This window comes from Prorops nasuta, unplaced genomic scaffold (assembly GCF_024137725.1).
Source record: "Prorops nasuta isolate Cenicafe-Biocafe unplaced genomic scaffold, Cenicafe_Pnas_1.2 PNAS00035, whole genome shotgun sequence".
NCBI classification, from domain to species: Eukaryota; Metazoa; Arthropoda; class Insecta; order Hymenoptera; family Bethylidae; genus Prorops; species Prorops nasuta.
In genome coordinates this window covers 1,831,868-1,903,956 of record NW_027116832.1, presented here as the reverse complement: position 1 = coordinate 1,903,956, position 72,089 = coordinate 1,831,868, and the positions used below count along the sequence as shown (strand labels likewise).

The following is a 72,089-nucleotide window of genomic DNA, read 5'->3' as shown; positions in this document are numbered from 1 at the left end:
TCGCCGCAGCCGTATGGGCATCGATGAATGCTAAGCGTAAACTTGGCTTGGGATTACATAATAATAATATTGTTGCGATGAAGAAAGCAGTAGCGGCTAAAAAAAAGAACAACAACAAGAAAAAAATTGGTATTACGAGGAAGAGAAGAATTCGAATGCCGAGGAAACGGGGTGGTATAATACCTATACTTCCACTACTAGGTGCAGTCGGAGCATTGGCAGGTGGAGCATCGGGTATAGCGAGTGCTGTAAACCGTGCAAAAGCTGAGAGAGAACGATTGCGGGAAATGCAACGTCACAATCGCGCGATGGAAGCGTCGCGCGAGAGAGGCCGAGGTCTTTATCTGAAACCGTACAAGCGAGTCGTCGGAGAGGGTATCCGTGGAAAAAAAAAACAACAAAAAAACGGTCGAGGAAGAAAATGAATGAGGGAAAATTTCGTCGTCGTCGTCGCGATGCTCTCCCGGATTCAGGTCCTACTAGTAACGTACAATTGGCACTCATCTGCCGACGCATACCATACTTCCGTGGAGTCTTTATGCGCACATCTCTGCCGCTAGACGGACCGCGGTGCAACGAGTGCGCGATCGTGAATCTCGACGATCAATGCGGTCCTGGTACCCACTGGGTAGCCTACGTCAAGCGTAACGACATCGTCCTATATTTTGATTCCTTCGGAAATTTGAAACCGCCGAAAGAATGTGTGCGTTACTTTGGTCCTAACGTTACAATCTACTACAATCATGATCGATATCAATCGTACGATAAAAGCAATAGCGGTCAGTTGTGCGTGAAATTCCTGCGAGAACAGATACTTTGAAAAAAAAAAAAAAAAAAATGTCTTTCACCGTGACATTATCGGATCGTAAATCAGTATTAAATTCAGATTTCTTTCCCCCCATCAATCTGCAAGACGATCGCTACGAGATCGGTCTCGTGGACATGCAAACGTTCAACTCGATAGCCAATGTGGACGAGACGAATAATAAGTTTTACTACGATAACGATAAGGTACTGACGATACCCAGAGGCTGTTACGAGTTGAGTGCCATAAATGAATTTTTCCAGTCTGAAATTTCTGCGAGACATGAAATTAAAGACAACATTGACAGCGTCATTCTTCTACGAGCGAATAACAATACACTGAAGAGTGAAATATTCTGTAAATATTCGATTGACTTTGGAAAACCGAATAACATTGGCTCGCTACTGGGCTTCTCGTCGAATCGCGTGATCGAGCCGAACGTCCAGGCTGAATCCGACGATACCGTGGACATTGTGAAAACAAATATTCTACGCATCGAGTGCAACATTGCGGGTGGTGCGTACACCAACGGTAGACCACGATACATTATTCACGAGTTCTTTCCCAGCGTACCACCGGGCTATAAAATCTCGGAGGCACCGAAAACCGTCATTTATCTACCGGTCATCGTCAGAGTAATCGACCGTCTCACGTTACGTATCCTCGATCAGGACGATCGTCTCGTAGACTTTGGACGTGAAGAAATTACCATAAGATTACACATTAAGAAATGTTAATTTACAAAAGTAGTAGCGAGGATTATAAAGCGGTGAAACTGGATGAAACGTTCGCTAGTCGTTCGTCCTACGTGGAGTCGAATACACCGGCTCGGAGTGAAAATCGCGACAAGAGGAGCTTCCTGCTAACGAGAAGAAATATCGAATTTTTACAATCATTGGGATTCACCGTGAAGAGATTGGGCGAAGGTAGTACATAGTGGAACAATGGCAGATCCCTTGAACGTCACCGCACCGCTGACCTACGACAATCGCATCACGAAAATGGAGATGCATGCCTACAATCCGTATGCGAACGCCTCGTTGGCGAACAGCGACGAGATTCGCATTCCCATACAGCAGCAAGATTTGATACTCCTGCCGTGCGAGAGTTATCTCTACGTCGAGGGCCAGCTGGTGGAGGGTACGCGTGACGCGAGCGCCACCAACGATGATACAGTTACGCTCGACTGCAATTCCGCGGCTTTCCTCTTCGACGAGATTCGTTATGAATTGAACGGTATCGAGATCGACCGATGCAGAAACGTCGGTATTACCAGCACTCTGAAGAATCTCGTTTCCCTGAGCACCGAGGAGAGCGCCAGTCTACGTCATTCCGGATGGTTCGTCGCTACGGCCAGAGACCGGCTCAAAAAGGAGGAGGCTGTTAAGAATTTCAGCTTTTGCGTGCCCCTGAAAATGATGCTGGGATTCTGCGAGGATTATCGGCGAGTCGTCGTTAACGCGCGTCACGAGCTCGTTCTCATTCGCGCGCGCGACGATACAAACGCCATTTACTCGGCGGTGAAAATCACCGATTCGTCGATCAAGCTGCTACGAGTGCAATGGAGAATACCCCATGTGACCCTGAACGAAATTACGAAACTCCAATTTCTCGGTATCGTCGAGCAGGACAAGAGTCTGTCACTCGCTTTTCGCGCCTGGGAACTTTACGAGTATCCCCTTCTGCCCAAGTCGCAGCGACACACGTGGTCCGTGAAAGCGTCCACGCAATTGGAGAAGCCGCGATACGTCATTCTGGCGTTCAGAACGAACAAGAAGAGTAATCAGCACGAGGATGTGCTGAGATTTAATCATTGCAAAGTCCTCGATGTCAAACTCTATCTGAATTCCGAATCCTATCCGTACGATCGTCTCGACACTGATTTCACGAAATCCCGCTACTCCGTCCTCTACGACATGTATGTAAAGTTTTTCACCTCCTATTACGCTGGTGAGAAACTCGGGAGACCCATGCTCGACTATACGGACTTTTTGACGTACGGGCCGCTCTTCGTCATCGACTGCTCGCATCAGAACGAGTCCATAAAAACCGGCACGGTCGACGTTAAACTCGAGATCGAGTGTATGGAAATCATTCCGGATAATACTACAGCCTATTGTTTAATCATACACGATAAAATTGTACAATATAATCCTCTTACGAATATTGTTAGAAATGTAAGTTAAAAAAAAAAAAAAAAAAAAATTATTGTTAGAAATATAAGTTTATAAAAAAAAAAAAATAAAATACTTTCTTAAAGTTCTTAATGTTTTATTCCTAAATTCTACCTTATGGGAGATTAAACGTAGGGAATAAATAAATATTAATAATTATAAGCATCAATTAATTTTTTATTTTTAATACAAAATATCTATCAAACTTTACACTTAAATTCCACGTTGTGGTATTTTCCTCCTTTATATAACATTATTAAATTATTTGCTGCTGCAGCCTTTTGCAGCTGCTGCAACTGCTCCATATCTTCCGCCAATTTTGCCATTCTCCCTGGCAAGAATACCCAATCGGCTGTTGGCAGCTTTACAATAATTTTTATGCCATATTTTGTCTTAATTATTTCAACTTCAGATATTTCGTATTCGTCATTTTCCGTTAAGCTATCTAATTTAACGAATTTTTTTGGAATGACACTTCCCAATTCATTGATCTTATTGAAGTTCATTTTTATCTCTATGAAAAAATTAGTCTCATTAGAGTAAAAAAAAAATCAATTAAATAATGCATTTACTAATCGAATGAAAAAGAAAATCCTTACCTTTTTTTATTTATGTAAGAATCAAGTTTATTTTTAATGCGTTGAAACACACACACACAAACTTATTTTTTCTGAATAGTTCAAGCACGCGTGGTACGACTATGCAGCTCTCGTTTAACAGACTGACTTTTTATATGAACGATATTATCATATATTAAGCGTATGCAATGTTTGGAAGGGGTAATTTTTTTTTTTTTTTTTTTTCTTTCTTACTTGCGATGAATTTCCATTGTGATTGACCTATAGGTTTATCACAGTATAACACAATAGGAAAAAATATCTATGGATATCACTATACGGGGATTATTCAGAGGGTATAGTGTATCCTTCTTAATTAAGAAAGAAATAATGGAAGGGGTAATTTTTTTTTTTCTTACTTGCGATAAATTTCCATTGTGATTGACCTGTAGGTTTATCACAGTATAACACAATAGGGAAAAATATCTATGGATATCTCTATATACGGGGAGGGTATAGTGTATCCTTTAAGAAAGAAAGAATGGACTTCTAATGTAATTTCATATTGAAAACAAACGATAAAGACTCTCTCTCTCTCTCTCGACGGGATTTCTTCAGAGGCTGCATTCAGTCCTCGAACGTTCATCAGTGCGGATAGTAAAGTAGAAAATTAAAGAAATGGAAAGTGAACGTTGTTTAGTGACAATAAATCTAGTAGAGGAGGAGGAGGATAAAAATCAAGCAGAATCGATGTCTGATTACATCAAAAGAATTAACGATTCTCATAATCGTTATTTTGAAGAATATGAAGCAATGCTTCATCATAATATGCACATGAACTGTAAGTACTTATTTTAATTTTTTTTAAAGAAAAAAAACCCTACCCATCCATACAGATTGTTTATTTCAATAAATAGAATCATAAAAGAATTTTACGCACATATATTTGAAAACTGTTAACAATCCCACTATTTGACCAATTTTTTTTTTTTTTTTTTTTTTTATTATTATTCAAAACGAAGAATTACGAAAAAAAATTTTTTTCTTTTATTTTTTACCAGCCATTGCTTTAGAGGAGAGGGAGGAAGAAGAGGAGATGGTGGAAGAAGAGGAGATGGTGGAAGAAGAGGAGATGGTGGAAGAAGAGGAAGAAGAAGAAGAAGAGTTTGTGATTTTTGTAAGTATATTTGCTTTGTTAAAATAGTTATTACAATATCAAAAAAAAAAAAAAAAATAACAAAATGTTTTTCAAATATGTTCCAGGTGAAAAATATGGCCACACAAACGGAGTCCATTGCTACAAGAACTGAGGCTACGCAAATGGAGCCTCAGATAGATCTCACACCACATTACTGGTGTACAAATTGTACAAAATATGGTCACCTACGCATCAATTGTTCACTACCAGAGTGGTGTAGCATTTGTCATAAATATATACATCATGCAATTGAATGTAAAAAAAATTTCTAAAAAAAGCATTGTAAATAAAACCTTTTTAATACTTCAATAAATTATAATTAAAAAAAAAAAAAAAAAAAAAAGATTCCCTTTTTTCTAACTTACAAAAAAAAAAAATATGGGGGAGCGATCACTGGATCGCTCTCTACGAGTATTCTCTCTCTCTCTCTCTCTCTTTCTCCAAAGCGTCTACACTATTCGCCTTAAAAGAAGTCGGTCGCGCGGGCACCCAGGAGCGTAAAGACTCGGTTGGGCACCCCCCAACTCTCATCCCAGGAGCGTCAAGATTCGCTTGGGCACCGCTCTTTAAGGAATTTAAGGTAAAAGGGGGAGGCCACATTTGTACCCCCCCACCAAAGGAGTCAGAGGGGGGATACACGCGACAACTATCGGTAGTTAGCGATACCGACAATCATCGATGGAATCTCTCTCTCTCTCTCTCTCTCTCTTTCTCTCTTTCTCTGCGTCCACTGCTTAACGTAAGAGTGGGCCCACGTGTGTACCCTACGAGTTTAACGTCGGGGGAGGAGGATGCGCATGCGCACAACCGCTCGAGGAGAGGGGGCAATTCCCCTACTTCCCTTGCCCCCGCGGGACCCCGACCCCCTCGTCACCCGGTCATAGAATCCCCTTAGCTACTCTACTACGGACAATGTCACAGCTGTCATCAGCGGGGCCATGGATGGAGGGATTGCCCTAAACCCCTCATATTAAAATCATGTGAGGGTTGTGGATGGGCCTTCGAGTCCGAGATGACGTGTCCTCGATGTGCGGCCCGTTACTGGCGTCGCCAAGGAATGACCGCTTTGCCGGCGCGGCCCGCGTGGCTGGAGTGGACGTCGGCCTGCACTACCCCAGCACGGTATAACAGGCGCCACCGCGGGTCTAGGTCAAGCGAGGCCAAACGCTGGGCCTGGTTCCATGGCCAACAATAATTTAGTTTTTTTTTTGTTTGTTTGTTGTGTTTTTTATAATACCCATCCGTCGGTCTACTTAACTAAGAATTGTCATACTAGGCTCATATGAGCCAGATAATTTTTTTTTGGTTGTTACTGTTTTGTGTGTATGGCATAGTCCTGGGCCGAAGGGGAAAGTTATTTGAATAAACGGCATTATTCCTTTTGTACTCCTTCGTTTCCTGTAATCACTCCTAACGTCGATTTTAGTGAGGGGGAGTTGTAACCGGACAAAACTACGGTTTCGATCGGTTACATAGATTTTGATTTCCGCGCCGCCAGTGGTGCGGTGGCCCAAGTGGGTGTGGGCCCGGACCTGAATCGATCAATGGATCGATGCGAAAAACTAGTGGCGCCGGCCCTGGGCGCGCCTGCGCCCTGCTTCTTTCTAGGACTCGAGCGAGGTGAACCCCGTTGCCTCGTGGCACTTTTTGGAAAACCCTAGACACGAGTAGGTCCAGGCAAGGAATAAATAGAGGAAAGAGACAAAAGGAAAAAGGGGTAAAATAAAGGAAATAGAGAAGGAAAAAAAAAGGATAAATAGAAATAAAGGACAAAGGAGAAAAGCCAAGGTAAGTGATAACACGTGTATTTATAACCTAAACTATAGGCGCCAGGATTACTCCTTTGGCTTGTTTGCTTTTCATAATTTATAAGAAAACCTCTTCTCTTGGCGGGGCATGGGGAGGGCTGTTGCTGATGGCAGAGAGGTTTTGTTGGGGGTGCAGAGTAGCATATGAACCATATAGATGGTAAAATATGAATTCATGCTGCTGATGCCTATTTAGTGAAGGTGAATTATGATTGAGAAATCTGGCAGTGAATTAGCTAGCATGCTATAGGAAATAATCACCTAGTGGGACCCTCTCCCATCAGCAATAGGCTACGTAGCCTGTCAGGCAAAGGAAAAGAGAGGTACAAGTCAAGTACCTGGGGGAAGCGAAGCCCAAATATTCTTCCCAGCAGGTCTTGAAAGATTATGTGCAAACAATCCAGTATAAGAAATAGTATTAACTGACAAGCCAGTCAGTAGTAAGGAAAATATACCACAGGAGCATTAGTCGAAAGGGATACCCATCAGAGGAATGAGCATTGGAGGGCTTACGCAGTGCCTACCAAAGGATAAAAGGGCAGTGCGAAGAGGAAAATAGACTGCGAAGAATCTTTTAGGACTCTGATGAGGCTAAACCACCAGCCTAAATTAACTATAATGTCCTGGAGGACATTGAGCATACAATCAGTCTCTTTAAGCTCTTAGTATAGAATTTTATAATTTAGCCTCATGTAAATTAGGCCTCTAGAGTAATTATATGAATGTTAAGGATCTATTAGTGATCCCTAAAATGGGAAGTTGTAAGATGTTCAAATGTATATAATGATTATAACTAGCCTTATTAGTGTAAAGTAGTATGCTTGAGAGGGGACTGTAATTTGAATATAAAGGAACTGTATAATAGATAGTAAAAGTTGGAATTTAATATTTACTCTAATACAATTGTACTTGTTAAATGCGTGGGCAGGACTCAAATCTAAGAGAACTCAAGCCGGGAAGGCCGCGGACTGGTCTATAATAAAATAGGCCTGGCGCCCAAAAATTTAATAGTATTAAATCATAAAGTCCGTGTGCATTGTGCCTGTCTGGCGTTCACTCGCCTTTCCCTTAGTGAATATCCGCGATAGGTTACAATATATATATATATATATATACACTACCGGTAAAAAGTTTAAGACCACTTGAAAAATTTGGCTGAAAAACAGTTGCTTCTTTAAACGCGCATAGCTTGATAACGAAGAAAGATACAAGAAAATTGAAAACAGCATTGGAAAGGTGACGAAACTCCGCATACGATGGAATTAGATTCATTTACGAGAAGCTTATAATTACAGAGTTGCAATTAAATAAAAATGCTACTAAATTTAAAATTTTTAATTTTTCATTATGCCAATTCAACCTGTTGCAGCACTTGTAATAATTATGGTAACTTTGTGAAACTTTGGTGACATAAAGCTCAAAATTTTACCTTTAATTTGAGCTATCAAACATAACGATATTCATTGTATTTCCTTATTTTCATAACGTTTTTCTGAATGATGTCGAGAAAAATTTTTCACCGAAAAACAACTGCCCAAGCATGTGAAACAATTTCAGATCGAAGAATCCATCGGTATTAAACGACTTATTTTACTTGTTTTATATTGCGCTTTTATTTATTTAACACAAAGAACCATTCATTTTTAAATTAAATCAACAAATGTAGAGTAATGATTATCCAAATCTATTTTATTAATTCGAAGATTTGCAATTATCATATTTCTTTTAATTGAATAAAAGCGCAATATGAAACAAGTAGAATAAGTCATTTAATACCGACGGATTCTTCGATCTGAAATTGTTTCACATGCTTGGGCAGTTGTTTTTCGGTGAAAAATTTTTCTCGACATCATTCAGAAAAACGTTATGAAAATAAGGAAATACAATGAATATCGTTATGTTTGATAGCTCAAATTAAAGGTAAAATTTTGAGCTTTATGTCACCAAAGTTTCACAAAGTTACCATAATTATTACAAGTGCTGCAACAGGTTGAATTGGCATAATGAAAAATTAAAAATTTTAAATTTAGTAGCATTTTTATTTAATTGCAACTCTGTAATTATAAGCTTCTCGTAAATGAATCTAATTCCATCGTATGCGGAGTTTCGTCACCTTTCCAATGCTGTTTTCAATTTTCTTGTATCTTTCTTCGTTATCAAGCTATGCGCGTTTAAAGAAGCAACTGTTTTTCAGCCAAATTTTTCAAGTGGTCTTAAACTTTTTACCGGTAGTGTATATATACTTTTATTTTTCTTCCTTACTTGTATACTTGCACATAGTTTGATTTCATTCACTTGCTTCCTGACTAGGTGTTGAAATTATATTATAGTTAACATAAGGTTAATAAATTTGGTGCATAAGCACATTGAAAAAGGAGATTCAGAGACTCCGTTGGACAACCCTAGTCATGTAATTTTCTTAGTGATGATTTAGATATTGATGGACCGGGCTACGCCTTACTTGACCTGGTGTTACCTTTTTGCTTGTGCCTTATATTTCCTACAGGGATAGTGCAGCAAGTAACTAGGTTCTTGGAGGGCTAGCGTTGGATAAGCTAAAAAGGGGTCTCTTATCCAGTTGGAATTGTTCATGCCTGGACTGAGAGTCATACAATTGATCCATCTCCTCAGTGTTATCTAATATTCACTCTCTTATTTCTTATTTATATATAGAGATTTTCTTGTAAATAATTATAACTACATTGCTCTTGTCTTTAGAAGTTAACAGTAGATTTGGGGAGAAATCCCATGTACAACTGTATAATTATCTTAACTTTATACTTGTGAATTGATAGACAGAGCAGTTATAGAATATAATCCTTATTTCGATTTTTATTAATATGTACTGGTAATTTTCCTAGAGAATCCACTTTAATTTCACAGCATGCCACGTCCTTGAAAAGTCTCAAGCCGGCAAGCCTCAGACTGGCTCATATATAAAGTTCATGAGCCTGGCGCTCTTTATAAGTAAAGTCTATGTGCCTTTGCAATGATTTCTTGTTAAAATTGTGTCTTCCCCACAATAGCAGGAATTCATGTCGCAATAGATATTTGAATTCATTTTAGTTTCTATTTCGTGTATCTCTCCAACACCATGCTTCGATATCTAGCCCCAAAAAGCCAAAGATATTCGATTACTTCTATCTCTGCGAAGTACATATTTATCTTCCATTCGTTTATCATTTGGTCTCCATACATTAAATCTACCATCAGCTGTTGAGACAAACACTTTTTCGTCTGACCATATAACAGTGTCCAAAAACTAATTAGGTTCACTTAAATATTGTAAAGCATATCCAATTCTTTGTTCACGATGGTCGTCCGTATATTTAATTTTTTTACATGGTCTGTGACAGTGTATTCCTCTCCGATGGAATATATTACGTACTGTTCTGGCAGTAATCTGTGCATTTATTTCACATAAAATTCTTGCTCAAGGCTGAAAGGGATTATTCTCTATTGAGCCCACAATTATCCTCTTATCTTCTTCTGTAGTTTGTTCTATACCAGAATTTTTACATCTCCCATCTAAGAAGCCATCAATACCAGATTGTTCATATCTTGTTAGCCATTTGCTAACAGTTTTTTTGGAAATATTTAATTTCTGTGCTATTTCACTATAATTATAGCCCTCATTTCTCAGAGCTAATAATTTACCTTCAAATGAGTGATTTCTGATTATTATTCATTTTGGACAAAGTTAACTAAATAAGATTTTCCACCATAAATATAATGTTGATTATCTTTTCTTTCATTTCCTATATTTTCAATTAAATGGCATAAAATGAGAATGATTCTAAAATGAAAAAATGTAATAAATGTTATTATTACTTAATTAAAATTACATTAAAAACTAAATATTCATAAACTCCTCAGTCCTATAATAAGAAATAATATATAATAATTGTTATTCCTCCAAAGAACAAGGTTGAAATAATATTACTCCGTTAACATTTGCCACTTATGTTTTATTCATATATTTCTATAAATATTTCTTTAGATAATAAATATACTATAACACTCAATCAGCATTTTCGTTACTTTATTGAGCAAAAGATTCAGTAAGAATTATATATCATGCTACATGCTTCAGGCTTTTGAAAGGGATTTGATTAGAAAAATTCACTTTTTCACAGTAAAACATCTCTATTTAAATATAGTAACATTTATTATATGTATATTTAAAAGACAAATTATGACAAGAAAAATGCAATAACAATAAGATTATAAAGTATTAAAGCGTACATATATTTTAGTATGTAAATGTATCAAATGTCAAAGATAACACGAAAACAGTCTTTAAGATTGATCAGATGCAAGGAGAAGAAAATCATGCAGTTAAACGTTATAAATCATTATATTAAACAGTCAAGAATTCATTGCTACAGAATTTGATAAACTTCTTACAAATTGAAGAACTTGGTATATGGTTTTTAACATATTGAGGATTCATTTCTCAAACACAGCTGAGCATTATGAGGTGAAAGAAGAGAGGTTAGCAATCTATTCCACAGAAGACAATCATTTTGAAGGGCATCTTATGTTCTATTTCCGCAGATGTAATAGACTTCTTCTTTCTGGAGTTTTCATAAATTTCTGAAATCATAATATAAAAACAATTTAACAAAGCAAAATAGTTTTCCCATCTTGCGATTATTATGGCTCTAAAATACCTATCTGATGTTGTTTCCTTTCTCCTATTGTTAAACTAAGTTCACTGTAGTCTACATTTTATATTGAATATCCATCTATTTGATAAAAACCCAGTTTTGCAAATTTCGGCAACCAAATTATTTTAAACTTTATTTTCATTTATTGGACAATTCTTCTCCTGGATAGGCGAATGACAGCTGATATATTGCCTATAATGCGTTTAGAGTTGCCAACTTACAATTTTTTTGCTATAGGATAATATAGGTAGTTAGGTAACAGTATGAAGCAAACTGAAATGTAACCGAATCAATTTCCCAGAGTATACAAGAGAAATGATGATGATGAGATCTAGAAGATCCATGTTTGCCGGGTTATAGTTATAAATTTTATTTACTGATTATGAGAATGCAGTGTGAAAAAATGTGCTAAATTAATATTCCCTTTAAAAATGACACAAAATATGCTGAAAAATTATGATTTTATCTCTATTTATTCATACAATTAATTTATATAAAATTTGTACTCTCACAATGTTTCACGAATAAAGTGTAACGGGTGATTTTCAGGGAGAGGTTTTCTTCAATAAATAAGCACATTCAAATCTTTACCTAAATACCAAATTACTATATTCTATTTGATTAGTGCTTTTTATGCAGATTGAACAAAATAACTATTTACACTGGCTTCTATCGCCAGGGCCTCTCCCGACAGCCTGTGTGGGAAATATACAGTAAGCCATCTCGTCGCGGAATTAACAAAATATTTTTCGTTACGACGCTGTTACTTGGGGCTTTTCTGCTGATTCGGTTTGTTTCATTCTATTTTCTTATTATTTCTTGGGTGCCAGGCCCACGATGGGCTAGCAAATGGCCTACAATTCGGCCAAAGCACTTTTCTTTCGTTTCCCGGCTTTCCCGTGACTAACCACTCTGGGCCGCCCGAGTGCCAAGCCCTATCGTTACCCGATTTCTTTCGATTCAAACCGCACTTCTTACTTACTACGTATCTCCTCCAGATAGTGATATACATCTGGCCAGAGACCGCACCGTGAGAATAATTACATTCGCATACCTTGTCAAATCCCTTTCTCAAGTGAGTTACAAAGGACTGATGCCTCTGGATCTCCCGCTTGGTGCTTCTCAAAAGGGATTTCTATTCATTTTTCAGCTTCAATCTGGTCAGGTTCTCATCGCCTTTTCCACCTTTGCGCAACGTTCTTCTCTCAATGCCTTGACAGACAAGCCAAGCCTTGCCTAGCTCTTGCTCCTTCTAGGATCTCGCAGCAGACAACTCAGGGCCTTATTACGTGTATACTTTCGCGGAAGCGCTGCGATCGGCGCGCAAGCTCATACGTCCCGAAAACTGACGCATTAAGCGCAAAATTCGACATTTTTAACGTCTGTCAGATTCACTCGGAATCTGCCACGTTACAATCTATTTATAGAGAAAGTAATAGCAGTGATGCTTTTAATTTTAACTATATATTCTTGAGGATGAACCAAGTCGAAAAAAAGTCATGTAGATATACATGACGGCAAATTTTCCAAATTATAATGTAAACACGAGGATGACTGACTTTGTGCTTGGAGAGCTTCTTTTGTTTTCGCTTGCATTATGTAGAAGAGAAAATAATTTGTATTATTAAGTTAGTTGAAGTATTGCTGTCAATGGAAGAGGACCTATTTGTAATCTTTTATAATAATAAAGATTTCTTTAAAATAAAAATGGAATGTGAAGTGGAAGAGTTTTCTAATCCCAGATCTCCTTCGAATAATAATCCGATATACATATATATTATTACGCATCTGTAAAAGCATCGTTGCCGTTACACACCGTATATCATAAAATTTCAAATTTATCGGCATCCAATAACTCAGAATACTATAATTTCGTTAAAATATTATTTACTTTATAGTTCTATGCGAAGTAATTGCGCAAGATTATGACTTACAAACAAATAAAAGTGATATTAATAAAAATAAAACAATCAGAAAAGTCCTATAAATCCCAGTGAATCGTGAGTGTAGCAAAATTATAACATAACAATAGATATGTATATAAGTGCGCTTTCTAAGTTTCTTGGTTAGAAATAGAAACAACGATGTTTAAAAACTTTGCAATACTTTTTGTCCTTGTGGGAGTAAATGCCATCTACGATTGTAAGTAACAGACTTTATAAAATTAAAAATTTTGAATTAACTGAATTAAATTGCAAATATCTTTGTTTTGAATTTGGTTTATAAAAATATTTAAAGCAGCTAAAAGGGCATATATTAAAGAGTAATGACTTGGTTTCAAAAAAATAAATTTAACCTATTTCAAAAATTTTCTTCTTCTCTCTATTATGATAGTTTAGTTCTATTTCACAAATAATAAAGCTATATAGGTTACTTAATTAAGTAATATTATTATATGCAAAATAATTTGCACAGTACCATCACTGTAGATCTTTGTGACGATCCTTTTGATGGTAGAGAAATGACTGCCTTCCCTAAATTACTTATTATAAGCAGCGAATATATTGCTCTATAGGAAGAGATATTACACATGATGGTCAACGTACAAAAACCTTGTTTAAAAAGGGCTTTCGCAGATGTACATATGTGATTATTTTCATATCTTTCAGATCATATCATTCGTAGACTCATATTTAGAAAAGACTTAGCAGAGCCTAACGAGTTTCCTTTTATGGCCGCTATTCTGCTTAAGCACAATAGAGAACCAGAAGTAACTTGTATCCTGCTGCCAAATGAATGCGTACTTAAATATCCATCACATGATTTTCATTGTACTGGCGTCATCATTAGCCGTCAGTTTGTGCTTACCACGGCAAAATGTATTCTTTATAAAAAAGATGAATTAGACAAAATTAGAATACGTACTGGAACAAATAGTCTTTTGGATGACGAAGGTGATACTCATGAAGTAGAAAGTTATCATATTCATAATATAACTAGACGCGAATCAAATAAAACTGTGGAATATCATACAATCGGTCTTTACAAGGTATAAGTTTCAATTATTTATTAGATTAATTATCATTACTAAGCACAGTATTCTATTTCAGCTAAAAACTCCTATGAAGCTCAATGATAGGCAGAGGCCTATACGTATTTCTGCCTTACCAAAAAATTTGATAATTCGTGATCCTGGGAAAATTGATAGATGGTTTTCTGGAGATTGTAAGAATATTTTATATAGTTTCTATTTTAAATCTTTACAAATGAATTTATATTCTTTCTAGAAAAGTGTGCACTTTATAAATCTGCTTTTTATTCACTTTAAAAATTTGATAAAATAATCAAAGATAATTTGATCATTTTAAGAATCTATTAAATTTTTAGTTTGAATTTACATTATAGAGTCAAAGTGACCAATTATATATTATTTTTCAATTTAGTCATATGAGTTTTTTAAATGGTATTGAAACTATTTTCCTATTAATTTATAGTATATGTTCGACTCATGATAATAGGAATGATAAGTGATATCTTCTGTTTTATGTAAAATTTATTTGAATATAAATTTATCTTAATAGTTTTAACGAATGAATTTTAATGTTGATGACTCAAATGTTGATACAATTATCAAATCACACGAATGTAATAGGTTTTAAAAGGAGGCCTTCTCAAGCATTTTAACTCTTAGCTGCCACTGTGGGATAAATTTTACCCTAGCCGACATTTAGTTTAATTTAAGCACTTTTAGCCCAAGATATAGGGACTTTATAATTTGAAAACGTATTATGAATACGTAGCAAAAGATTAAATTATTCATTGCTAAAATGTATCGTTTGAAAGCTAAAAATATTTGTTTTTTTCAGCGTTGACCAATAAACGACATTTTTTCTTGATAATATGCATTTTACAAGTATTCTATTGCATTTTTGGCTTTTAATATTATGAAATGGAAGAGTTATAATTTTTTTACTTTAAAATTTTTAATATTTGCCTTTTTTCACTATAAACCTTTTTTTTTAATAGGTACTGCACATGCTTTATGAGTATATACCAATACTACCTGTTAAAAGAACACCTCGTGATAATTAGAAAATTTGTTTTATACTAACCCAACAGCACGCGCGTGAAATTTTTAAACATAAGAATTCGCGTGGGGTCTTTAAAGACACCTCACATGTGCTCCCGGCTTAATAAAGTCAATAGTAATTTGGCAATATCATTTTTATACGATGGGGTCGAAAATGCCCTAGTGTAATAAATATGTTATTCTAGAGAAATGTGGCAGCTAAAGGTTGAATGCATTATTTCTACCTAGTATAATTATGAACTTTGTGTTTCTTTCTGAGCAAATTCAACAAATATAAAGCAAGAACTGTTTCAAGTGTGTTCCTATGTGTCCAATTAAGTTTGCGGATACTTTTCGGACTTTATATACTACGATATTAGTTAAAATTCCCCAAAAACATGCAAATAATTTTAACATTATGTGCCACTTGACTCCTTTAGCTAGTTAAATAATTAAAAGGCTAGTTATAAGCACAATAGTAAGATGTGGAAATTGCTTTAAAATTAAATTAAATTTAAATTCCTCCTTCATATTAATCCCATAAAAATCAAGCTTCGCTTGTAAAAAAAGGACGGCAAGTACATTAATCGTATCTAGCATGATTAAAATATAGTAATATAAAATATTTTAATTAAAAAAAATAGTGAAATCCAAATGTTAGGCAAGTATAAATTTTTACCATGACGAAAATTGAAATTTGGAAAAAAGTAAATACTAATACAAAAATTACTTGCCGGGCCCGTAATATCCATGTGTAAATCACTATCTTGCTATATAAGCGTTGCTTCTCGTAAGTTAAAAATGTGGCTATTTAATACGATTGCATACCACGGGCCCGGCAAGTAATTTTTGTATTACTATTTACTTTTTTCCAAATTTCAACTTTCGCCATGGTAAAAATTTGTACTTGCCTAACATTTGGATTTCACTATTCTTTTAATTAAAATATTTTATATTACTATATTTTAATCATGTTAGATACGACTTATGTACTTGCCGTCCTTTTTTTACAAGCAAAGCTTGTTTTCTGTGAGATCTTAGAATGTTTTATAAGAATATAGGAATTAAAACTAAAAATTGTTTTAACTAATTCAATCTAACAAAACATTTTCCAATGTTCTCATCATTCCATAATGTAAAGCTCCTATTCGTGATATTTATTTATTAATCTATTAAATAAAATACAAAATAACACAATGATGAGTTCTTATCACAATTACACTTTTAGAGGCATTTAAGATAGTTTTCAATGACTGTTTGAATTATATTTTGAACATCTTATTCCCAAAATCACCTTAAAGCCTTTAGCTATCAAAAATTTGTTTCTAAAATTACCTTTAAATCCACCTTTTTCTTAGGTGTTACTTTCACTATCACCTTTGTATTATGGCTCTTTCCCTGGTAAACTAGTGACATTTATATATTCTTTTCATTAATATAAACTGTAAAATAGTATATACCAGTTAATCCAATGGAAGCCTATGTTTTTTAGGTATACTGCTTTCAGTTTCCTGAAGTTACACACGGTATGCTCTATTACATGTGAAATATTGAAATCATGAATTCCTTTCATATTTACACATCTACATGATTTTATTATAATTTTCATCAACTATGTGATTTCTAATTCCAAAATTGTATGCCCAAAATCTCTTGCAAGCACTTCACTCTCAAGGATTTTCTTATAAATTAACTTATATTTATCCATCATTTTGTTAAATGTTACTTTCAACATCAACTTTGAATTATGGCACTTTCTCCAGCATACTAGTGCCATTTATATTTTATATTCATTAATATAACCTTGGAAATACACCAATTAATGAAATGGAAGCCTCCTCTCTTCTTAGATGTACATCTTTCAGTTTCCTAAATTTATTCATTGTGTCCCATCACATGTAAATGATTGAAATCATTAATTATTATCATCTTTACACATCTATATGATTTTATTATAATATTCATTAACTGTTTGATTTATATTTCTAAAATTTTATGCCTGAAATCACCTACAAGCCCTTCACTTTCAAGAATTTGCTTTGAAATTGATCCCTTTTTTTACCTTTTTCTTAACTGTTACTCCCAATATCCACTATGAATCATGGTTCTTTTTCAAGCAAACTATACCCACAAAAAACAGATTTCGCCTGTATAAAAAGGCGGCAAGTACATAAACCATTTAGCATAAATAATATAGTAAAATTATCCAATTAAAAAAAGTAGTGAAATCCAAATATTAGGCAAGTATATTTTTTCACCTTAGCAAAAGTTAAATTTTTGAAAAAAAAGGAACAACAAAATTACTTGCCGGGCCCGTAATGTCCATGCACAGTGAGAAATAGAATCGTCTGTGGTTCGGCTAACTTCACTCTGTATTTCAACATGAAATTTGCTGTACTACGCTATAGCTGAATCTCACACACGATTCAATTTCCCACTGTGCATGGACATTACGGGCCCGGCAAGTAATTTTGTTGTTCCTTTTTTTTCAAAAATTTAACTTTTGCTAAGGTGAAAAAATATACTTGCCTAATATTTGGATTTCACTACTTTTTTTAATTGGATAATTTTACTATATTATTTATGCTAAATGGTTTATGTACTTGCCGCCTTTTTATACAGGCGAAGTCTGTTTTTTGTGGGATTTCATAACGTTTTGTAAGAGTATAATATTTAAAAAATTAAATAATTCTTTTAATTTTTCTACAGAATTTAAAGAAAATTTCCACACTTCTCGTTTTTTGAAACAGCAGAGCTTAACTAATAAAATAATATATATTAATATTGAAAAAATATCACAGTCAACGCATTGAATTTATTGATATTTGTAATGCATTCTGCATAAATGAAGTTCATAATTAATGCCCCGGCTACTTGTTTAATGTTTTCAGTTTCACTATAATAAAAGTTTGATTAAATTTTTCATAATCAATAAACATACTTTCAACATAAAAATAATTAAGTAAAATGTATGTTTTAATTAATTTACATTTTCTGTTTATCAACATTTGACTTTTACCACCATCTGACCTTGCTAGACTTCACTAGTTTCATCAACTACTTGAGTTGATACTGGGGCAAGACTAGACAAGCAATTCGCAAAGCTTTAAATAAGCTACAATCAAGCATATATTCAAAGCTGACTATGTCGTTTTGCATACCACGTTTCTTTTTAGCACCAGTTACTATCACATTTATGCTGCTAATTCTTGACAAAGGTGATATAGGAGATATATTAGCGAGTCGTCCTTATAACATTTCCTGTGCCAGAGTCCTCAATTGTTCGTTTCGCTAATTTCTATACACTGTTGAAACTGGTCGGATTTCTGGTGCTGCAAAATGGAGTGGAAACCATTAATTTTTGGACTGACTTTCAATTGAGAGTAACCGTGCATTTTTTCATCCATACCAACGACTAGTATACTGCCTTTGGCCTAGAATTCTAGCATAGGTAACAGAGGAAAACTATCAACAGTTATTAACTCAATTTTACAGAATTTCATCCAATGAATCTCATCCTTAAATTATGGCTGAGCAATGGATGACGATTATCTGAATATTGGCTTATTCTTACTTTGCCAATCTTTCAATGCTTTCATCCTTGCCTGTTTCAAATACCAGAATGCAGGAATGAAAAGCCCAATGTTTGATTCAACTCCAATAGTCAGTATGTGAGCGAACCTTCTTCCTTGGTTTTCTAATTCAATTGTACCAAATGTATTTAAGTCAAAGCACAAGTATTACTATTTGCTATAATAAACTTGCACAGTGACTGTAAAATACTAAATGATAACACTATGCGTAAGCCTGAAATCAAATTCATCATTTAACAATCTTAATCTTCAAAGAAAATAAATATTTGAAGGAACATGAAACATCTCAGTTATACTTACCAGTATTTGATTTTGCCCCATCTCCATTTTCTTTATTGCTTGTTGACCTAACTTCTGTAATATTTGGTTGTCTTCGCATCTTTTGTAAACATCTACTATCGTATAATTTGTTCAAATCCAAATACTGGTCAACTTGTATTTTACGTAAATAAAGATTTTTTGGAATGTTTCATATCTTTTAAATTAGCATTGCCATAATTTAATCTGAAATATTTGTTTATATATATATGATATAACCTATCGGATAATTACAATCAATATCAGTTTAAAGAAAACAAAAAGCAAAACATGCATTTGATTAATGATTTCAATACCTGAAAGTTTAGCATATGATTATTAAGTACCTTAACAATTTATTTCAATTAATATCCTGCTGATAATGACCGATGCACATTACTGTTGAAAGTATATTTCTCATTGGCACAGACTTGTAAATATTAATTTTATTTAATCCAGTCAGCTCTATCCTCATCAATGAATATGAAAATATTCTGTCTTAATTTATCTGCAAAAAGAAATACCACAAAGTACCACAAAGTATATACTACATCCTGTATTGTAAAATATAATATTATACTTATCTAATTCGCGAATCCTTCAGTCACTGTTAATTGAATTATTTGTGATTGTAGAGATTAACAGATGCAATATCGCAACACGATGAATAACCTCACTGCATTAAATAAAAATAACCTCACATTACAATTTACACAGTTCAATATAGTCGCCGAATTGACAGTTCACAACCATACATAGTTTGATCGTTGAGTATATTATGTTGGAAGCGTTGTGAAAATGACGTCATTTTTCTTAGCGACCAACTTCAGCCCGAGACATACACTCTGGCTGGAGAAGAAGAAGATGACGGAAAGAAATTAAATTCGTTATATATATAGCTAACAGATTATGAGATCTCTGGATTGCGTGAACCAATTTTGATGTTTATGGGCTCAAATAAAAGCTTGTTCTAATCCATTTCAAGAAAAGCTTTACTGAAATCATGACAGTGTTTCATTTACGGAAAAAAATCGATTTAAAAATTGAGACGGCCAATCTTGCTGTATAAGATACAGTAGTGCCTGGACGGCGGTATAGACACGTCTATACCTACTTTTATGTACTTGCCGTCGAGACACTACCGTGTCTCTTGATAGTGCCATTTGTATTTTCTTTCCATTAATATAAATTAGAAAATATACAAATTAATGCAATGGAAGCCTCTCTTTTGTGGATATACTGCTTTCAGTTTCGCAAAATTATTCACTGTATATTCTATTGCATGGAACATATTAAAATGATGACTTCTTTTCATGGTCTCATTTCTAGATTATCTTATCATTATATTTATTATTTAATTGACTCATTTATTTCAAAGAGTTTATTATGCCAAGAATCACCTGCAAGCTTTTCACTATTAAAAATTGGCTTCCAAATTTTTTAATTTCTCCACCTTTTCCTTAGGTTTCACTATCAATTGGCTCTTTCTAGGGTAAACTGGTATCATTTCTGACTTCTTCTATTTAATATTACAGATCAAGCCTGCACAATGACATAATAAACACGTTATTGTAATTCAACCTGAAAAAAATCTGACTAAGTTCCAAAAAGTATATTACATATCATATATTAAAATTTAATGTAATTTTTATAAAAAATTACATATGAATAATTTTTTTTTAGATAATAATAATTTCTTTCTATTCTGATTAGTAAAGCGCAGATAAATATTTGGTTTTAATACTTTTTTATATTATAATTGAATATTAAATAACGATTAGAAAATATTTATCTACTTTTCTTTAATCGTAGTAATAAGAAAGTTTTATTGTCTCCTGGAAAATTGTTTGTATATATAATAAGCAGGAACTATTATTGTCTCATGGAAAATTATTCTTATATGTGATATAACCTATCGGGCAGTTGAAATCCATATGAGTTTAAAGAAAAGAAAAAGTTAAACATGAATTTTGTTAATGATTTCCATACCTGGATGTTTAGCATATGTTTATTAAATATCTTAACAATTTCGTTTAATTAATATGCTCCTGATAATCACCGATGCACATAAATGTTAAAAGTATACTTCTCCTTGGCACAGTGTTGAAAATATATAAATATTAATCTTACTTCATCCGGTCAGCTCTATCATCAGCAATGAAATTGGCAATGGAAATGTTCTGTCTCAATTTAATCTGAGAAAGCAATTTCATAAATACCAAACAATATATGACATATTATATTGTAAAATTCATTTTTATTTAATCATAGTAAACAGAAACTTTATTATCTCCTGGAAAATTGTTAATATATATGATATAACCTATCAGACAGTTTTAATTCATATGAGTTTAAGGAAAAGAAATAGTTAAACATGAATTTTGTTAATGATTTCCATACCTAGATTTTTAGCATATGTTTATCAAATATCTTAACAATTTCTTTTAATTAATATGTTCTTAATAATCACTAATACCCATAAATGTTAAAAATATACTTCTCCTTGGCTAAGTGTTGAAAATATGTAAATATTAATCTTATTTCATCCAGTCAGCTCTACTATCTCCAGCAATGACAATAGAAATGTTCTATCTCAATTTATCTGAAAAAGAAATTTCACAAAGTACCACAAAGTATATTAACATCCAGTATTGTAAAATATAATGTTATACTTATCTAATAATTGTCGACACCTTACGTCATTATTATTCGAATTCATTTGTTATTTTGAAAATTTAACACATTCACTAACATAGCAATGATTAACCTCACTGTATTAAAATAAATAACCTCATTTTACAATTGACAGTTAACAGTAGTCGCCGGATTAATTATATCGATTACATCGATTTTATTTGATAGTTCACAACACTGGTTTTGTCGTTGAGTTTAACCGGTTGGCAACGCTGAGAAAAAATGACGTCATTTTCCTCTTAGCGGCCAACTTCAGCCTGAGACATATATTCTGGCTGGAGAAGATGATGAAGGAGAAGAATCTTAATTTTCCATATACAGGGATGTTCAGATAATTCGTATCAAGGGGTGGGGGCCCACTTGAAACGAGTCGAAGCCTAGCAGTAATGCCTATGCGCGTGATTGGCCGATATGAGAAAGTGAAAGGTTGATTGGGTAGGGAGGAGGAGAGCACGCTACGCGTGTCGTTTCTCTGTCACTCCTGTTAGTTCCCTCTCTTTCTCTCTCTCTCTCTCTGAAACGTAGCTTAGCTAGATTGGCTGGCTGCTAGAGTGAGATGCTATTAGAAATGAGCGAAAGGCAGCGATTTTACGAGATGGAGACGTATGCTACGAGAAGCCCATTCCTCCCTCCCTCTCACTCTCTCTCTCTCTCTCTCTCTCTCTCTCTCACTCTTTCTTCTCATGATGCTATTCCTTATTTCGGTGTCCAGTATGCAGTTGTGGCTATCTTTTCCTCACCACCTTGCGGTAGATAGCAAGGTGCGTTTTTTTTTTATACGCTCAGAAAACTTTTTCAATTCATTAGCAGCTATTTATTACAATAATAAATTTAATTTATTATTGTAGTAAATACCTGTTAATGAATTGAGAATTTTTTCTGAGTGTTGGTGGTTTCCCCGGTAGGCCTAATCCACCAGACATTTGTTTATTATAGTTGCTCGAAATGCCTCCCCCTGCTTTGAATACAGAGTTCGGCTCTTCGAGCAATATCGCGCGTTGCTCGGGACACCATGTCCGGCGTAAGTGTGCTGAAAGCCGCAATAATTGCTTCACGAACTTCCATTTCTGTACCCTCACGCCGATTCTCCACTAAATTCTTAATGTGACCCCACAAAAAGTAATCCAGAGGAGTCAAATCTGGTGATCGAGCTGGCCAGGTGATTGGGCCACCACGACCCATCCACCTATGCGGAAATCGCGCATCTAATGTTTGACGTACGTCCCTGTGAAAATGTGCAGGAGCCCCGTCGTGCTGAAAGATCATATCTTTTCGCACGGACAGAGGCACATCTTCGAGCAATACAGGCAATTGCTCTCTAAGGAAACGTATGTACTTTTCTCCGTCGAGCCTAGGTGGAAGGAAGAATGGTCCTATCTGTAAACATAATAAACGAAATGTCAAATTCATTTTAATTTATTTGTAAGTTTAATTAAAGATTAGTTTACCACTGTATCTCCAATGAGTCCAGCCCACACATTGATAGTCCATTTGAACTGAAAGGCCCCCACTCTCACAGCTCGCGGATTTTCTTTCGCCCAATGGATGTAATTCCGACTGTTAAAAACGCCATTAGGCGTGAAGGTGGATTCGTCCGTCCATAAGATCCGATCGGGGAAGCGACTATTTTGCCTGCACTGTGCTAGAAATCCTAAATTAAAATAGAAAAATGAAATTATGTAAAAACACAGACAAGATTTTAACTGATGCGTTAAAAGTATTTGAAGCGATGAAAAAACACATACCTACGCAAAAATTCACCCTTGGCTGACAATCTTTCAGCAACAATTGATGAACCCGCTGCAGGTGATACGGGTGATAATTGTACTGGTGCAGAATTCGGTTGATCGTCGATACGCTCACATTAAGATCAATTGACAAGTTGGAAGTACTTGTCCGCGGATTTTCTTCTATCAACCGTAAAACTTGCTGCACCAACACAGGATCTCTTTCGCGAGATCTTTTAAACTCTATCACTGACCCCGTGCGTTCAAAACGTCTTACCGCACGTAAAATGACATTGTAGTCAGGATGCCGTTTTTGTGGAAATTTCGTCCGATAAATTTCCGCGGCTTTCCGCGCGTTTCTACCGGATTGGCCATACGCGAATATCATTTCGCAGTATTCTTCCTTCGTGAAAACCATGTTGCTACCTTCGTAATTCGACAGGCAATGAAGACTTGTATTGAAAAATCAAAACATTCGTTTTATGCGGCAAAACATTAAACGATCTACTGAGACTTTGTCGGTACAATGCTAGGCGATAACGTTTTTTGCGGCGGAATATACTCCAACGTTAATATCTTCGAACTAAACCGACAAAGTCTCAGTAGATCGTTTAATGTTTTGCCGCATAAAACGAATGTTTTGATTTTTCAATACAAGTCTTCATTGCCTGTCGAATTACGAAGGTAGCAACATGGTTTTCACGAAGGAAGAATACTGCGAAATGATATTCGCGTATGGCCAATCCGGTAGAAACGCGCGGAAAGCCGCGGAAATTTATCGGACGAAATTTCCACAAAAACGGCATCCTGACTACAATGTCATTTTACGTGCGGTAAGACGTTTTGAACGCACGGGGTCAGTGATAGAGTTTAAAAGATCTCGCGAAAGAGATCCTGTGTTGGTGCAGCAAGTTTTACGGTTGATAGAAGAAAATCCGCGGACAAGTACTTCCAACTTGTCAATTGAACTTAATGTGAGCGTATCGACGATCAACCGAATTCTGCACCAGTACAATTATCACCCGTATCACCTGCAGCGGGTTCATCAATTGTTGCTGAAAGATTGTCAGCCAAGGGTGAATTTTTGCGTAGGTATGTGTTTTTTCATCGCTTCAAATACTTTTAACGCATCAGTTAAAATCTTGTCTGTGTTTTTACATAATTTCATTTTTCTATTTTAATTTAGGATTTCTAGCACAGTGCAGGCAAAATAGTCGCTTCCCCGATCGGATCTTATGGACGGACGAATCCACCTTCACGCCTAATGGCGTTTTTAACAGTCGGAATTACATCCATTGGGCGAAAGAAAATCCGCGAGCTGTGAGAGTGGGGGCCTTTCAGTTCAAATGGACTATCAATGTGTGGGCTGGACTCATTGGAGATACAGTGGTAAACTAATCTTTAATTAAACTTACAAATAAATTAAAATGAATTTGACATTTCGTTTATTATGTTTACAGATAGGACCATTCTTCCTTCCACCTAGGCTCGACGGAGAAAAGTACATACGTTTCCTTAGAGAGCAATTGCCTGTATTGCTCGAAGATGTGCCTCTGTCCGTGCGAAAAGATATGATCTTTCAGCACGACGGAGCTCCTGCACATTTTCACAGGGACGTACGTCAAACATTAGATGCGCGATTTCCGCATAGGTGGATGGGTCGTGGTGGCCCAATCACCTGGCCAGCTCGATCACCAGATTTGACTCCTCTGGATTACTTTTTGTGGGGTCACATTAAGAATTTAGTGGAGAATCGGCGTGAGGGTACAGAAATGGAAGTTCGTGAAGCAATTATTGCGGCTTTCAGCACACTTACGCCGGACATGGTGTCCCGAGCAACGCGCGATATTGCTCGAAGAGCCGAACTCTGTATTCAAAGCAGGGGGAGGCATTTCGAGCAACTATAATAAACAAATGTCTGGTGGATTAGGCCTACCGGGGAAACCACCAACACTCAGAAAAAATTCTCAATTCATTAACAGGTATTTACTACAATAATAAATTAAATTTATTATTGTAATAAATAGCTGCTAATGAATTGAAAAAGTTTTCTGAGCGTATAAAAAAAAAACGCACCTTGCTATCTACCGCAAGGTGGTGAGGAAAAGATAGCCACAACTGCATACTGGACACCGAAATAAGGAATAGCATCATGAGAAGAAAGAGTGAGAGAGTGAGAGAGAGAGAGAGAGAGAGAGAGAGAGAGAGAGTGAGAGGGAGGGAGGAATGGGCTTCTCGTAGCATACGTCTCCATCTCGTAAAATCGCTGCCTTTCGCTCATTTCTAATAGCATCTCACTCTAGCAGCCAGCCAATCTAGCTAAGCTACGTTTCAGAGAGAGAGAGAGAAAGAGAGGGAACTAACAGGAGTGACAGAGAAACGACACGCGTAGCGTGCTCTCCTCCTCCCTACCCAATCAACCTTTCACTTTCTCATATCGGCCAATCACGCGCATAGGCATTACTGCTAGGCTTCGACTCGTTTCAAGTGGGCCACCACCCCTTGATACGAATTATCTGAACATCCCTGTAGATACGTCTATACCTACTTTTATGTACTTGCCGTCGAGACACTACCGCGTCTCTTGATAATAACATGTTTTCCCACATTTTCTAATTGGAATGAAATTGGAGATTTCAGGCAGGGACAAACATTTCTTTGATTATACTACATTTTTCATATGGTGTCACAAATTTAAATGATGAATTAATACCTTATTTTGACTAATAGTGGTAAATTGAAACACATAGTTTATAACTATATTAAACCTGGTTCATGCTGTTACAACTGTTAAGAAGAAATTTACATAATTAGCATATAAGCAAATAATTAATTTACAGGGTATGGAACAGTTGTTGGATGGGGATTTGATAACCGCCAAGGAAATACATTAAGTGAAGATTTGAGACTACCAATGGAATATATCCCTGCGCTCCTAAAAGCGCAAAACACAGTAATGATTGAAAGGGTTCCTCGCTGTAAAAGATATATGAAAAAGAATGATATACCTTATAATGGTCATGAAATCTGTGTTTACTATAATGAGCCTCTGGTAAGTATTATACAAAAACTAACATTATTTGCATATAACTAGAATCTGTATAATTACATCTATCATAATATTATTAATATTGTAGGGTAATGATGGTGCTGTCTTACTTTACGAAAATAAATTCATTGGTGTAGCTATCCATTACGATTTTTTCTTTCGAAGCGTCGAGGATGATAGTTTGATACCCGGAGGTATCTTCGTTTATGTCGAAAGTGTAAAAGATTTCATATATAGTACAGCAACAGATTATTATGAACCATATAAGTAAATAATATAAATAACAACTGATAGTGTAATCTGAATATAGGAATAACGGGATAATATTGTTTGACTAAAATTGTTCATTTAAGGCCTTAATAACGTCGTACTTCAAATTAATCTGAATCTTTGATCACTGAACAATTAACCCGGAACAGTCTTTTGTGATAACTAAAGTTGGCTTAGTTTCGTATCCGGAAAATGTTTATATCGACTTTGTGGGCACTAAAAATTATACAAAAATTTGCCTTATTCTGTGATTCATCCTAAAGAAAGGTTTGACTCTGAATGACTATAAATTGATTTTTTATCTGTTTTCTTAACAATTACATACAAGAGAAAAAATGATGATGAGATCTAGAAGATCCATGTTTGCCGGATTACAGTTATATACTTGATGTACTGATTATGAGAATGTGGTGTGAGAAAATGTGCTTAATTAATATTCCCTTTGAAATTGACACAAAATAATTTTAAAAATTATGATTTTATCTCTATATATTCCTGTAATTAATTCATATAAAATTTGTAACTCTTGCGCAATATTTTACAAATAAAGATTTTAAAAAATTCTATCGAATATTTATTTCTGCTTTCATTTTGTTGATTTCTCTATAGGTTATGATCAGGTAGGTTGTCTAAACAAATTTACGACCACCGAGAATGATTCCAATGGATTTTGCATCAGTAGTTCAAAAAGAGCATGATTTTTCAGGTGTGAGTGAGATATTTGGGCACAACGGCCCAAGAAGGGAGTTTCGAATTTCCTTTAAATCACAGTCTAATAACAGGGATTTGGCTTCAAGCGTCAATATTGTTATCAAATTAATAATGAAAAGAAATAAGAAAACCAAGTCATAAAAAAATTGCCAAATAATACAAAAATTAATCGTTTGAGTCCCAGACGGTATTGAAAAAACACTGTCGAAGAATCCCAAACAGCACAATCGCGCTTTCCCTATATATGTAAGAAAATAACCAAGCAGCGCAATAGCGCCTTCGACAATATGTAACGCACCGTCAGTTGTCCACAATGCTCAAAATGTGCTGGGTTTTCTCGACATAAAATCTGAGCAACGCAATCGCGCTGCTTGGGACTCAAACGGTTAAATAAATCTTTCCTTTTTTGAATGATAATGTTGTTTTATTTATTCCTTACGTTAGCTACACATATATTATCAAATATTGGAATATATATGTAAAAGGAAGGAAGGGAATACAGTAAATATAGAATAGATCAATAAATATAAAAAACTCCAAATTACATAAACGTATATGAAAAATAAAAATTAATTATTTTTATATTAATATTTGCTTATATATGCCAGCGCCGCGTTGTTAATGTGTGTAAACTTTACAAAACATAACTTGGCATAGCTCTACGCAGGACTAAGTGGACATATAGCGTTCGTTTTAAACACTCTTGTATAACAAGTGCAACATGCTGTCGCTTTTCATCCTCAAATGTTTCTTTCACGCTGACCTTGCATGAAAAGCGAAGTTTCTCGTATAGCACTTTCAAAATAAGCTTATTCATAACTTTGTATCTTCAACAATTAGTTTTCACATATTCAGGGCTACCTATACTTTAGTTCACCCTATATAAATGTAACTATTCACAAATAAAGATTGCATCAAATTATCATTATTTTACAGTCTACATTTATAGAATATTTTACATAGCTCTTAAAATAAATCACCACAGGCTATGCAATAAAAATATATCATATTATTTCACACAAAACGCACCAACAAATATTTTATGCATTTGTTTTTTCATCTAAAATGGTCACTGTACTCGCTCAATGCTAGGTGTACTGTTAGTATAATTAACAGATAATTACATTTTTATGTTTAAATAATAAGTTTTCGCCTATTTGTTGCATTACGATGATAAGGATGTAGCAGGTCATTTTTAGAATGGTCTTCTGATCGAATAGTTTTCAAATTGCCTGAAAATCTTGGAGACAGATATGCTAAACACCGTAAACTTTTTTTAGAAAAAATTTTTCAAAATAGAAAACTTCCTATAATTTATCTTTGTAACAGAAATAAAATATATATAGTTACCATAAAATTTCAAATTTATCGACATCAAATAACTCCAAGTGCTAAAACTTTTTTAACATATTACATTTTTTTATTTTTCTATGCGAAATAATCGCTGAATAATGACTTAGAAACGCATAAAAACGATACAAACAATAATAAAATAATCACAAAAGCCATATAAATCCCAGTGAATCGTAAGTGTAGTAAAATAAAAATATAACAACAGAGAGAGATATATATATATATATAAGTACACTTTCTGAAATTTCTAATTATAAACAGAAGCAACGATGTTTAACAATTTTGCAATATTTGTTCTCGCTTTGAGTGCAGCTGTGTATGGTGAGTAACAGATTTTGTATAATTCTACGTTTTGAGTCTACTCAATTAAATTACTTAAATATCTCTGTTTTGAATTTGATTTCAATAAGTACTGATAACAGCCAAAAGGGCACATACTAGAAAGCAATAATTTCCTTTCAAAAAAGTTAATGATATTTTAGAAATCTCTCTCTCTCTCTCTCTTTCTCTCTTAATAGTTTAGTCTTACCTCACAAGTAATAGAGCTATTTATGTAATTTAATTAACTAACATTATCATGTGCAAAAAGATATACATAATACGATCACCGTACATCTTTATGACGCTCCTTTTGAATGTAGAGAAATGGCTTCCTTCTATGCTTTATTATATGTAGCAGCTATCTTACTCTCGGAAGGGACGTTAAATGTGACGGTCAACGTACATAAAACTTTTTTAAAGAGAACTTTCGTAAGTGTATATACATATATAACTACTTTTAGGCACTGAAGAAGATCCTTTAGCAGTTGTAGTGCCTTTAAGCTTTCAAGAGACTGCAGACCTTAGAGATTCTAGTTTCGACAGACTCATTGCTGGCAGCTTAGCAGAGCCCAACGAGTTTCCCTTTATAGCCGCTATTTTGCTCAAGCAAAATAGAACAATACCAGATGTTTGTGCCCTGTCGTCAGACAAATGTAGACATTTACTAATATCATACTATTTCCACTGTAGTGGTGTTATCATTAGCCCCCAATTTGTGCTTACCACGGCACAATGTATTATAAACAGAAAAGATGATTTACACAAAATTAGAATTCGTACTGGAACGAACAGTCTTTGGGATAACGAAGGTGAAACTCACGAAGTAGAAAGTTATCATCTTCATAACAAAACTAAACGCGAATCAGGTAAAACTGTGGTGGATTATACGATCGGTGTTTACAAGGTAAGAGTTAATTATTTATTAAATTAATTATGTTTATTAATTACATTATTTTATTCTAGCTAAAACATCCTCTGAAGATCAATAATAAGCAGAAGCCTATTCGTTTTGCTGCTTTACCGGAAGCTATAATAACTCGTGATCCTGGGAGTTTGGATATGTTCTTTTCTGGATCTTGTAAGAATATGTTATATAGTTTTACAGCTTTTCTATTTGAAATCTTTGCAGATGAGTCAATATTTTTTACTAGACGTAGTATGCACTTAATAAATATAGTTAATTTGTTCACGTTAAAAGTTTGGAAAACTAACCAAAGGGACTTATTTCAACATTTCTAAGGATCTATTCAAATTTTAGTTTGAATTTGCGATAAACTCAAAGTCAAAAATGCATGCAAATAGTTTTGAACATTTTGTGTTACTTGACTCCTGCTAGTTAAATCATTGAAAGGCTACTTCTAAGTATAATAGTGAGATGTGTGGAAATTGTTTTAAAATCAGATTAAATTGAATTTCCCTTTAAATTAAAGAATAATATATTTTACCACATTTTTAAATTGAATTGAAATTTGAGATTTTAGGTATAGATAAACATTGCTTTAACTATACTGCATTTCTCATATGATGACACAATTTTTAATTATGCATTAATACCTTATTTTGACTAAAATTTTGTTAAATTGAAATGCAGTTTGCAGCTGTATTAAACTTTGTTTATACGGTTAAAACTATTAAGAGACAATGTTACATAATGAACACATTTGCAAATAATTAATTTACAGGGTATGGAACTGTTGTTGGATGGGGAAGGGAATTCCCTACAGGATATGTAAGACCGTACCCACTACCAATTTACTATGCCCCTAAGCTTCTGAAAATGCAAGAAACAGTAGTAATTGAAAGAATTCCTCGCTGTAAAAGATTCATCTTTGAGTATAGAAATAAACCCCTTAAAGATCATGAAATCTGTGGTTACGTAGGCGAGGATATCGTAAGTATTATGAAAACAAATCAATATTTACAGATAAATAAAATCTATATAATTACATGTACCATAATATTATTAATATTGTAGGGAAGTGATGGTGCTACTTTAATTTACGAGAATAACCTTATTGGTATATCTACCTATTCCGGATATCGTTTTATAAACGAAATTTTTCCGGTGGGCACTGAAGGTCGCGGGGCCTACTTCGCTTATATCGAATACCTGAAAGATTTCATAACTGCTACAGTAACAGATTATTAATTATATGAATTATTAAAATAAATAATAAATGATAATATTATATGTCTGAAATTATTGGGATAAGGTCCCGATAACGTAGTAATTCATTTAAATTAATTATCTTTGAATACTGACCACTAATCTGGAACAGTCTTTTATGATAATCAAAGTTGGCCCACCTTCGCATACGGAAAATTGTTGCATCAAAACTTCTTAAGCACTAAAAATTATACACAACATTTTCTTCATTTTTTTACTAATCATGAAGAAAGCTTTAACACTGAATGACTTCAAACTGATATTTTATCATTTCTTTTAACAATTATACGCATGAAAAAATAAAAATCATAGGTAGATGTAAAGGATCCGCGATTGCTGGATTACAGTTAAATATTTTTATGTACTAATTGAAAATAAAGAAATATGCTTTAAAATTCTGAGTTTATGTACTTATTGCTGTAATTAGTTTATATGGAAACTAACTCTCACAATGCCTCTTACAAATAAAGATTTATAAGAATGCAATTGAATATTTATTTTTTCTTCCGTTCTGTTGATCTTTCTAGAGAATATGATGGGGTTGGTTATCTAAACATCCTCAAATCGACCGAAAGTAGTCTAGACGGATTATGAATCTCAGGTCTAAGAATATCATGAGCTGTTTCAAGAGGAACATGAGTCTTCAGGTATCAGTGAAATATTTCGGCTCAACGGTCCACAAGAAAGTAGCTGCTATATTTTTTGAACCACAGTTTAATAACGGAGGCATGGCTGCAGGTGTCAATATTACTATTAAATTAATAATGAAAAGAAAAAAGTAAATCAAACCTTACAATAAAGTTGCAAAATTATATAAAAACCAAATTAGCCTCTCCTTATTTGAGTGATAATGTTGTTTTTTTCATTCCTTACATTAGCTATAAGTATATTGTACAAAATTAAATATATTTATGAGGGAGGATTAGAATACAGAAAATAAAAAATAAATCAAGAAATAAAAGACATAAAATTATATAAATTTACGTGTGAAATAAAAATTAATTTTTCTTATTATATATTGATATTTGTTTAAATATATGCACTGCACTGAGTAACGCTAGTGCCATGGAGCCAATGTATATATAAATTTCACAAGTCTTAATTTGACTTAAGCCTTCGTAGGACTAAGTGGGCGTATAAAAGTCGTTTTAAGCATTCTTGTCTAAAAAGTGCGAGAGGTCAAGTTTTACGCATGGAATTTCAAAAACAAGCGTATTCATCATTTTGTTTCCTTAATACTTAGTTTTCATATATTCAGGGATATCCGTACTTTTAGTTCACCCTATATAATTGTAATTATTCAAATAAAGATTGCTCAAATTACCATTTTCTTACAGTTTACATTTATAGTGTTTTGGAAAGCTCTTAAAATAAACCACCAGGCTACGTAATAAAATATGTGATATTGTTTAACATAATACGTACCGACAAATTTTTTATGTACCTGTCTTTTTTGATTTAAAAATGTCAATTTGACCCTCAGTGTTAGGTTTAGTGTTAATAATTCCAGATAACTATATTTCTATATTTAAAAAATAAATTTTCGCCTATTTGTTGTATTATGCTGATAAGGAAATGGTAGATCATTTTTTATGAAAAGTTATTTTTTATAATATTCCTAAAATTGCTCGAGAAATCATGGTGACGTGTATGATATATCTATACAAGCACCATAAACTTTCTATAGATAAAATCTTTCAAAATTCAAAACTTCCCATACATTATGTTTTTGTAATAAAAACGAAGAAAAGAATAAATATATATACATACCATAGAATCTCAGATTTATCGACATCAAATAACTTCAAGTACTAAAATCTGTTCAGCATATTACATTGTTTTATGTTTCTATGCGAAATAATCGCTGGATAATGACTTAGAAACGCGTAAAATTGATATTAACAATAATAAAATAATCGCAAAAGTCATATAAATCCCAGTGAATCGTGAGTGCAGTAAAATAAAAATATATAACACAACAGATATATATATATATAAATACACTTTCTGAGTTTTTTAATTATAAACAGAAGCAACGATGTTTAACAATTTTGCAATATTTTTACTTGCTTTGAGTGCAGCCGTGCCTGGTACGTAACGGATTTCGTATAAATTTACATTTTGAGTTAATTTAATTAAATTACTTAAATATCTCTGTTTTGAATTTGATTTCAAAACGTATTAAAAGCAGTAAGAAGGACATATGTACTAAAAATCAATAACTGCTTTTAAAAATAATTAATGACATTTAAATAACTTCTCTCTCTCATTCTATTTTAACAATTTAGCATTACCTCACAAGTAATAAAGATATTTGGATGATTTGATTAAATAACACTGAATTATGTGCAGAATAGTAAATACATTGTGTGATGACCGTACATCTGCATGGCGCTTCGTTCGAGCGTATAGAAATCGCTGCCTTCACTAAATTCCTTATTGTAAACAGCGGATATCTTGCTCTCAAAAGGGTTGCCAAATATGACGGTCAACGTACATACAACTTTTTTTAAAAAAAACTTTTGCAAATGTACATATATAACTACTTTTAGGCATTCTAGCTTATGAATTTGAAAGGTTCGTTAGTAGTAGTTTGGCAGGGCCTAATGAGTTTCCTTATATGGCTGGTGTTATGGTAAAGAATAATGGAACTGTTCCAAACAATTGTCAACTGGAACCAAGTAAATGCGCATCTTCAAATCTATCACACTATTTTCACTGTAATGGCGTCATTATTAGCCGTCAATTTGTGCTTACCACAGCAGCCTGCATTATTGACAAAAAAGATGAACTAAACAACATTAGAATCCGTACTGGAACGAACAGTCTTTTAGATAACCAAGGAGAAACTCACGAAGTAGAAAGATATCATCTTCATAACATGAGTATAACTAAAGCACACACAACTGCGGTGTATACAATTGGAGTTTACAGGGTAAACTTTAATTATTTATTATATTAATTATCATTATTAATTACAGTATTTTATTACAGCTAAAAACTCCTCTAAAAGTCAATGATAAACAGAAACCTATCCGTTTTGCTGCCTTGCCAGAAAATATAATAACACGTGATCCTGGGGGTGTGGATAAATTCTTTTCTGGATCTTGTAAGCATATTTTAGATAGTTATACAGTTTATAGTTGAAATCTTAGATGATGTGTCCATATTCTTTTCTAGAAAGAATATTGATTTTATGAATCTACTTAATTTGTTCAGGTTAAAAATTTAGAAAATTAAGCAAGGACATATCTCAGCATTTTTAAAAATCTATTAAATTTCTATATTGAATTTACGATAGTTTCAAAGCTACCTAATAATATTAAATTCAGTCCTATGAGTTTTTTAAATGCTATTGAAACTATTTTCTTGATAATATATAAGTACATGTTGGTTTCATGATAATAGGAAAGATAAGTGACACAGTTTATTTTATGTAGTATTTATATGTAATATAAATTTATCTTAATGGTTTTAACGAATTAATATTAACATTAATGACTCAGATGTTGATGAATGTATCGAATCACATTAATACAGTAGCTTTTAAAACTATTAGGTCCTTTCAAGCCATATTAAATATTTTATATCCACCCAGCAGAATTATAAACTTCGTTTTGTTTCTTTAGTAAATTCATCAAATATAAAGTAAAAACTGTCTCGAAAAAAGCATGCAAATAGTCTTAACATTATGTCTCACACGACTCCTTCAAGTATTTCAATTTTTAAAGGCTAGTTCTAAGCACAATACTGAGATGTAAAAATAACTTTAAAATTAGATTAAATTTAACCCCCCTCCAAATTAAAAAGAACATGTATTTCCACATTTTCTAATAAAATAAGAGTGAAGTTGGAGATTTCAGGTAGGGACAAATATTTCTTTGACTATACTACATTTCACATATGATGTCATAGATTTAAATTCTGAATTAATACCTTATTTTGAATAACACTGATAAATTCAAACACATAGTCTGCAGCTATATTAATCCAAATTTACACGGTTAAAACTATTAAGAGACAATCTTATATAATTAGCACAATCATAAATAAAAAATGTACAGGGTATGGAACAGTTGTTGGATGGGGAACAGACAACTCCGCACAATCGACAGGAAATCTAAATGTTCCCCCTACGCTCAGAAAAATGCAAGACACAGTAATAATTGAAAGAGTTCCTCGTTGTAAAAGATTTATCGAACAGTATGGTATACCCTATAGTGGTCATGAAATCTGTGGATACATTGATGGGAAGATCGTAAGTATTATAAAAAGAATCGTTATTTACAGATCAGTCAAATTTGTACAATTACATGTATCATAATATTATTAATTTTATAGGGTAATGATGGTGCTGCTTTAATTTACTATGATACCTTTATTGGCGTAGCTATCTATTACAAATATGAATTTAAAGACTGGTTTGATGGGTCTGAAGGTTATGGATCCATCTTCGCTTATATTAAGCAATTGGAAAATTTTATAAGTGCTACAGTAGCAGATTATTAATTATATAAATTACTAATATGAATAATAAATGATAATAATCTGAATATTGCAATATTGTGGTAATATTGTTTGACTAATACTATTCGGATGAGGTCCCGATAATGTCGTACTTCAATTTAAGTTTAATCTTTGAACACTTATCACTTACCGTAAGCAGTCTCTTGTAATAATTATAGTTGGCCTACGTTCTTATTCGGAAATTATTGCATTAACGTCGTCTGCACATTTTAATTATACAAAGAATTCAATTTTTTTATTCATCCTAAAGAAAGCTATGGCTCTGAATGACTATAAACAGATTATTTGTCTTTTTTCTTAACAATCATATACAAGAAGAAAAAATGATGAGAAGATTTACAAGATCCACGTTTGCCAAATTATAGTTAAATATTTTTACGTGGTAATTATGAGAAAAAATGTGGTGTAAAAATATACGATTAATAAATTTTTAATTAACAAATTAAAAAATTACCAGTTTATCTACTTTTTGCTTCACAATTAATTTATATGAAAACTTTAAGGGGACGCATTGAGCGACTCAAACACTCATTCAAGTTTATTTTCCAAACTATTAGGAATATGAACTTTTTTGTAAAGATTAAATTTACTGTTTTGACTGTACTGAAGCGCGCTATAAACTCGGTCTTTCAAAATTATAAAAAAAAATTCATAAAAATTATAAATATTTGTAATTTTGTTGGTCATAATAATATTGAAAATTAGGCCTTGTAGCGCGCTAAAAAAAAGTTCTATGACTAGTTTGAGACTAAGACGAAACAAATATACCTAAAAATGTGGAAAATTTTTTTGAAAAACTAAATTAACTATTGAAAGACAAGTTTTACACTGTTTTACCGACGGAGAAGTTTCATAGTGCGTTAGACAAGCACAGGCCTATTAGCGCTCTCTCTTTAGAAGGGGTACCCACACTCTCTCCACCATTCCTCGCTAAACAAACCAGCTCTCCTACACACAGCAAGACAACTGGCTAACTCTGCCGGTCGGTGTGATTCCGTAGCGGAATAATGGAAGAACAAATAAATATTTGTAGATTTCATGGTTAGGTTTTTGCAAATCCGGCGTTGTACCGCCCTTCCATATCATTTCCGACAGCTACTATAAATTTCTCAAATCATTTTATCATCAACAAGTCTCAAAAAACTTGAATTAGTTGACGAAAGCGTGACTCGTAGCAGCCGACACTGGTCGCTAAGTTGTGTAGCGCATCATCGTCGGCTGCTACGAGTCGTGCATTCGTAAACTGAATCAAGTTTTTTGAGACTTGTAGATGACAAAATACTTTGAAAATTTTACTGTAGCTTCCAGAAATGATATGGAAGGGCGGTACAAGATTGGTTTTGCGATAACCTAACCCTAAAACCTAGAAATAATGATTTATTTTTGCATTGCGCTACGGAATCTGTAACGTTATTCCCGTCAGTGTGAAGGGCCACTCACACTACGGGTTTTCTTATTACCTTCGCCCGTCCTTATCTGTCGGTATCAAGGCGCTAGTTGGTCAGTTGGGTGGCCAACAACCCTACGTTATCGTTTGAGTCTTTCGACTCTCTATGCATCTTATATGGCCCTGCGGCCCAGCGTTGCCAACTCCGCCATTTTGATTATACTACGCTGTACAGTGATGTTAGTGATGCCAGAATCAAGCTTTTAACAACGAAAATGAAGTTACCCGCTAGCCAGAAGCAGTATAGAATATTTGAAAGGAAGGGATATGTACCCCTTCCCTTCAAAAATTGTATACTGCTTCTGGCTAGCGGGTAACTTCATTTTCGTTGTCAAAAGCTTGATTCTGGCATCATTGACATCACTGTACAGCGTAGTATAATCAAAATGGCGGAGTTGGCAACGCTGCTACGGCCATGCATTTGGACGGTAGCGGTAGCCAGGGTCGCTCAGTATGCTAGGTCGTGGAGAGAGAGGAGGGTTCCTTGCAGAAGTCCGAGCCTCGCAGACCTATCTGCTGAGGGCATACATTTATCCCTCACCACCCACACACGGGTGGTGTTGAGGAGTGCGGGAACATGCGGTATCATTGCCAAGCATAAAGTTTGCCAGGAGCGGACCACCGCGGAGGCAATGTTCGCGGCCCGTCCAACCATAGCGCAAGCCTATGGGATTACGGAGGGCACCGGGACACATTCCAACGGGCTAACTACGCCCCTGCACAACCCACTATGCATTGGCCGGTATCCAGTCATGACGTACGTGCAGGCTGGCCTATAGCACACGCCTCACGTACGCGAACGGACCCATGGTTGCCTGAGTGCCGCGTCATGCGCTCACCAGCACGCACGGACACATCAGCAGAGTCCAATGGTCGCGTTCCGACTGCCTGCTATGGCAGTCTGCGCACGACATTCGCGCAGCATGCTTGACGCGCGTAACCAGCGTTCAAGCCAGACTCGATGTTCTATCTCCCCTCCTCGTGGGGACTTATAGACACGGTCATTCTTTTTAGGACTCCCCGAGGCCGCTTCTCCTTATCTCAGGTTGCCTGGGTTGTTTGGCATGGCCCTGCCTTACTTCCCAGGGTAACCTGGACATCGTTTACTGGAGCGCCGGTCTTTTCATCCGGGCCTCTGCCTGTCAACGGGGTCTATCCTTGACGTTAGCTATAATCCACTCGTGAGCCTATCTCACGAGTCGGTAACGTAGAGATTAATAATATCCACTGTTCGGTAGCTTTTATACTTTTTATTCGGTATCTCGTATACGTAACGGGGAACTTCGTTACAAGTCACACCGACAGGCAGCGTTAGCCAGCCATCTTGCTGTGTGTAGGAGAGTTGGTTTGTTTAGTGGGGAATGATAGGGAGAGAGCTCGTACCCCTTCTAAAGCGAGAGAGCTAATAAGCCTGTCCTTGTTCAACGCACTGTGAAACTTCTCCGTCTCTAAAACTGTAAAACTTGTCTTTCTTTCAATAGCTAATTTAGTTTTTCAAAAATATCTTCCACATTTTTAGATATATTTGTTTATTCTTGGTCTCAAATTAGTCATAGAACTTTTCTTTAGCGCGCTACAACGCCTAATTTTCAATATTATTATGACCAACATAATTACCAGAATTTATCATTTTTATGCAAATTTTTTTTTATAATTTTGAGAAACCGAGTTTGTAGCGCGCTTCAGTCCAGTCAAAAGAATAAATTTAATCTCTACAAAAAAGTTCATATTCCTAATAGTTTGGAAGATAAACTTGAATGAGTGTTTGAGTCGCTCAATGCATCCCCTTAACTTTCACCATACTTTACAAATAAAGATTTAAGAAAATACAATTGAATGTTTATTTCTGCTTCCATTATGTTGATTTTTGTATAGGATATGATCAGGTTGTTTGTTTAAGTAGACTAACGACCACGGAGAATGGTCTAGAAGAATTTTGAACCTTAGATCCAAGAGGATCATACATTTTCTGGTAAGAGTTAGATATTTGAGGTCAATGGTCGAAAAAAAAGGCTGCGAATTTTTTTGGACAACAGTTTAATAACGGGGACATGGCTTCACATATCAATATTGCTATCATATTAAAGAATGAAAAGAAAAAAGGAAGCCAAACTGTAAAATAAAGTTACCAAATTAATCTATTAGCGCCTGAACGGACATTTTTTGATACCAAAGTTCAGACAGTTACTGTACGATGCATTTCATCGAAAAAAAATTAGGAACCACAGTTTCCTATGTTTTGAAAGTTGCTCTTTCAAATTGTGGCTGTTAAAAATCCGAAAATGAGTTTTTTATGGAAAAATAGCAAATTAAAACAAAATCGAAATTTTTAGATGAAATTTTGGTTTTGAGTTAATTTTTTATGGTTTTTGCATTTTTCTACACATTTAAGAAATACGAATATCGCGTCCAAGATACCTAAACTGATAGTAATTGGTCGTACATAATTGAAAATAAATTTTATCTAGACAAGATGGCGTCCGAAACAACAAGTTGTAGTTTTAAATTTAAGTAATTTTTTTCTCGATAACTATGACCTGAGGAAAAATTTTCTATCAACAAAAAAGTCTTAGTATTAGTTAAAGAATACCCTCAAATTTTTTTATGACTGTAAAAATAATTTTTTTGTTTTCTCAGGAAGTAGAAAATCATATTTGGGTATTTCATGATATTGCCTTTCTCTTATAACCCATTTGTAATCGTGATTTGGCGCTAATTTTGTCTGATTTTCTCATAACTATTTCGTACCTGTCTATAGGAAATTTTTGGAATATTTTGTATGTTTTTTGAATAAGTGCCTAATTCCGTATCAGATTCAGAATGACTCAAGCAAGGAATGAAAGTAGCATTCAAAGTGCCATTTTCATTTTCTTTCACTTCAAAGAGTTCTTCTTGAATTAGTTTTTGTTTTTTCCGTTGGTGTGGTTGAGACATGTCAAAGAGTAAAAAAATAAATAACAGTAGTAATCCAAATAATTATACTCTTTTTGAATTATTTTTAGACAGATTAGAGAAATAACTAATCATTAATTACTGTCATAAAAAAAGTTTCTTCAGAAATACAGTGAACCCTCGAAATAATATGATTTGTATTGATTTAAACAATGATTTATTATGTAAACAATATAAAAAATCTCTTTGGAACTAATCATACAATAAAAAGGCTGGATTTTTGATCAGTGACTTCAAAGAACACTTAAGCAATTTTTTCTCTATAACCATGGGATTATGAGCAAATTTTCGAAAAACATAAGTCATAATATAAGTTAAACTATACCCTCAAAATTTTTCAGCTTATTTAAACGATTTTTCGAAAATTTCAATTTCTCCATTTTCTAGAAGAAACAATTATTGTTACAGTCCTAAAACAAATTGAGGGGATTCTTTGACTGATACTAAGACTTTTTTGTTGTTAGATAATTTCTCCTTAGGTCATAGTTATCGAGAAAAAAATTGCTGAAATTTAAAACTACAATTTGTGGTTTCGGACGCCATCTTGTCTAAATAAAATTTATTTTTAATTATGTACGGCCAGTTACTATCAGTTTAGGTATCATGGACGCGATATTTGTTTGTCTTAAATGTCTAGAAAAATGTAAAAACCATCAAAAACTAACTCAAATCCAAAATTTCATCTGAAAATTTCGTTTTTCTCTTTACTTGCTATTTTTCGATAAAAAACTCATTTTCGAATTTGTTAACAGCCACCATTCTAACGAGTAACTGTCAAAACATAGGGAATTGTGGCTCCTAATTTTTTTTATGAAATGCAGCGTACAGTAACTCTCTGAACTTTGGTATCAAATAATATCGGTTCCGGCACTAATGGGTTAAATAAAAATAAATTTTTCTTTCCTTACTTGAATGATAATTTTGTTGTATTCGTTCCTTAAATTAGCTATAAGTATATGTTCAAAAATTAGTATATATTTAGCAAAAGCAAGAATCAGACCGCAGTAAAAAAGAACAATAAAGAGGGGCAATTAAAAATTAAAAAATATTATGTCTGATATCAAAATTAATCAGTTTTATATTGATATTGGTCCCCCATATATATATATCACAATCGTTGTGGTTAATGAAAGAAAGGAAAAGAATAAGAGAAAAGTAGTTTGAAAATAAAACTTAAATATATACATATTTAAGTAATAAAATATTTTTTATTTTATAATTGTTTACAATACATTATCTTTATCTATCCATGAATTATGTGATTTATCAAAACCTAACCATTTTACAAAAACTTTATTTCCCTTTTTACGCAATATTTTCTCCACAAGATATACATTTTTATCTTTAACTTCTGACAGTTCTTGCTCATAAAATGCTCCTTTAATATCATTATTACTCAAATCTTGCAGTAGATAACTAACTGGATTAGTTTTTTGAATAACTTTTACTTTAAACACTGCAGTAGTCCAATTTGGTGTATATCCTTTCTCAAATAACATCTTACATTTACTTAAACGCACAAAATCACCAACTTTAAATTTTCATGGAGCAGCAATTTTTATATTACTATACACTGTATTCAATAAATGTGTTGAATTTTTTGCATTAATATCAACAGGTTTCATGCCAGTAGTACGATGTTTTCTTCTATTATAGTCGTTAATTATTGTTGGAAGAATATTAATCCATTTATAGCTTCCATTCATTGTAAATAACTTCCACATATCATTTTTTAAAGTTCGATTAAAACGTTCAACAATACTTGCTTTCATAATACTATATGTTGAATAATGATTGATTGTATGTTTCTTCATGAGATCTTGAAATGTTTTGTTATAAAACTCTTTACCATCGTCAGTCTGTAAGTTTTTTGGTTTTCTACTTTTTATAATTTTACTAAATGCTTTAGTCACTTCATTTCCCGTTTTCTTTTTTATCGGTTCTGCCCATGCATATTTTGAAAAAGTATCAATAACAACCAAAATATATTGATTACCCTTATTTTGATGAGTGTAAGCTCGCATATCAACTAAGTCTGCTTGCCATAAAAAATCATCATATCCATTTATTATTACTCGATGTCGTGGAAAATTTTTTCTTGCTGATCTATGAAGTTCTACTAGTTGAACTTTCTCCTTACTCATTATAGATATTATTATTGTTGTTGTTTAATCAAAACTCTTTTCATTACTATTCTTCTTTAAAAAAAAAATCCTTAAATTTACTCACGTTATTTATTCTCCTTTTTCATTGTTTTTTGCGTCAGGTATAACTTTTTTTAGTGGAATTGATCCTGAAGTCATTATTCCTGTTCCAAAGAAAGGTTGATGATTTTCCATTGTTAATTGATTTTTCAATTGTTTATTTTCATTATTTTGCGTGTTTGAGATTGATTTTAAATTATCAATTTGTTTATTCAATACTTCTTTTGGATTAGGTATAACTTTTAGTGGAATTGATCCTGAAGTTATTCCTGTTTCAGAGAAAGACTGATTTTCTTGTAGTAATTGTGTTTTCAATGGTTTATTAATATCTTTTAGTTTCTCATTAAATTCTTTCACAGGTGCATTTATTTTTTCATTAACTTTTTCCTCAGTCATTACTTTCGCTTTCTCATCAATTTTCACCTCTAAGGATTTTATTGTTTTTTAAAATTATTTATCTCTGAATTAACTATTGTTCTTAAATATTTAAAAGAATTACTTAATTTAGTCAACTCTTCGTTTGAATATGTTAAAATATTATTCTTTACTTTATTCAACTTGATATCATTCGTCTCGTTATGTATATTTATTTCATCAGAAACATTTCTTATTTCAGTTAATATGTGATCGCGAAGATCTTTGAATTTTCCTTCAATTAGTGAATAAATTTTTTCAACATTTGTGATCTTGCTATTAAGTTGTGATAATATTTTAGTATTAAGATCTTGTAATTCACTTTGTATATGTTTACGAAGATCAACATCTTTTTCATTAATCTTTGAAAGTGTATTCTCATCAATATGTTGATAAATTTTATCATTGTTTTCCGAAATTAGATTATATAAATATTTTAAAGAAACAGCATCATTAATATTCTCAGGATCGAATACATTAATAATTTTTTTATTTTGAGCGTCGAAAGAACGCTCTGAATAATTAAAATTCATTGATATTTCTCTTTTTCTTTTATACTGTAAATGATCTTTATATCTACTACTATCACTAGTACCACCAAACTTATTAATAGACATTCTCACTACTTCTATAAAACGAACTTATGACTTGCTTCGTTGAGTTATGAACAAACACTGGCAAAATTTTTCAAGAATATAATGTTTTAAGCAATGATAACATCCTCACGCAGTTCTTCAATAATAGATATGATTTCATTATCATGATTAGTATGACCAGCGTTTTTTGATGTTATTAATAATTTCAATCTATCGACAAGTTCATTTGGATTGTCCCAGTAAACATAATCTTTTACATGATTATTTAATAACATTTTAGATGGTATCAATTAATTTTGATCGTTGTCATCATCGTCATCATCATCATCACTAGATAAATAATTTTTTTGTTTATATAAGGATGATTGAAATCCCCTCCCCGAAAATGATTGTGATCTTGGTCTTGTATTTAACTGTATTGTAGAATTTTCCAAAGAAGATGATGCTTTTACTCTTGATTGATTTTCAGACAAACTTGGTAATGTTTTAGCTACTCTTGTTCTTGATTGATTTTCAGATGAGCTTGATAATGTTTTAGATGCTCTTGTTCTTGATTGATTTTCAGATAAACCAGATAATGTTTTAGATGTTGTTGATTTTGTTGCGGATTTTTTCGTTATTAAATTAGAAATAATATTTTTATACTTACTAATTCTACTACCTTTAATTTGATCTTCAGATGACCTATTTCGTCGATATGCATTAGTTTTTAATAATATTATTTTATAATTCTTCTCATCATCCTTAGTGTATTCGTTCGGTTGTTTCATGAAAATAAGCTCGTAAAGTCCAAGTGTACCAGGATATTTATTTTCACCAATAATAATATCATCAATTTCATCGGTATTAAATAATACATTTCCTAACATTAACTGATACGAAATAGGATCCATATACACTCCATATGTACGATCAACGTCAACATTTTTATTATTATAAAATTTTTGAATATACTCAAAGGATAAATTTCCAAAACTATTATCAGTATCGAAAAAAACTTCTGGAACATCAACTAACATCGACTGGTCCGATTTTTCTGCAAGAGATTTATCTGACACATTTTCCAAACTTTCCTTTCCATTTTTTTTCCTTCTTTTTATCCACTTTAAATGTATTTTCCATATCTTCTTCTTCATCATCGTATTCTTCATTTTTAATCTTTTCTTTTTTCACTTGTAATGAATTATGAACTAACTTTTTTAATGGTTCAACTACGGGTTTATATGCTTCTTCAGCAGATTTTTCAGTATCTGCTATTCCCATTTTTAGTCCTTATATTTTTTTTTAATCACTCGACTTGCTTTCGCAATTTTAGCTAAAACTTTTTTATTGGTAAAACCCATGATTTTTTTTACCGAACAATGTAATGGACACGCGTACACGAAATCAACTGATTTTCAAATCAAATATCTCCACTATTATAACACACAGAACTGATCAAAATTTTTACGATAACGTCCTTCAACACTTGAACTATCCTTATCTATTACCAAAAAGTTGTAATTATTTCGCCAACAATGATTACATAATTTTAAAAATGTTTCATAAGACATGTCTGTATTTACATGATTGTTATATATATGTTTTAAATTTGTTCCATCTTGTTTGAATAAAATTAAAAAATTTGCATTATAGCGAACCAAATGTTTTGGTATTTTTGCATATGTTTGACACAGATAAAAACTATCAATATTAGAAGGCCTACCCATAGAAAAATATTCTTTCACAAGATTTTGTTTATCACATGCTATATCATCAAATATAAAAATAGAGTTTGGTAATGCATCATTTATCGATATAACATCGGTATTATTCGAATATGTAAAATAACCAATATTATTGATTCTTGACAAAACCTCTTCTAAATACTTTGTAACGAAGCGTACGTTCGTCACGATAATATTCTAATGTTCCGTTCTTTCTGTTAATTTCTGTATTGGGGAGGGGCAAGCGCCACTTGTGCGACCCCGCGATCATTACGCGTAATAGGATCAATCGCGGGTCGATAGAGGGTCGATCCGCGCACGCGCGACAGTAATTATCTCGCGTGCCACTGTCCTCCCGACTCACTCGAAATTTTGGGACCTTCGAGTCTGGACGTGTTCCTTGTTTTTATTTTCTTGTTGGCGTCGTCCATTTTTCTTATCTCGGTAAGGGCACTGCCCTGTGGTTATTTCCCTGGGTATAGTAGTGCGTAGTTAGTGCCTGAGTGTCACGCAGGAATTAAGAGCATAGTAGGAGGTGTAGCAATCGACCTGGTGGTAGAGGACACGCACCGACGCATGCATCATCCTAGACCCTTTTCTATGGCCTAAGTAGCATTAGTTCCCAGGTAAACCTGATTTCTCTGTAGGAGGAATCAGGACTTCTTTTGATTGTCTTTTTGTTTATTCCTTTTCGTTCCTCGAATTTCGTCCGGCATAAATTAGTCGGTTAACGTACAATTAAATGTTAATTCCTCGACTTCCGGACGACTACTTAATTCGGACGTTTATACTTTGATCGGTTACGTTTTCGGGAGCGGTTTAAGAGCAGTGGGCTAATGGACGGGTCGCGAATTGCGTAGGGATCCCCTGTATTCTAGGAATACGTTGTAGGACGGGGTGTAGTCCCTCATCGGAGAAAGGCGATCCAGAGCCTTCTTGAAGTTTTCCCGACGCGAGCCCGTTCGAATATCCTTGCCCTAGCCGTTTCCCCGTTATTTTAAGTAAAATTTACAAAGCGTCTTGGTCCATGCATGAGACGAGTCTCCAGCCGGCCAACCGCGGAGGTACATTAGAGAATTTCTAGCGAACTGGCGCCCAAAATCACATCATCGGAAAATTATAATCGACTAAATTAAGTTAAATGGGAACATAAAACTCATGTATAATTTCATTTTTGTTCGCGGAAATAAAATTGTGATTTTTATATATTAAATATTGTAACGAGATTTTATTTAAGATTTCCTGGCCATCAAACCTCCGTGTGTCTTGTCGTCCGTTTCTGGTCCCTGCCCTCCCCTGGCAAACCAAGGCCGAATAGAGTTTCGTAAATATTCTTTTTAGGTAATCCCTGAAGTGAAAACACTATTCGAGGCCGAGCCGTGAAACGTGACGTTACAACTTATATTTAGGTTGTTGCAGAGATTTAGAATATACATAAATATTTTCAAATCTTAAACCATCTGGACTTTCTATTAAACTTAATAAAACATTAGTTTTACCACAATTTGATGGTCCACAAATAATTCCACGTATTGTATTTGGTAACAAAGCACCATGTCTACGTTGTTCTTTAATGGTTTTATAGTCTAAATTATAAATTGGTATTGTTAAACGTTGTTTTATAAAACGCATTTTTTAAATTCAAAATAGACAATTCATTAATTACACACAGCAGTAATGTTACTATGAGGAAAAAGATAAAAAATCACATATATATATATATATATATATATAAATCATAGTAAAAAAAGAACTTAGTTTGATTGAAATCTTTCGTTGAATCATATGAGATTTCTTAAAGAAAAAAAAAATAGATTTTTTCGAAAATAACATTGAATTGTGGTTATATGTTATTAATAAAGAAAGGTAAAGGATTTGTTAATAGTGTAATAAACAATCTTCCATTTGAGCTTCACGTACCAGGATATCAATTTTGTGAACCCGGAACACGATTTTAGGAAAGATTATCACGCGGTGAAAAAGGTATAAATCAACTTGATGCTGCATGTTGAGAACATGATATTGCATATTCTCAAAGTAAAGAATTATTGAAAAGACACAAAGCAGATAAAATTTTAGCAAAGAAGGCTAAAAAAATAGTTTTTTCTAAAGACACTAAATTTGGTGAACGACTCGCTTCAACAGCAACTTGGGCTGCAATGAATGTAAAAAGAAAAGTAGGAATGGGTTTGAAAAAAAGAAAGAAGACAAGAAAAATAAAAGTTGCAACACGTGGTGGATTCTTACCTATTCTACCAATTTTGGGTGCATTAGGATCATTAGTTGGAGGAGCAGCTGGTGTAGCGAATGCAGTGAATAAAGCAAAGTAGGCTCGTAAACAGTTGGATGAATTACAACGTCATAATAGAGCCATGGAAGGTCGTGGTCTTTATCTAACACCTTATAAACGTGGTAGTGGTATAAAGCATGGAAAAAAAGTTAAGAGGGAGAAAAAGAAGAAAGAACTAATAAGCGGATTAACAACAAATTTTCAATTACTCGATATGTGTAAAAATATACAAAATTTTCGTGGTGTATTTATGCGCAATAAACTTCCACCGTTTCTATTCAAACATGAATGTGGAATTATCAATTTAGATAATTACGAAGGTTTAGGTACTCATTGGGTGGGTTATATTAAACATGGTAAAAACATAGATTATTTTGATTCTTTTGGAAATTTGCAGCCACCAATAGAATTAATACAGTATTTCCATCGTGATAAAAATGGGTACAATAAAGACATAAAAATTGAATATATAATTATAATAAATATCAGTCGCACAATCAAACAATATGTGGTCAGTTGTGTGTTAAATTTAAAAAAAAAATAATTAAGTAATTAGAGTTGGTGTCTATATATATATTTTAATAATGAATTCTTTAACAATTACGCTTTCGGGTAATTCTTCAATATTGAACGCTAATTTTTATCCACCAATAGATATTAGTGATGGGAAATATGAGCTTGGCTTGATTGATTTGCAAACTTTTAATACAATTCAAAATATAAATTCATCGAATAATACATTTTATTATGAAAAAAATAAAATTGAGGAAAAAATCGAAATTCCACATGGATCGTATGAGCTTCGCGCTATTAGTGAATATCTACAAGATGCTCTTTTTGATCAGTTAAATGATGATGATGCGGATAATAGTATAGATGATATATTAATCATACGTGTTAATAATAATACATTGAAAAGTGAAATTAAATGTAAATATGATGTTGACGTTAGTAAAAAAAATAATATAGGAAAATTGTTGGGTTTTTCGGAAAAAAGAGGAGTCTTCAAAGCTAATGAATTACATGCATCTGACATGCCTGTAAATATATTGAAAATAAATATTATACGAATAATGACGAATATAACTGCAGGAGCCTACAATAATGGTGAACTTGTGCATATTATTCATGAATTTTTTTCCAAACGTTGAGCCGGGATATAAAATCTCGGAAACACCAAATAATGTCATTTATCTGCCTATAATCGTAAAGGTAATTAATAATTTAACAGTTTCCATTGTCGACCAAGATAACGATATTGTAGATCTCAGTGGTGAAGATATTACAATTAGATTCCATCTACGAAAATGATAATTTACAACAAAGATTTTACATATAAATTACTATCTCCACGAACTTCAGTAATTAGTTGGAATAATACTTCGAAATCAACACAACAACGATGAGGGCGACGAAGAAATATCAAAAAACGACAGAGTAAGCTGAATATTAAAAATAAAAAGTTTTTAAAATCAATTGCTTAAAAGTGTTGAAATAAGAAGAAATAATGGTTCATTTATTAAACATTATCGAAACACCTCATTACGATAACCGTATCAATAACATTGAAATAAACTCTTACAATCCATATGTGAATTCATCACTCAACCACAACGACGAAATACGCATTCCTATCCAACAACAGGACCTCGTTGTGTTACCAAGCGAAAGTTTCTTGTTTATTGAAGGAGATGTATCTGCAATCGCTGCTAATAATGCCACTGTTGATGAGAATAAATTGTTCTTGGATTCAAATGGAGCTGCTTTTTTGTTTAATGAAATACGTTATGAATTGAATGGTGTTGAAGTGGATCGTTGTAAAAATGTAGGTATTATTACTACATTGCGAAACTATGCATTATTATCATCACATGAGAGTAAAACTTTGAAATCAGCATCGTTTGATATTAATAGTAAAAATCCAATTAAGAATTTTCAATACTTCAGCTTTTGCATACCGTTGAACAACCTAATGGGATTTTTTGATGATTATAAACGTGTTATCGTAAATGCACGTCATGAACTCATACTAATAAGATCGCGCAATGTTTCTAATGCTGTTTATTGTACAATGGATAATATTAATGTTAAAGTAGACTTAGTACTATCGAAAATTCAGTGGAAAATACCTCATATTACGTTGGAAGAATATACAAAATTACAATTTTTAAACATTATTGAAAAAGATCATCCTATTACAATGACGTATCGTTCATGGGAATTGTATGAATATCCTATGCTTCTCAAAACTCAAAACCACTCTTGGTCAGTAAAAGTTTCAACAAAATTAGAAAAGCCACGTTTTATAGTATTTACATTTCAAACCAATAGGAAAGATAATGTAAAGAAGAGTATGGCTAAATTTGATCATTGTAATTTGATAAATTTAAAATTATATTTAAATTCCGCATCATATCCCTACGATAAATTAAATCTTAATTTTGCTAATAATAACTATGCTATTGTATATGATATGTATTATAAATTTATTAATTCGTATTATAATACTAAATCAAAGTATATTATGCCTATGCTTAATTTCGAAAATTTTATAGACTATGGTCCATTTTTTGCGATTGACTGTTCTCATCAAAACGAATCAATTGAAAGTGGTACTGTAGATATTAAGATAGAATTTGAGTGTGATTCTAATATACCTGAGAATACTAGCATATATTGTTTAATTATTCATGATCAGATTATTGAATATAAACCATTAAGTGGTATTGTACGAAAATTAATATAAAAATGATGATGTAATATGTATTTTTTTTTTATGAGAAAAGATAGGTAAAAAAATGTCTTGAATATGTAATATTTATTCATGTTTTAAGTACAATATATTTATGTATAGATATATATTTACGTGTTTTATGAATAAATCATTCTCTTTCTCATCATTGATACTATTAACTTCATTCTCTATTCCGTATTCATTCTCAATACAACATTTGATAAAATTACGATCTTCGTCATTGTCAATTAAAAAATAATATGTAACTACAGCACTGTATCCATCCTGTAAAAAAAATCAGTTTCGATTATAATAAGAAATTGATATTAAAAAAAAATTTTTTTAATATTTTCTCTTTTATATTTACGTCCGCATTATATGTTCTGGACTTAAAAATTTGTAATAAACTCCAAATTTATAATAACGGAAAAATGGCTGTAGATTATTATCGCAATAAAATGTAATAATTTTCTTCAATATCTCCATATCTTCAGATTCTAATTGACTTAATTCATAAGGTATATTAAAAGTTTTATCATTTATATTAAAATTCACATTTTTAGTATGGTCTTTTATCTATGAACAGAAAAAAATATTTATGGATAAAAAAATTATTCGCATATAATGATTTTTTTTTACTTACTAGCTTTCGAAAATTGATTTCATCATTTTCCTTCACTAACTGATATATACCTATACCAGATCTATAATAAAACATTTTATCATCAGACAAATCGCTAAGCCATAACTCTATTAAAAATTCTAATTCATTGATTATACACCGCTGTTCATTGTTAAATATTTCCGTTGGTAAATTGACAATTATACCATCAATCAACATAAATGCCATATTTTAAAGAAAAAAAATGTAAAACAAGTAAAATATATACACACGCACATACACAAACTTTTATTTCTCTCTTTCAGAAGAGGTTGGACACTTGGACAAGTTAATGTGAGGAAGAGAGGGAGAAAGGTCAAAGGAGAGAAAATGATTGAAGAGTAGGCTTTGTGTGGAATGGGTAATCTAGATTGTTTGAGCTAGAACTGAGTTTTTTATCTATGGTCATATGCTATTATACTTGACATTTTTTCCCCATATTCTTGTAGTAAAATTTGGTATAAGAAGGAGTAGGGAGAAGGATGAATATAGAGCAATAGGAGGTAGAGGGGAAAGAGTAGGAATATACCACCTACTTAATATATAGTAATTCAATACTACTTTTTCCTCAGTCTATCAATTAAAACGAAAGCTGTGCGTGGTTTAGTAAAGAATAAAGTATAGAGAAAAATAATTCTTCTACATACATCATCATGAAGTGGTTGAAAGAGATTAACAATACTCTCAGTAGCATGAAATCGTATTTGCCTAATATAAGATGGTCTGATTTAAACGAAGGTGAATATACAGGGTGGAACGTTAACGCCGCACTTCCTTTAAACGGGTTATTCCTGAGACTTTTCTAAGGAAAACGCCGTTGGCCGTTTTAAAATCTAGCCACTGGTTAAGGAGATATTAAAGATTAAATTTTGTATGCAATTATTGATTTTACATATGATTGCAGTAGTATTGGTATGTACATGTCGCAAGTGCAAGTATAAGAGAGAAGTTGCTGCTATGACATTTCACTCTCCCCTTTTATTGATTTTTTCGGAATCGTTGAGAAGTTGCTGCCGGTTAGCTGTTTTGCTTTTTTATTGATTAGCTGGAAATTTTGAGATTTAATTCGCGTTCTCGCGCAGAAACTAAAGGTACCTTTTCATACAATGCTCTAACGCTGGCTTTGAGCGTCAAAAGTTTAATCACGTGATGCGAATAGGTAGCGTTAGAACAGATTTCATGAAAAGTCCCTAGCGTTGAAATCGTTGAGGTTAGCAGTATTTTTAACCAAAAAAAATATTCGTATTAACCTAAAACAGGAGATAGTAGTGTCGCCAGGATATTGAATTAATGCAATAAATTAATTTAAGATGTCGTATGAAAGCAAGTATCGTTCGTGGTTGTTAGAATGTACTAAAATTATTAATAGAAAAAAGAATTTAAAAATGAGAAATAATGTTTTATCGGCATTAATATTGTATGAGCAAGAATTAATAAGAAAACGAAAATACACCAAAAAAAAGTATTGGGTAAATCCAATATTTCAAGAGCGATATTGTCATGGGTTCTATTATGCAATATTTCCGCTTTTGTGTTTAGAGCACAGTAATTTTAGAAATTATTTTCGAATGACGGCATATGAGTTTGAAGAGTTACTCAGTTTTGTTGCTCCACATATAGTAAGATATATGGTTATACGAGAGCCAATACCACCTCAGGAACGTTTATGCATAACATTAAGGTAATTAAATTTAATAATTATAGGCAGTTATGACAATTTTTATACTTAATACTACTTCTTTGTATTACAAAAGATATTTAGCATGTGGAGACGCAATGACTTCCCTGTCATACCAATATTTAGTTGGGTTAACAACAATTTCTAATATTATTGGAGAAACGTGTCAAGTCATATGGGATGTTCTTCATAAGCAAGTGATACCTTCAAACTTTACAAAAAATGATTGGTTGAAAATTTCAAGAGAATTTGAAAACAAATGGAATTTTAACCATTGTATTGGAGCAATTGATGGGAAGCATTTTTTGATTCAGGTATGTGAGCCAAATATTTTTTTTATTTTCAGTTGGTTTCATTTTCTAATCTATATAAATAATTTTTTAGTGTCCTAATAATGCAGGCTCAACTTACTACAACTACAAAAACGCTCATAGTATAATATTACTAGGTATATGTGATGCGAATTATATGTTCACATTTGTCGATATAGGTGCATTTGGTAGACGTAGTGATGGTGGAGTGTTTAAAGACTCCAAGATAGGTATTAAGTTCCATTTAAAAGAAATGAATCTCCCGGAGGAAGCACCACTTACAGAAGGTGGACCATCATTACCATACATTTTAGTAGGAGATGAAGCGTTTCAACTTACTGATTATCTACTCCGGCCATATCCAGGAAAAGGAGGTTTAAGTAAGGTACGTATAATCTACAATTATAGGCTCAGCCGAGCTAGAAGATGTATAGAAAATACATTTGGTATTCTAGTAAGCCAATGGAGGCTTTTAAGACCGCCAATAAACTGCTCAATTGAGAAAACAACAAAAATTATTCAGGCCATAGTATGTCTTCACAACTGGATACGTAAGAAAGATTTTGATGTAAATGAGTATGTCACTCCATCAATGGTTGATCGAGATACTCCGCATGAATTTATACCTGGTTCTTATAGAACATGTATTCATGAAAGTGCTGTAAAAGACATAACTAATTGTAGTTCAAACAATAGTTCTCGTAAAGCTATGTTAATACGAGAAACATTTTGTACATTTTTTAACAATGAAGGATCAGTTCCTTGGCAGTATGTATATTGTTAGCTTATCAATAAAAAACAATGAAAAATTAAAAATAAACTTTTATTTTTAGAATTTAATACTACATAGAATAAAACTTAATATTCTTCGTCATTCTCTTGTAATTTATCATAACTAATTTGTAAAAATTGTTGTAAAATTCTTGTTTGTTCCCTTTTATTTAGTGCCTTAATTCTGAAACCTAACAGCTCTAACGTAGCATCTACTTCATCTTTTACTGGTGGCGATGGCAATCTTATCTCCTCTGAGTTTGAGCAAATGGCATCGGCAATCCTGTCTATAGCAGTGCTGTGCTCTTTTACTGGTTTCTTTCTTTTTCTGTTAGTTAAAGAATCTATAATTGAATTAGGTATTTCTAAATTCTCATAATTTTAAAATAGTTTCTTTAATGACTGAAAACAGTTTTTAATATTTATACCTGTATCACAATCCATGCCATCATTTCTATTAGTTCTATTGTGTAGAGAATTCGAAGGTTCAGGATCATCTGGATCCTGATCATCTTCTACATCATCTAAAGATGATCGACTTCTAAAAATACAATAGTTCCAGATATAAAAGAAGTTCAATAACATTATCTAATTAAAAAATTGTTGAAGATTTAATTACTTTCTGACAAGGCAAAAATCACGTATAAAACTCATAGAATCATAATGGTGCCATCTTTTCCTACTTTTTGTTCCTGATCCACTAGGTTGAGATTCAGCATGAATTTTTGCCCTATAGGTATCATGCAAGGTTTTAAATTTCTTTTTCACTTCATCAGCATTTAACTTTCCTACAAAAAGATATAGTTCCAGTTATATTATAACAAAACAATAATTATCCATTTATATTCTCTAATAACCATTTAAAGCTTGAGAGACTTCCTCCCACAACTGTTTAATAATCCTTGGACTTCTCTGTTGTATTGGAATTGCATAATTCCATAATTTCTCTCTTTTTTGTACTTCCAAAATTAACATTTCCTCTTCATCATAATTTAGGGAACCCTTTGCTAACTTGTTCATAGAACAGTTTTGTTTTCCTTGCAGCACTTTTCTTCTCCTTAAATTGTGTGTATTCTGTGTATAATCTAAAAAATATTTTAATTAAATTATTTGACAGTTCTTATCAATTCTACAATCTCGATACACACATATATTACAGTCTTTACTTACTAATATTTTCATATTGCACAAGATCCTTATTATTATTGTTGTTTTCAATTGGCATATAGTCATCTCTCTCTCTCTATATATAAATACTTATTTTAAATAACTTTAATAACCTATTTGAAAATACATTAAAATTAAATTTGACTGAAAATTTACCTGCAATTGGGAAAAAAATAAAGTTTTCATCAATAGTGACTTTCTTATAGTTTTGTAAACACTCATGATCAATAATATCAGCATGTTTGCAAAATAATTTGCAAATTCCACAAGTATACAAACTTTCCTACAATTTTATCAACTAAATCATATTATTTTTGTTTATATAATTAAAGGAATATAAAAAAAGAAGTAAGTTAATATTTATATTACAAAGAAATGTTAATAATTTTTTAAAATACTCATCAAGTTCTTACATGTTCATTACTCGTTTGAACACTCATTTTAATATTTGTAAAATTTAAAACTTTTTATGAAACAGAAGTTAAATCACAAATAATCCCATTTAGCACAAATATATAAGACAGTTCAAACGGCTCAACTAAAGGAGGCATTGAAAATTGCAGAATTAAAAGCTAGAAGTTGAATATTTCTCAACTTTATTTTCTTGAAGCTAGCGCGAAAGTTGGATGACGTCATTAGCATTTGACTCTCATTTTAACGCTCCATGAAATTGCAGCTTAACGCGTATGCGCAATTTACCTACGGAGAATCTTGGTTAACTGTTATTGTGTGCGTCCCCCATACCATTTAATTTCCGATGCCAAATAATTAATGGGCAAATCGAGATAATGTAAATTAAATTCTATGAGGATTGAACACTTTAAACCAAGACTATGCTCCAGTCAATGAGCGCTCAGTTGTGCATATTTGTCGATCATTGACTGTAGGCGAGAAAAAGAATCTGTAGCCGGGTAGTCGCGTCGTTGACGGTTAGCCTAATAAATGAAAATAATGCGTAATCAAATGTTTATTTACCTGATTTTATGGAGCAACTTCAAGGATGGGCAGCATTGTAGAAGTGCTCCAAATGGCCACCTTCAGCATCGATGCACGCCCTTGCTCGTCGGAGAAGATTTGCTTGGACAGTGGCTACCATCTCAGGTGTGATCTCCGTGATAGCCACATACAATCGCGCTGCTAGTTCTTCCTGATCCCGCATTAGAAATCTTCCCGTGTAGACCTTTTCTTTCAAGGCCCCCCAAAAGAAGAAATCTAATGGATTCAGATCAGGAGATCTAACAGGCCAAGGGATGAGACCACCACGGCCGATCCATTTGCCGGGAAACTTGCGGTGCAGCACGCCTTTCGTAGTGGCCGCGTTATGCGGAGCTGCTCCGACGAGCAAGGGCGTGCATCGATGCTGAAGGTGGCCATATGAAGCACATTTACAATGCTGCCCATCCTTGAAGTTGCTCTATAAAATCAGGTAAATAAACATTTGATTACGCAATATTTTCATTTATTATGCTAACCGTCAATGACGCGACTATTCGGCTATAGCTTCTTTTTCTCGCTTACAGTCAATGATCGACAGATATGCACAACTGAGCGCTCATTGACTGGAGCATAGTCTTGGTTTAAAGTGTTCAATCCTCATAGAATTTAATTTACATTATCTCGATTTGCCCATTAAATATTTGGCATCGGAAATTAAATGGTATGGGGGACGCACACAATAACAGTTAACCAAGATTCTCCGTAGGTAAATTGCGCGTACGCGTTAGTTTCTGCGCGAGAACGCGAATTAAATCTCAAAATTTCCAGCTAATCAATAAAAAAGCAAAACAGCTAACCAGCAGCAACTTCTCAACGATTCCGAATAAATCAATAAAAGGGGAGAGTGAAACATCATAGCAGCAACTTCTCTCTTTTACTTGCACTTGCCACACGTACATACCAATACTACTGCAATCATATGTAAAATCAATAATTGCATACAAAATTTAATCTTTAATATCTCCTTAACCAGTGGCTAGATTTTAAAACGGCCAACGGCGTTTTCCTTAGAAAAGTCTCAGGAATAACCCGTTTAAAGGAAGTGCGGCGTTAACGTTCCACCCTGTATAATCAACGATATAAGAAATGTGAAAACTAAATTTGGTGATAAAATAATTTTTGAATTGAATAATGATTATTCACTTTTTGTACCAATGAGGTTGCAAAATATTCTTGTGTGCAATGCAATGATCAGGATTTATTGAATAAATTGATAAACATTTTACATGAATGTAAAAAAGATATAGTCTTGTATGTTGATTCTACAAAAAGTATGACTCTAAATATATTGACGAAAAAGAGAGTTATTAAGAACAACTGTCGGCAAAGTAAAGTAAACGTTGAAAATGGTGACGACGACGACGACGATTGTGACAACGGTGGTGGTGGTGGTGCTGATGATGATGATGATGATACAGCAGAGGATGACATAGAAGAGGTAGAATACATCAATCCCGAAGATGAAGTATTGCTATATGAGGAAAATAAGAATAAAATTGCTGAAGAAAATAAAAATAATTCTATTGCTGGAAAATATCGTAAGAGAAATGCAAAAACTGTATTATCAAGAAATAAACCATCGTCATCGGTAAAAAACAAAAAAATAAAGATAAATTAAAAACATATCTGATTTTTAAGACATACTATTTTTTTATGTAATATTGATTCAAACATTTTATCTTATACATTAATATATGTCTATAATCAATGTATGTAATTTTTTTTTCACTTTATCAATGTAAATCACACACGCATAATCTAAAAAAATATATATAATCAATTCTATTCAAGTTTTAAATTACTTAATCTCTTTTCCTACTCCTCCTCACTCTCCCATTTCCTTTCTTTTTACTTACTTTTAGAAAACTAAATTAAGATGTTGATGGTGGTGGTGGCGGTTGTGGAGAAGATTGAATTGTTAATCCCGATGATATTGATGGTGGTGGCGAAGGGGATGGAATTGGTAATTCCCATAATATTGGCGATGGTTGTGAATGAAATTCAAATGATAGCCCTCGTGTCATTGGTGTTGGCGGTCGTGGAGGTGGAGTTGGTGGATTTATTAAAGGTAATGATTCTTCTTGTATTTCCAGCGAAGGTAATGGTTCTTCTTCTAATAGTTCCAATGATGCTGTATCATACGTTGGTAGGTTCCATAGATTCACCATGTTCAACTTTATACAGTAATATTTAGCGATAGACTGAATCAAAGCCGTAAAGCTATGGATTTTCATCTTATAAGCCTGATCAAAGAGCTACAAAATTGATTTATTTAATATTTTGTTTAATCAATCAGCAGTAAAACTAGATTTGAAATTATTCAATTAAATCCCTGTTCACCTCAGTAATTCGTAGAACTCGCTCACTTATTATATCTTAATTCACAGTTTTAACTTACCCACGCAACAGCAGCAGCGCTGCATAATGTTTCTCTTTTATCACACATTTATACGTCAGCTTCTTATCATAAAATGCAGAAGTTTAGATAGGTAAAGAGGAAAAAAGCTGACATAATTTTACATGATTAATGAATTTTCTCTCTTCTCATTCCTTTGTTTTCACATGATTTTTCATTGACATTATCACACTTTTTTCTCTCTTGAAGAGAAAAAGGTGGAAAAAGCTATATTTCTCATCTTTCATTTTTCTTCACTTGATTTTTGATTGACATTATCAAACTCCTCATTGAAGGAGAAGAGGAAGGAAGGAGCTACACGTGTTTTTTGGGTGTGCAATACCACATAAAATTTTAATGATTTTATTTTTATTGACATTATCACACTCTTCATTGAAGGAGAAGAGGAAAGAATAAGCTACACGTGTTTTTTTTGTGGGCGCGCAATACCTCATAAAAATTTTATGATTTTATTTTGATTGATATTATCACACTCTTCATTGAAGGAGAAGAGGAAAGAAGGAGCTACACGTGTTTTTGGGTGAGCAATACCACACAAAAAATCTATGTTATTAACGAAAAACATTTTTTTTTAGATTGACAGGATAAAACGTGTACGCATATCTGGAAATTAGCAGCATTTAATCTCCCCTCTCTCTCCCTCTCCATCTCTATCTTTCCCTCTTTCACAAACAATTTTCTTAAAAGGAGTATCTAACGCACGCACACGCGAGATGACCTTGTGAGAGAGAGAAAAAAAGTTTTCAGTGGCGGTGGGATTCGAACCCACGAGTATCCCACACAATCGTAGGGGGACTTTATACTGGTTTATTTTATACCAGTGCCTTAGACTGCTCGGCCACACCACCTTACAAGTATGAACCATTAGTTCACAGTATCTTTTTTATTAGAGTAACAGAGGTACGAACAAACTCGCTCCCCCTCCAGCAATACCAACCCCCCAAAAAAATATCAAACTTTTTTAAACATACTTTTTAAATATACCCACTCTCACGGCCCCGGGCTGCAGCGGGGGCTGGGGCCCTCGCGCACGCCGCCACCTAGCCGCGCCGCCATTTAATTAATAATTACTAGAAAAGCCGCCAGGCGCCGCCACCTAGCCGCGCCGCCATTTAATTAATAATTACTAGAAAAGCCGCCAGGCGCCGCCACCAAAAAAATTTACTAAACTCACCGCCAAGCGACGCCACTAGGATCTAGGGGAAAAGTACGTTCAGAAATTCACACGGTCGATGTGGTGACATAGATATACTGCTTGTGCAGATATCAATTTTCGCTGAAATTTAAAAAATTAATTGTTGTTTTGCTAATTACATCTTATTTTTAGCTTTAAAGAATTCAAAATATACACGTACGAAATCGAAACCAGTTAATTGAAATTTAATATTTAAAGCATACACAGATCTCAATTTTATGTTACAATTTGAAATTTTGTTGATCGTATATTAAATTTCTAATTGTTGGGTGATGTATCATCACAACTTTGAAGTAGTTATTATTTTACAGTAAAAAAAGTTGAAGCCACTTTCTCTCTCTCTATACCATCAGCTTATATTATCTTACTAGGTATAGAGTGTTTCATAATGCTAATGTAGGGTATTTTATACTTTGAATACGGAGAGGAGAGCAATTATTACTTCAGTAGTGATTCTAACAGTATAACACCATGAGCTCTGTCAGAAAAATCAGTGCCAGATAAAAAATTTGATTTTAAAAATTCATCCATACCAGTGGCAATTGTTAAGCCATATGCTCCTGAAGAAGAGCAACAACAGGCAGTGCAGATAGGTAACCGATGGATACCTCAGCAGCAACAACCTCTACGGCGACCACATTTGCTGCCACAGCATGCTGCTGATATGTTACGGCTACGCAATATACAGCCGATGTGAGCATATGGGTTGTGTGACAGTTACCACCAATCGGTTAGAGTTAATAAAAGTCAAGACTAATAATAATTATTAAATAATAAATAATTTTTCTCTGTTTAATCATAGATGCTGTTTCTGTTTGGGGGAAAGATGGAGGTGAAAATTTCCCGGTTATAATATAATGGGAGAATGCTGCAGCGATTGCATGCCTTCACTTGCGAAATAATAATAACCCTATATTTTATATCATTATTATTATTATTATTATTTATATTTTATTATTATTTTAAAAATTAAAATCATTTTAATAAATGTTGAGACTTTGATTTTTTAATGTTTATAATTTTGTATGTTGTTTAAAATAAAAAGGATTTTTTTATGCCTTCGGACTTTTTTCCCTAAATCTATCGTTTTATTTTCCTACCAATCTATTTTCCTTCATCCCCATTATCCTTACATAGGGGGTTCAAATTAATAGTAGTAGCAGTAGTAGTAGAGTTTCATACACATGGTGTGTCAATCCACACTCTATAGAGCGCACCAAAACTTCTTTAGGGGGGTCTTATCAGGGGAGGGGGTATAGTTGAGGTATATTACCTCGTGTTAGGACAATGAACTAGTTCCAGATAAGCGTGAAACGCTATACTCTCTCTCTCTCTCTCTCTCTCTCTCTCTCTCTCTCTCTCCTGGAACGCTCTCCATGGAAGAAAGACAATCGTATATAGAAAAAATATTTAAAAGATGATTGTATCCATTGTAGGTCGGGACGAGCGCGAAACGCTGTGCTCAGCCGAATAGCACATCCGAGACCGCTATTCTCTCACTCACTCACTCTCTCTCTCTCTCTTAAAAATTACAGCAGTTCCTAAAGCAATTAAAAAAATATGCCTTGACGTCATCAGGGTGGGGGGGACTCATAAGTGGTGGGGGTCAATGCATTCCCTAAACTGATATCAAAATTGTGACACGTTCGTGAAGCAATTAAAAAATTACTGTGACATCAGCGGAGTGGGGGAACTCATATGCTAATCAAGTGGGGGGGGGGGGGGGGCATGACGTCAGAGGACGGGGGAAACCTCCCGCCTCGCGACGGGGACCCCCGCGCGTCTCACCCCCCTCACCACTGTTCCAGTATCGGTATAGCTACACTACTCTCGGGAGGCAGCAACAGCAGAAACAGGAAAAATAATCTGTCTATTCCCTCACACTGTAGACCACGTCCGACAGAAAGTTACTGTTTATTCACCGACCTTACGTAGAATCGGTTAGGTAAACACTCTGCCCAGCATTCGCAAAAACGTTCGAATCGCGCAAGAGTGTAGCACAGAGGTAAACACGCTAGGTTGATTGAAGGGTATTATGGAAAATATAATTACGGGACAAGATGGCCGAATTGCGGGCTACTAAGAATCGCTTTAAGATGGCAGGGCCCCACGTTGGGCGCCATTTATAACCGGGGACCTATTAAAGGAGTAATCCCAAATCGATTATTCGAGAAATAAATAAAATCAATGTTAAAATCTAGGACACTCACTTTATTCACAAATATATACGGAACGGGTAGATAAGAGAAAAGGGGAGGGAGGAAGCTATACAAAGTAAAGGGTAGCCCTGCCAGGACTCACGCACACTTATTATACAATTCGGTCATCTTTCGTACTTGTACTCAAACAATCAAAAGGGACGGAAATAGAGGTGAAGGGGAATGGGTTGGAGAGAAAATGGAATACGCGGAGAAGGACGGAACGGGATACGGGAAGATAGGCAAATCAGAAAAATAAAAAGGAGAGGTAATACCGGCCACTCTTTTGCGGGTCCTCGAACGGCAGCAACCTTAATCTTCGACGATAACTCAATTAGACGATTCAGTCGGTTAATCTCGGAAAGCCCCTTACAATATGGCACCACCGCGGAAACAGCACGGCAGCGGAATCGACAGTCCAGTCGACAGTAGGACGGCGTAACAAGGAGTGAGCCTTGTTCCTTCTTCTTGGCTCAATTACCCAGTTCTGTGTCTTCCTCATTTACACAACAGCCAATCAATCGTCCTCATGGATAGATGACATGTGGCGTGATCCAATTAATCCAATCAATAGTCAGGATCGATCCTTGTTCCAATCCATTCCGGAGTTCAGCACGAAACTGGGTTGGCAGCACTGCTTGGAGATGAGGTGGTAGTGCTGACTCTGATGGCGCGGACTTCGAACGCCGATGAGTGCTGGGACCGCTAGAGTAGGAGAAATAACGTAGGGACGGAACAGGGACTAAAGCAGGGATAGAAGGAAGGGGAAATTACTGGGAGAAAACGGGGACGGAACGGGGAAGATATGTACAAGGGATAGGAAATGGGAGAAGGGAAAAGCTATGTACAAGGGATACGGGACGGCAAGGAGAATGGAGAGATAATTCGATTTCATATTAACAGGCACGCATCCATACTAATTCCTAAACATTCACTCCTCTCCCGCGCGCGTGCGGTAGTTACACTACTCTTACTTAAAGGACTACATGACCGACACACGGGAGATTATTCTCTTGTAGACAGTAGTTAAAAAAGGGGACGTAAATAATTACAACAAGAGGTCGGGCGCAACCTCGCGGACTCCATGCTACACCGAACAAGGTAACGCTAAGCGTCTGGGTGTTATACGCAACTTAGATAATCCGGTACTTTGGGTATTTATTCCCATTCAGGGGGAAGTAGGGTGGCACCGAAACGAAGAGAGAGGGGAGTGGAGGGAAGCACTGTGCTTAGTAACGTTTCACCACGTTACAATATATAAATATAAAAATGTACATTAAGAGATACATTTTGTGGAAAATTTACCTTGTTCATCGTCATTGTCAGTCTCATCGTCACTGTTAGGATTTCCGTTCACAATTTCCAAGATCTTTGATATTTGCAATATCTCCTTGCTGAGAATTGGCTGACGATAGTGCTGCTTGTGTATCTTATCCGCATGACCCTTGAAGGCAGCTAGGTCAGTTATTTCTTCATCTGTAAGCTTCAAAGTTGAACATGTAGTCGCCAAATCTTTCCGTAAGCTAGTGCCGCGTAATGTTTCGGGATTTGAAGCTCCACAGTTTTCCGAAAACTTAATCATGATGAAGTATGCTCTGAGGTACTTGTAGTCTCCTTTAATTGTACCAGAGAATCCAAATAAATACGGATTATTTGTATGTACTTTGGCAGTTGGTCGATATTCAAGAACTGTTTTTAAATATTTGAATGTTTCTTGGGTCAATAAAACTGACACTGTTTTCCCCAATTTCCCTCTCATGGTAAAACGTATATATCTGGCAGCTGTTCTTCTTTCTTCTTTTGATAGTGTTTTAAATGAATTCCCGACAGTTTTTTCATTAATATTTGCATAATTGTTAAAGTCTTCGATGAAACAACGTTCGATTTCACCCGCTCTACGTCTGTTAAATAATTGAATTGCTATCGAAGTAAATTCTGCTAAATTTTTCCATGTACTAAAAGAAAATTGTTCTTTTAAAGAACAATAAGAGGTTTTCATTCCTTCAGATACATATTTAATCAATTTTTGTGTCTGAACGAATTGGCAATGCTTTCTTAGATTGCCGTCTTTTCTGGAATTGTGTTTCAACTGCTACACGTGCAATCGAGGACGCATAATCTTCGGTTAACAATTTTACAAATCTTTCAGTCAGTTCCATTTTTTCCTTTTCATTTCTTAGTATATAGAATGTAACAGCACGTTTTCCGATTTGCTTCAGTAAAGTGCCGAGTGAGGTTGCCAGGGAAGGGACATTAAAACCATTTCCCGTCTCATTTATTCCTGCTAAGCACTGTGTTGTCTGAATACATAATTCGTAATGCTGTGGAACCAATACTAAAAACAAATCATTGATATTGCTATTTCTTTTCTTAATCTTATATAAAAAACGACCAATCTATCGCATTTTTTGACGAATCATGTCATAATAATGGGGCTCCTTATATTTATCACATAATTTGTTGCCGAATAAAATGCATAACTCATCATATCTAATTGTTTTAATATATTCGTCCTCTCGAAGCTTCGGAAACATTCGTTTGCGAAGAATATTGCATGCTGCTTCATGTATTCGACCCGTAACTTGTCTTCACTTTATCAAAGTATTCCTGCTGTTTTTTAATATTTTTTACTGCATACCTGAAAGTGATACCGAAGAGCGGATTTTGAATATGTTCCTTTGCATTCAGGGCAAACTGAGAAATCAATAGCTCTTTTAGGAAATTTTTTATTGGGACGTCTCATTACTTTAAGTTCACCCTGATTCGCCAATGAACTTGTATTATAAAAAAACTGACTTTTTTTTCTAATGTTACTTATTAAAATTTTCCTCTCCCTACGTCCTTTTGGAATTAATAATATTTCTATTATTTCCTGAACGTCAGCATGTTTTCTGAATAGATGACGACTTAGTTTGGTTTGCTCAGTTTGGCAATATATGCAATAATCCTTTTCGAGACCAGAGTCAGCAGTGTGAACAATCATCTGTTCATCATCAAGTACTTTGTTACCCGCAATATTTGCCGAAGAGTTCGGATGTTCCAATGTTGAATTCATTGATAAGTTTGTTTTTATTTAGGGCTGTTTCTACTCTATTCTCACAATCCTCCATTCATTCTTCAGATGAGCCTGAATCGGAAGAATCAGGCTTATAGCTACAATCACAGGATTCATTTGCAGGACTTTGACACACATCTAAAATGTTTAACTTCTGTTACAATTTATACAAATAAAATTTACTGTTATTATACAACTTCATTTAAATTGTTTGATTTCGCATATAGTAAAATTCTTTAACTAATATAAATGTTGATAACTGAAGAGACTGCTAAAGCTTAATTATACTTAATCATGCAAGTATACAGAGTTATATAAAGATTAATTTAGAATATTATTACCCTTTTCAGAACTAAATGTATCCATTACATTATTATTAATACTTCCAAGATTAATATCTTGAACTATGGAGCATCTTTTGCGAAGTTAATTATTGATGTAGTTAAATAATAGCAGTTTAAAATATGGTTTATAAAAAAAAAGGTTTAACCTTGTATGACATTCATCGTAGCCATTAGGTTAATATCATTTGACTCACTAGTCAAACGTGAAGAATAATTTAGTTCATTTAAATTAAATGATATTTCCATTTCGTGAAGAGGGAGACAGTTATTATTACTGTTATAAACAGTTTTATTACTTGACCCTGCAATATTAGAGATTATAGTAAAATACAGTGTGATAATATAAAATTTTTCTATTTAGTATAAATTAAATTTTCTTCTGCTAAAATATAACATCAAAAAGTGTTCAACTTTCGCTGTATTTACCTTCAATAGGAAAACAACGGGATTCATCAAGATTAACATTTACCACTGAATTATTATTAATAACTAGCTGAGTACTTATTCCTTCTTCATAAATAATTAAATGTTGCAAGCAAGACTCTAAAATGAAGAATGCATAATCATTATTTAGAAATATGAATTCTATTATGTAATAAACACTTTCTACAGACTTAGTCTACCGTATAGCGTATCTTCTAACTTTTCCTACTTTTACATTTATGTGTTTTCTATTAATCATAGCTAACGTATTAGTATGTTTAAGTAATTGAATTGATTGAAATAATTAAAATGTGAAAATGCAAATGGTTAAAAAATACGAGATAGGACCCCAAATGTGTAAGGTATATACCTTGATTATCCAAACTGGTCGATTCGTTACCTGTATTAATATTCTTTGGAATATTACAATCTGTATCCTCCATAGTTAAAGATGCCTTACTGCCATTATTTTTACCTTTAGTGGAACTTTATGGAAAGAGGTATAAATTTTGATAACACTCTACGAATGATGAAATAATTTATTCTTTTTAACTTTGATGCCTTTTATTAAAGATAAGAAAGAATATGTAATTTGAAAAAAGTACTGCTAGTTAAAGAACATATATACCTCGACTTTTAAAATTAGAGACTTCATTCAGGCTATTAATATTATTTTCCTTTTCATTTCTACAACTGTATTTAGTTTCCGGCTTAGCTAAATTTTTCTTTTCTTTGATTCTATTTTTTCCTAGAATTAAAAAACGTTGAATATTAGTGACAGAACGTTCCAATATCAATTTGCAAATTATTTCAACAATTGAAATCTAATTACCTTGTTTTTTCTTCAATTTCAATCAATCCTTTTTTTTCATATCTTGTGTTGTAATTCGATTATTTTCGAAATCCTGACTTAGCTTTTCAAGGTAAGATCGATCATCTAATAATCCAAACACATGTACTTACAAAAAATGAAATTTTAGCTGTAAATCATCACTTACCGTCACTGCAAATTATATCTCCAATGTATCGCTTTCCATCTTTGTACTTGATGCTTGTAATACCATTTTTGTACAAAACATCATTTCTTTTACAGACATAAAAGACATTATCTGTAAATAGCACTAAAACATTCATTTCGATGATTTAGGATCAAAGAGCACGTAAACGTTAACTGGAGGAACGAAGTCCCAAACTTCACTGTCCATGAAGCAACAATACACTAATGGCGTAACAACAAAAAGAGAAGGAAAGGGGGAAGTGTTTATATTTGAAACACAGTTCTCGCAGAGAAGCACAAAATACAAAAAACTCATTCTTTTATGATACTGAAAGGGGGACCTAAGAAATAAGGCTTGTGTATAAACACTGTTTTTAGGATAAGCCCGAAATGTGTTTAGAGTCGATAATGTTTTAATGTTTAGTACATCATGTCAATATTCGAATCGAAACTGACATACCGAAATTTACAGTATATTAGACAACTCACGATAGTTTATGTTAAATGCATGTATTTTTATTTCAATATAAAAAGCCGAATTAGAAAGATCGGAGATACACTTAAGGTGTACTAGCGAGCTCGTTCGTCTTTGTCCATATGAGTAGAGTAGCTAGGAGGGTTCTGGGACCGCGTGGCGAGGGGGTCGGGGTCCCGCGGGGTAGGGGAAGTAGGGGAATTGCCCCCTCTGCGGTTGTGCGCATTATCGCATCCCCCCCCCCCCCCCGACGTTAAACTCGTAGGGTACACACGTGGCCTTCCCCCTCCATTATCGCGCCATCCTCCCCCGACGTTAAACTCGTAGGGTACACAAGTGGCCTCCCCCCTCTTACGTTAAGCAGTGGACGCAGAGAAAGAGAGAAAGAGAGAAAGAGAAAGGGAGGTTGCGAAATGAACGATCGTTGAAGTTTTTAGTTAAAATTTATATATATTTTTAATAATATACACATAATAATAATGCTCCTAAAACTGCAGCATCTGCGATTAATTGATATACAATGCTTGTTTCTTTAGAAGTTTTTCTTACATTCTATGGCATGATGTATGTATGTTCTGCAAATGTTACACCACTCTGGAAGTGAGCAATTAATATGCAGGTGACCATAATTTTTGCAATTTGTACACCAATAATGTGGCGTTAGATATATCGCAGGTTCCATTTGCGTAGCCTCTGTTATTACGGAAATAGGTTCCGTTTGTGTACCACTATTTTTCACCTGGGACATATTTGAAAACATTTTGTTATTTTTTTATATTGTAATAAATATTTTACAAAGCAAGTATACTTACAAAAATCACCTCCTCTTCTTCTTCTTCCTCCTCCTGCATCTCTTCTTCTTCCTCCTCCTCCCTCTCCTCTTCTTCTTTCTCTCTCTCCTCTAAATCAATGGCTGGTATAAAATAAAATAAAATAAAAAAAAATAAATTTTTTTTCGTTATTCTTCGTTTTGAACAAAAAAAAACAATTGGTCAAATAGCGAGATAGTTAACGGTTTTCAAAAATATGTGTCGTAAAATTCTTTTATGATTCTATTTATTGACATTATCTCTGGGTTTTTTTTCTTTAAAAGAAATAAAAATAATTACTTACGGTTCAAGTGCATATTATGATGAAGCATCTCTTCATATTCTTCAAAATAACGATTATGAGAATCGTTAATTCTTTTGATGTATTCCTGCATCGATTCTGCAGGATTTTCATCCTCCTCTACTAGATTTTTTTTCACAAAACCCCGTTCACTTTCCATTTTTTTTTAAATTTTCTATTGTACAATCTGTACTGATGGAGGTTCGACGACTGAATGAAGCCTCTGAAGAAATTTCGTCGAGAGAAACTCTTTGTCGTTCAGTTTTTAAATATAAAGTTACATTTGACAATACTTAGGAGTCCATTCTTGCTTCATCGAGAAGGGATACACTATACCCTCTGAATAATCACCGTATTGTGATATTTTTTCCTATTGTGTTATACTGTGATAAACCTATAGGTCAATCACAATGGAAATGCATCGCAAGAAAGAGAAGAAAATTACCCCTTCCAAAACATTGAAATTAAATACGCTTAACATACGATAATATCGTTTGCAAAGAAGTCAAGTGAACAGCAGAAGAAGAAAAAGCTTCAGTCTGTAAAACGTATTCTGCATAGCAGTTACAGTAGTGTCAGACGTATTCTGCATAGCAGTTACAGTAGTGTCATACGTATTGAAAAAGAAAGAGAATAAGTGTTTTTGAAAAAAAACTTCTTTTGTTTTTCTTACATAATAAAGGTAAGGAAAAATTTTTTTTTAAAATGATTTTTTAACTTTAATAAGACGAATGATTTTTTATAGACATATCAATAAATTGAAAATGAATTTTGAAAAAGTTAATACTCTTGGAAATGTAAAACCAAAACAATTTGTGAAATTGGATACTTTAAAGGAGGATGAAAATTACGAAATTTTAGAAGTGGAAAAAATTAAAACTAAATATAGGATAAAAATAATTGTAAAATTGACAACCGATGAATGGCTATTCTTGCCTGCAAGAATGGCAAAATTGGCAGATGACCCGGAAGAATTGAAGCAGCTGCAAAATGCTGCGTTAGCAAGTAATTTAATAATGATCTATAAAGGTGGTAAATACCACAATGTAGAATTTAAGAATAAAAATTAAATATTGTTTGTTTAAGAAATAAAACTAAATTACTGCTTATATTTATTTATTTATTCCCCACGTCTAATTTCCAATATCGTAATGTGGAATTTAGGAATAAAACATTAAGAACTTTAATAAAAAAAAGTATTATATTTTTTATAAACTTTTATTTCTAACAATAATTTTTTTTTTTTTTTAACTTACATTTCTAACAATATTCGTAAGAGAATTATATTGTACAATTTTATCGTGTATAATTAGACAATAGGCTGTAGTATTATCCGGAATGATTTCCATACACTCGATCTCGAGTTTGATGTCGACCGTGCCGGTTTTTATGGACTCGTTCTGATGCGAGCAGTCGATGACGAAGAGCGGTCCGTACTTCAAAAAGTCCGTATAGTCGAGCATGGATCTCGCGAGTTTCTCACCAGCGTAATAGGAGGTGAAAAACTTTACATACATGTCGTAGAGGACGGAGTAGCGGGATTTCGTGAAATCAGTGTCGAGACGATCGTACGGATAAGATTCGGAATTCAGATAGAGTTTGACAGCGAGTACTTTGCAATGACTGAATTTCAGCACATCCTCGTGCTGACTACTCTTTTTGTTCATTCTGAACGCCAGAATGACGTATCGCGGCTTCTCCAATTGCGTGGACGCTTTCACGGACCACGTGTGTCGCTGCGACTTGGGCAGAAGGGGATACTCGTAAAGTTCCCAGGCGCGAAAAGCGAGTGACAGACTCTTGTCCTGCTCGACGATACTGAGAAATTGGAGTTTCGTAATTTCGTTCAGGGTCACATGGGGTATTCTCCATTGCACTCGTAGCAGCTTGATCGACGAATCGGTGATTTTCACCGATGAGTGAATAGCGTTTGTATCGTCGCGGGCGCGAATGAGAACGAGCTCGTGACGCACGTTAACGACGACTCGCCGATAATCCTCGCAGAATCCCAGCAGCATTTTCAGGGGCACGCAAAAGCTGAAATTCTTAACAGCCGCCTCCTTTTTGAGCCGGTCTTTGGCTGTAGCGACGAACCATCCGGAATGACGTAGATTGGTGCTCTCCTCGGTGCTCAGGAAAACGAGATTCTTCAGAGTGCTGGTAATACCGACGTTTCTGCATCGGTCGATCTCGATACCGTTCAATTCGTAACGAATCTCGTCGAAGAGAAAGGCCGCGGAATTGCAGGTGAGCGTAACTATATCCTCGTTGCTGGCGCTCGCGTCACGCGTGCCCTCCACCAGCTGACCTTCGACGTAGAGATAACTCTCGCACGGCAAGAGTATCAAATCTTGCTGCTGTATGGGAATGCGAATCTCGTCGCTGTTCGCCAACGAGGCATTCGCATACGGATTGTAGGCATGCATCTCCATTTTGGTGATGCGATTGTCGTAGGTCAGCGGTGCGGTGACGTTCAAGGGATCTGCCATTGTGCCACTATGTACTTTCGCCCAATCTCTTCACGGTGAATCCCAATGATTGTAAAAATTCTATATTTCTTCTCGTTAGCAAGAAGCTCCTCTTGTCGCGATTCCTGCTTTCACTCCGATGAATCGGTGTATTCGACTCCACGCAGGACGAACGACTAGCGAACGTTTCATCCAGTTTCACCGCTTTATAATCCTCGTTACTTTTGTAAAGTAACATTTTTCTTAATGTGCTATCTTATGGTAATTTCTTCACTTCCAAAATCTACCAGACGATCGTCCTGATCGAGGATACGTAACGTGAGACGGTCGATTACTCTGACGAGGACCGGTAGATAAATGACGGTTTTCGGTATCTCCGAGATTTTATAACCCGGTGATACGCTGGGAAAGAACTCGTGAATAATGTGTCGTGGTCTACCGTTGGTGTACGCACCACCCGCAATGTTGCACTCGATGCGTAGAATATTTGTTTTCACAATGTTCACGGTTTCGTCGGATTCAGCCTGGGCGTTCGGTTCGATCACGCGATTCGACGAGAAGCCCAGTAGTGAGCTAATGTTATTCGGTTTTCCAAAGTCAATCGAATATTTACACAATATTTCACTCTTCAGTGTATTATTGTTCGCTCGTAGAAGAATAACGCTGTTAATGTCGTCTTTAATTTCGTGTCTCGCAGAAATTTGATTCTGCAAATTCTCATTTATCGCACTCCATTCGTAACAGCCTCTGGGTATCGTCAGTACCTTATCGTTATCGTAGTAGAACTTATTATTCGTCTCGTCCACATTGGCTATCGAGTTGTACGTTTGCATGTCCACGAGACCGATCTCGTACCGATCGTCTTGCAGATTGATCGGGGGAAAGAAATCTGAATTTAATACTGATTTACGATCCGATAATGTCACGGTGAAAGACATTTTTTTTTTCAAAGTATCTGTTCTCGCAGGAATTTCACGCACAACTGGCCGCAATTGCTTTTATCGTACGATTGATATCGATCATGATTGTAGTAGATTGTAACGTTAGGACCAAAGTAACGCACACATTCTTTCGGCGGTTTCAAATTTCCAAAGGAATCGAAATATACGACGATGTCGTTACGCTTGACGTAGGCTACCCAGTGGGTACCAGGGCCGCATTGATCGTCGAGATTCACGATCGCGCACTCGTTGCACCGCGGCCCGTCGAGCGGCAGAGATGTGCGCATAAAGACTCCACGGAAGTATGGTATGCGTCGGCAGATGCGTGCCAATTGTATGTTACTAGTAGCACCTGAATCCGGGAGATCATTACGACGACGAAATTTCCCCTCATTCATTTTCTTCCTCTTATCCGACCGTTTTTTTTTGTTTTTTTTTCCACCTCCACGGTTTTCCTCTCCGACGACTCGCTTGTACGGTCCTCTCTTGCGCGACGCATCCATCGCGCGATTGTGACGTTGCATTTCCCGCAATCGTTCTCTCTCAGCTTTTGCACGGTTTACAGCCGTCGCTATACCCGATGCTCCACCTGCCAGTGCTCCGACTGCAC

General features: G+C 34.1%; 6 protein-coding genes across 6 annotated transcripts; 4 read left to right on the top strand and 2 right to left on the bottom strand.

Moving 5' to 3' along the window:
* The first annotated feature begins 13,248 nt into the window (after positions 1-13,248).
* LOC136783753 (clotting factor G beta subunit-like) lies at positions 13,249-27,415 on the top strand. The gene is made up of 5 exons (XM_066744023.1): positions 13,249-13,354; positions 13,822-14,201; positions 14,263-14,377; positions 26,373-26,584; positions 26,670-27,415. The coding sequence occupies exons 1-5, from the start codon at positions 13,297-13,299 to the stop codon at positions 26,850-26,852; spliced, it is 948 nt and encodes a 315-aa protein (XP_066600120.1). The 5' UTR covers positions 13,249-13,296; the 3' UTR covers positions 26,853-27,415.
* Positions 27,416-29,184: 1,769 nt separating this feature from the next.
* Positions 29,185-31,926, top strand: LOC136783780 (trypsin-like). Its single transcript, XM_066744052.1, has 5 exons — positions 29,185-29,236; positions 29,698-30,140; positions 30,200-30,314; positions 30,919-31,127; positions 31,212-31,926. Exons 1-5 carry the CDS (start codon positions 29,185-29,187, stop codon positions 31,383-31,385), a joined length of 993 nt encoding a protein of 330 aa, XP_066600149.1. The 3' UTR covers positions 31,386-31,926.
* Positions 31,927-33,441: 1,515 nt separating this feature from the next.
* LOC136783779 (uncharacterized) lies at positions 33,442-36,346 on the top strand. The gene is made up of 6 exons (XM_066744051.1): positions 33,442-33,493; positions 33,956-34,084; positions 34,166-34,338; positions 34,398-34,512; positions 35,468-35,661; positions 35,745-36,346. The coding sequence occupies exons 1-6, from the start codon at positions 33,442-33,444 to the stop codon at positions 35,910-35,912; spliced, it is 831 nt and encodes a 276-aa protein (XP_066600148.1). The 3' UTR covers positions 35,913-36,346.
* A 4,552-nt stretch (positions 36,347-40,898) lies between these two features.
* On the bottom strand, positions 40,899-42,473 carry LOC136783778 (uncharacterized). The gene is made up of 4 exons (XM_066744050.1): positions 41,897-42,473; positions 41,557-41,812; positions 41,038-41,100; positions 40,899-40,962 (listed from the first exon to the last, which is right to left on the bottom strand). The coding sequence occupies exons 1-4, from the start codon at positions 42,471-42,473 to the stop codon at positions 40,899-40,901; spliced, it is 960 nt and encodes a 319-aa protein (XP_066600147.1).
* A 24-nt stretch (positions 42,474-42,497) lies between these two features.
* Positions 42,498-43,818, bottom strand: LOC136783777 (putative leucine-rich repeat-containing protein DDB_G0290503). Its single transcript, XM_066744049.1, has 4 exons — positions 43,674-43,818; positions 43,033-43,575; positions 42,603-42,958; positions 42,498-42,527 (listed from the first exon to the last, which is right to left on the bottom strand). Exons 1-4 carry the CDS (start codon positions 43,816-43,818, stop codon positions 42,498-42,500), a joined length of 1,074 nt encoding a protein of 357 aa, XP_066600146.1.
* A 5,228-nt stretch (positions 43,819-49,046) lies between these two features.
* Positions 49,047-50,285, top strand: LOC136783776 (uncharacterized). Its single transcript, XM_066744048.1, has one exon. The coding sequence runs from the start codon at positions 49,047-49,049 to the stop codon at positions 50,283-50,285; it is 1,239 nt and encodes a 412-aa protein (XP_066600145.1).
* The last annotated feature ends 21,804 nt before the right edge of the window (positions 50,286-72,089 follow it).

Bases quoted from the DNA above. Each gene is read 5' to 3' on its own strand.
- LOC136783753 (XM_066744023.1), top strand. From the start codon at position 13,297: ATGTTTAAAAACTTTGCAATACTTTTTGTCCTTGTGGGAGTAAATGCC. The intron at 13,355-13,821 runs GTAAGTAACAGA...CATATCTTTCAG, and splicing joins AGTAAATGCCATCTACGATT to ATCATATCATTCGTAGACTC. The intron at 14,202-14,262 runs GTATAAGTTTCA...ATTCTATTTCAG, and splicing joins ATACAATCGGTCTTTACAAG to CTAAAAACTCCTATGAAGCT.
- LOC136783780 (XM_066744052.1), top strand. From the start codon at position 29,185: ATGTTTAACAATTTTGCAATATTTGTTCTCGCTTTGAGTGCAGCTGTG. The intron at 29,237-29,697 runs GTGAGTAACAGA...AACTACTTTTAG, and splicing joins TTTGAGTGCAGCTGTGTATG to GCACTGAAGAAGATCCTTTA. The intron at 31,128-31,211 runs GTAAGTATTATG...TTAATATTGTAG, and splicing joins GTTACGTAGGCGAGGATATC to GGAAGTGATGGTGCTACTTT.
- LOC136783779 (XM_066744051.1), top strand. From the start codon at position 33,442: ATGTTTAACAATTTTGCAATATTTTTACTTGCTTTGAGTGCAGCCGTG. The intron at 34,339-34,397 runs GTAAACTTTAAT...ATTTTATTACAG, and splicing joins ATACAATTGGAGTTTACAGG to CTAAAAACTCCTCTAAAAGT. The intron at 35,662-35,744 runs GTAAGTATTATA...TTAATTTTATAG, and splicing joins GATACATTGATGGGAAGATC to GGTAATGATGGTGCTGCTTT.
- LOC136783778 (XM_066744050.1), bottom strand. From the start codon at position 42,473: ATGAGTAAGGAGAAAGTTCAACTAGTAGAACTTCATAGATCAGCAAGA. The intron at 41,101-41,556 runs GTAAACAATTAT...ATGTTTTGACAG, and splicing joins ATAGATAAAGATAATGTATT to TTACTCGTTAGAATGGTGGC. The intron at 40,963-41,037 runs GTAAAGAGAAAA...ACATTTTTCTAG, and splicing joins TTTTTATCGAAAAATAGCAA to ACATTTAAGACAAACAAATA.
- LOC136783777 (XM_066744049.1), bottom strand. From the start codon at position 43,818: ATGTTATTAAATAATCATGTAAAAGATTATGTTTACTGGGACAATCCA. The intron at 43,576-43,673 runs GTGAGGATGTTA...TTCGTTTTATAG, and splicing joins ATCTATTATTGAAGAACTGC to AAGTAGTGAGAATGTCTATT. The intron at 42,959-43,032 runs GTAATTCTTTTA...TAAAATCCTTAG, and splicing joins CGAAGAGTTGACTAAATTAA to AGGTGAAAATTGATGAGAAA.
- LOC136783776 (XM_066744048.1), top strand. From the start codon at position 49,047: ATGGTTCATTTATTAAACATTATCGAAACACCTCATTACGATAACCGT.